This window comes from Epinephelus lanceolatus, chromosome 7, assembly GCF_041903045.1.
Source record: "Epinephelus lanceolatus isolate andai-2023 chromosome 7, ASM4190304v1, whole genome shotgun sequence".
Lineage (NCBI taxonomy): Eukaryota > Metazoa > Chordata > Actinopteri > Perciformes > Serranidae > Epinephelus > Epinephelus lanceolatus.
Window position 1 is genome coordinate 39,960,786 of NC_135740.1, and position 72,089 is coordinate 40,032,874.

Sequence of the window (72,089 nt, forward strand, 5' to 3'; positions counted from 1 at the left end):
TTTTTGGTGCTTCGAGCACCACAAGCCAAGTGCCATCTAGTTCCATTATATTGGAGAGAAGGCAGACATCTCTATGGCCGATACCTCCAACACTCTGCAACTAACAACAAAACAATCTAGACTGACCAGTAGCACTACAGGTAAGAGGAAAAATGTGTATTTTGGATTTTGGGGTGAACTGTCCCTTCAAGTGCAACAGTAGAACAAGCTTCAAGTATGGATTACGATGCAACACCTAGACAAAGAAGAAAGCCAGGTCTTGCTTTGTTGTATTTGTGTATTTGGTTCAATTAGTTTCACCCTGCACAACAATACACAAGCCAGAGGCCACATGGGTCACTCATGTAGGATGTCTATTGTACAACGGTTTGGTAACCTGTTAGGTAATAGGGTGCTGTCATCTGCAAACAAACAGGTTTTTATTTTAATCACAATACTATCATTTCAACTAGTGTGATTTAGTGCTGGGTGCTTAGACTCATTGTTAGTTATCTGACAGTTTTGTGGTACTTCTGTGCTGGACAGATGACAGTTTACATCTATCTTACTAGTTACTGGATGACCTCTGTCTCAGACTGAAGCAACACTTAAACTGACAAAATCAATTCAATTTCACATAGCCAGATTTCCACACTTTGTTTTAGCACTTTGCCAGTGCTAGAAAAAGGTCTGGCTGAACCCATCATAATTCCGCTTCAAGTGAAAAAATCAGTCTGGGTTGTTTGTATTTCTTTAGAACAATCACAGTCGTCTTGGGCGGCAGTACATCCAGGATGCAGCAACGGTGCCCTTGCAAAATAATGTAGAGAAAGAACCTGTTTTGGTGGAACATTTGCACACGGAGCGGTGAGCCCTGGCATTAAAACTGCAAAATCCTCACATAAGAAAACACTACAGAAAACATTAAAAGACGTTTAAGTGTGTAGGTTTCTAGCTTGGAGGTTGTTATTTAACAGTTAACACTTCAAGTGTTGAGATAGGTCTGGCTATGTGAGTTTCATGTTGCGACAGGGATTTAAAAAATGGTAACATGCAGATAGCAAAGGAGAATTCCATCTGAAATAGGCAATCAATGGTAGGCTCATACACTCAGTCAACATCCTGTGAGTCAGACTACTGCGAACAAACTCTCAGCCCTGATAGTGTTGATGTACTGAGCTGTCAAAGAGCAAGAAAGCAAATGCTTCACTACAAAATACAGCACATCATCAAATTTACAGTGACTAATCTTAATTTTTTGTATTACTGATATCTAAAAGTGAGCTAACAAGAAAACCTGTCAGCCATTCAGGGTGTTTGGTCTGTTGTCGGTGGTCAGTTTTTATTGTGTTGGCAATTAGTTTCTCTGTGTCTTGACTGGAGGGATAAATAAATACATTTAGAAAATAAAAAGGAGCAGTGGAGCATAAATAAAAGCAGCCAAACCTGTAAATCAGGTTAAAGCCCAGCGCAGTGTTGGCTAGTGTGCTGTAGGTCAAGAAATGCATCAGTTCAACCCAAATGAAGTGTGCCATGTTTTGCATTCCCTCCTTTATACTCCTCTTGTGAAGTCCATCTTTAAATGTAAATAATAATTGTCTATATGCCTGCAGCATTGCCTTCCTGTGCAGGGGAGGAAAACAATGGTTGAGTTAATGTGTGTGTGTGTTTTCAAGGTTTAGAGGGGCACTTAAAACTTCTATAGATTCAAACACTTTTATTGTGGTTGTATCCTATTCCTGGATTTCCTCCTACCTTTGTGGGTGAGGACGCAGTGAAAATGTCTGTCACCTGACTAAACACTCACTTTCTATTCTGTGTCCTGTGTGCATTTGCAGAAAGAGAAACCCAATCAGTGTAGTTAACCTTAGTTAAAATGCAAGCCTTCACCTTGGTAAAACCTTGTAGAGAATAAGACAAGCTGGAAAAGTTCTCAAGTGAGACGGGATGCAAGGTGCATAGCAGCCTCACTCAGAGCTCGGGGGCTAAAGTCATTACAAGATATCAGCTTTTTGAAGTTTGGGGACTGACAAATTACCTTGTTGAACCACACTGGTTTGAGTGAGGCATGTCTGTCAAATATATGATAAAAGTGCCGCCTAAGGCTGCTGCTGATCGTGAGCAGATAAGTGTGAAGCAGCCAAACGTGCATTCAATGGAGTAAACTTGTGTTGTAGCAAAAAACTGAGATACATTTTAACTCCTACCTGTGATCACCACAATGTCTCCTTTATAGGTAAATACATTTATTTGGAGCTTTATCGTCATAGTTTTGGAGCTCATTTCTACCAAGCAGATCACGTTACTCACCACTTAATTGCAGGCAGCTGGGGATGTGGTGACATCTGTTTTAATGGAGTTTAATGGATGGCAGCAACAGGAGCGGTTGACGATAGATAGACCCTGCACATCAACAATGTCTGTTACACTTCAGTGATTCATAATTCATGTGAAATGTTGGTCTGAATAGGCATTACTTACCTAAAACTGATAATGTTATTTTGGGAGAAACTGAACAGAGCGTCCATCTATTCATCTGCTTGCAACTGCTTATCTTTGTCAGAGTCATAGTGGTAGCAGGCTCAGCAGGGTAGCCCAGTCACTACCTGCATGTCAATCTTGAGAGGCAATCTACCATGGTCAAGTGTGATAAAGCCAGCAGAACTTCATCATTGGCAAAAGGTAAATTTGGATACGCCCTGCTATAAGCTTTCCTTGGGAGGCTGAGCAATCTGACAGCCCAGTAAATGGAGCATGAGGTCCTTGAAGAAAAATAAGAATCACCACCTTGAGGTCGATTTATACGTCTGTGTTGAATCCATGCCGTAGGTATGCCGTTGATGCAAACCCAATGCTGTAGCCTCTTCCAGAAGTGTTACTACACAGTGTTACTACTGCTGCTCCTTTTCTGTAAACATGGACCAAATCAATGAGAGGTTAACTGAGGAAGTCCATAAATATGTACATTTGTATGACTCCTCATCTTCACATTACAGAGACTCCAGATGGCAGCAAATTAATGAAAAGACACATCGGTGTGGACATCACAGCATATACAAAGAGATGGTCAACATTCATTTGCTCCAACTCTAACATGATCAGTTTCAGTTGCCATTGTTTGAAATGCATGAGGAAACTCAATGCAATGTCAAAGAAACCACAGCGCCAACTAGCCTCGTGGAGGTGTAGTTGCAGAGTGAAGCAGTCATACCAGCACATAAGTATAAATGCTCAAAATGACATAGACCACAAGCTCTGTCCTGACCTCAACACAACACTGGAAGAGTGCGTCAACCAAGACGGCCTAATCATATCCAGAGTCTTCACCAACTCAGGGAGATTCTCATCCACCCCACTACCAGCTTGTCACTGCAGAGCTTTTTTGACTGCCTCAGTGACCTCTGTCAGAGAGATAGACAAGTCTTCTGGCTCTGCCCCTCCATGTAGAAGACCAGTAGAAGACCACGCAGAAGGAAGGACTGGAGCACACTGAACAACTAGAGCAAACAGACCACTGTGTCTTCATCAGAGTCAAAGAGAGCAAAGACACAGGCACACACATATTTATTCAACCTGCAATAGGTGTGTGCAACAGTTCTCATTGGATAATTGGTTGAACAGGTTTTCAAATTCATTGAATAGTAATCCACAAGTGGGAGTTGCCATTGTTAATACCACACCTGTGCACAACAATCAAAGTCTCTGTCCTTGACCTGAGAGGCACCTGATTTGGCCACGTCATTGGATAATGTGCAGGGAACCCTGTCTCTGTACTTCAAGGATATCAGCAGTCATGTTTGCAAGAACTCCAATGAGGCCAACCAAAAGTCCTTCTTGAGGTTATCAGTTACAGAACTGGTGTTGTTGCTCAACCTTTCACTTTAGAAAACATGGCACACCACAGCTCAAGAGCCAGCTGTCACAGTGGCACACCAATGTCTCTAGTTGTGCCTGCTACCAGATTTTTGACCTGACCCAACACCTGACCCTGTAGTGAGCCTACAGAGCAGCAGCTCCTTGTTGGCTGAGCCACAGCCCCAAAAATATTGCAGTCTTCTATGGGGTTGGGGCTGGATTTATAAGAACCAATTAGCAGTAATATCCTCAGAATCCGGAGAGGCTCTCATATCTTAAACTTTTTGAACGTGAGTTCTTTTAGCTTCAAGCAATCAGACTAGACGTTAAAAGATTTCCATTTACCTTTCTAAAGTCTTGTTTGAGGGTTTGAATTTAATTATTTCTCCAATAGGTTTGTTCAGTATGCTGTAGGTCAACAGAGCATGGGACATTAAGACAGCGCACCAAGTCATTGTGATGGTTACCAAACCAAACAGAACACTGAGTCATATATAATCTGGTGTCTCTCTGGAAATTTCAGGAATCCCAGATTATCTTCTGAGAAGTCTTATCTGTATGATACCTTTATATCTTGTTCAATCTTTGCTGAACAAATAACAGGAAATCCAACATATTTTTTCTGGACATATATATAAAGACAGTTGTCGTCTTAGCCACTAGTAAAATGGAAACAAAGGTACTTTTCTAAAATAAAGTTTAATCTCAAAGGGATGAAAATGTTGGAATTGAGGCCAAAGAACAAAGTGAAGGTGGGCTCTCCATAGCAAAGCCTGAGCCCTCAAACTCTCTCCCAGATCTGAGCCTAACTCTCAGGAGCCTCTCCTCTGTTAGGGGAAAAAAGCTCTGAGTTTGTGGGCAGAGGAATGCAGCTCACATCTTTGCCATAGCAGCCGTAGAGGTAATGCGCTCGCATGTTGGCGCTTGTCGAGGTGAGTGCACCTCCCTCTTCTGTATTAATAACCGCATGTCCTATTGCTGTACCAACTGGGCTGTGTTTTACTGGGCCAGGGTTTTTGCTTACGGGAAGATAGATGATGAACTCCCCCACCTCTTCCTCTAATTTACACAATTACTTCCCCCGATGTCTGTTTCGCTGAAGTGTTCCCAATCCCTGAATGAACATCCCCACCCTGTCATTCCCCAATGCCAAGAGCAGCTAAAAAAATGTGAATACGCCATAAAAAATGAAACAATAGAGCTCAAGGGCTTCATTTACGACTGAAATAGTTAAAAATAGCCCCGCTTAGTATTCACACTATTCAAGATAATGCCACAGAGTTCACAAATCCTGACAGGAAAAGAGTTGCCTGCTCTTTTTTTTTTTTTTGTGAAGAAAAATGTTTACATAAGCGCATCATCTGTGACAATTGACTTATACATAGAAGGAATTGTTATTAAGATACAGTCAACTGTCAAAATCTTGCCCTGAAAGAGAAAATCACTGGTGATGACAATGATGGCTTCCTTTCCGTCTAATATAAACATACCAGCATGATCACTTTTTCCCCCCAGGGCAAAGTCATTGTTCCATTTTGAAAGCTCTCTGTGAATGCTTGAAATGTTCCCTTGATATTTTTTCCCTCTGCTCGTTTATTTGCTTGTATCCAGGTGATGTGCCAACCTGTCACATCAAGCACAGACGGCCTTATTTCCTCAGAGCAAAGGTCAAAACAATTGTCATGGGAGGGATGGGCGTGTGTGTGTGAGTGTTGCGGGGGTGTGTGGTGGGGGGGGGGTTGATAGATCACACTCAGTAGTTTTGGTCTGACGTGTAACAAACTACCCGAGGAAACAGACATTGTTAACAATATGCTCATTTGAACGCACCTCTATCGGAGGTTTTGAGAGATCCATGATTTTTGAATGAAAATACAACATCTATCAGTTTAAATCACAAACTGCGGCTGCACCAAAAATAATTTGATTCCTTTTTTGCTGTATATTAAATCAAATTCATCTGGTTTGTCTGACTTTAACTTCGTCCATCTGTACAAATCACATTATGTCACACTACAGGCTGATAAAGGGTAATCAAGTCCAAAGAGCCGAGTTATCTTCCACTGCCACTTGAGGCCGCCAAAGTGCAAATCTGACAGTGCAGCTTTAAAAAGAATGCCTCCTTCTCAACACATCTGCATGTCCCATTTTGGAGGACAAATCCTGAGCTGCTTTCCAACTTCACTCTTTCTTAATAACAACTCATCACCAGTTACAGTACTGACCACATGTCTCAACCACAGAATTATTATATAGTATTAGCATGTGTTAACAACACCTGTTGTCGTGAAGCGGATTTTTTTCAAACTAGACACACAGATGTCTTTAAAATCACACATCCCTTTGGGTCGTGAGAAAAAAGAGGGCGGAAATGTACATGCCTGCAGAGACATGACCTTACATTTCTTTCCACCAGGGATGAGTATGAAAATATTGTCCTCGATTAGATGTCCTGCAGGTAAACCCTAGAAAGACAATTTGACTGATGATACATGATTTCGCTGAGCTTTTGCAGAACTCCTTGTGTAGTAAAACAGCAAATAACAAAAAGAGGCCACACTAGAAGAGATTTATAACAACAGAGAAATACATTAAGTGACATTACATTAATGCTACAATAAGAAGAGTGCGTTTAGCTGTCATCCACCACTGCTTTCAGCTATCAAAACTGGAGTTGTAAGAATGCAGGCTGAGGCGTAGTGAGTGGAGCGATATAGTCAGTCTGACAGTAGTGTTAGCATTCCCTGAAGGCAGTTTAAAGAACAGTGTAGGATGAGGTTGCATAATCTGTGCCTCAGATTCATGGAAAAGAGTGCCTGGCCTTTGAGAAAGATATACTGACACTTCCAAGACGTCTGGAGAGAAGCATGTGGAGTAATACTCTTGGCAGCAACGCAGGTGATTGTATCAAATAGAAATTTGTAGCTTAATTGATACTAGTTGCTACAAGCCATTCTAACAAAAGGAGGCGATGAAGTGGTGACATGCGTCTGAATTTTAATGTGAATCTGAGAGTTTGTTTCTTCAAGCACATGTGAACAGATTTTCAAGATTTCCCAATATATGACTAAACACATTGGCCTTTGACTTTGATACAAACACATTCTTTAAGAAATGTCAACATGTTAGGATTCAATCCTTAAATGAGCCGCAAGGTATGAAGAGACCGCATGCTATGGCAATGTTTTTATGAGTGGATCTGCATTTGGTTGTCATTGGTTTCACACTATTCTTTTAATCAATAGTTGGTGGCTGCAGCTGCCAATGTAGCAATATAGCAACAAAGGCAGACCAGCAAACGTGAATGTAAAAGATGCACGATTAAAACTATTGCTGACTTATGTGACAAGAATTTGTATTTATGTAAAAATTCATTCTTTGCATTCCCTTTTTGTACGTCGTTTTATTTTATGTAAATATTTATCATGTACAGTACAGGCCAAAAGTTTGGACACACCTTCTCATTCAATGCGTTTTCTTTATTTTCATGACTATTTACATTGTAGATTCTCACTGAAGGCATCAAAACTATGAATGAACACATGTGGAGTTATGTACTTAACAAAAAAAGGTGAAATAACTGAAAACATGTTTTATATTCTAGTTTCTTCAAAATAGCCACCCTTTGCTCTGATTACTGCTTTGCACACTCTTGGCATTCTCTCCATGAGCTTCAAGAGGTAGTCACCTGAAATGGTTTCCACTTCACAGGTGTGCCTTATCAGGGTTAATTAGTGGAATTTCTTGCTTTATCAATGGGGTTGGGACCATCAGTTGTGTTGTGCAGAAGTCAGGTTAATACACAGCCGACAGCCCTATTGGACAACTGTTAAAATTCATATTATGGCAAGAACCAATCAGCTAACTAAAGAAAAACGAGTGGCCATCATTACTTTAAGAAATGAAGGTCAGTCAGTCCGGAAAATTGCAAAAACTTTAAACGTGTCCCCAAGTGGAGTCGCAAAAACCATCAAGCGCTACTACGAAACTGGCACACATGAGGACCGACCCAGGAAAGGAAGACCAAGAGTCACCTCTGCTTCTGAGGATAAGTTCATCCGAGTCACCAGCCTCAGAAACCCATCTCTAGAACAACTGTTAAGAGGAGACTGTGCGAATCAGACCTTCATGGTCAAATAGCTGCTAGGAAACCACTGCTAAGGAGAGGCAACAAGCAGAAGAGATTTGTTTGGGCCAAGAAACACAAGGAATGGACATTAGACCAGTGGAAATCTGTGCTTTGGTCTGATGAGTCCAAATCTGAGATCTTTGGTTCCAACCGCCGTGTCTTTGTGAGACGCAGAAAAGGTGAACGGATGGATTCCACATGCCTGGTTCCCACTGTGAAGCATGGAGGAGGAGGTGTGATGGTGTGGGGGTGTTTTGCTGGTGACACTGTTGGGGATTTATTCAAAATTGAAGGCACACTGAACCAGCATGGCTACCACAGCATCCTGCAGCGACATGCCATCCCATCCGGTTTGCGTTTAGTTGGACGATCATTTATTTTTCAACAGGACAATGACCCCAAACACACCTCCAGGCTGTGTGAGGGCTATTTGACCAAGAAGGAGAGTGATGGAGTGCTGCGGCAGATGACCTGGCCTCCACAGTCACCGGACCTGAACCCAATCGAGATGGTTTGGGGTGAGCTGGACCGCAGAGTGAAGGCAAAGGGGCCAACAAGTGCTAAACACCTCTGGGAACTCCTTCAAGACTGTTGGAAAACCATTTCAGGTGACTACCTCTTGAAGCTCATGGAGAGAATGCCAAGAGTGTGCAAAGCAGTAATCAGAGCAAAGGGTGGCTATTTTGAAGAAACTAGAATATAAAACATGTTTTCAGTTATTTCACCTTTTTTTGTTAAGTACATAACTCCACATGTGTTCATTCATAGTTTTGATGCCTTCAGTGAGAATCTACAATGTAAATAGTCATGAAAATAAAGAAAACGCAGTGAATGAGGTGTGTCCAAACTTTTGGCCTGTACTGTACATATTTATTTAAAATGGTGGTGGTCCCGCCGATGTGGTCTTGTCCACCTAATTACCTGCAGCAGGGAGGGAATATGAGCCAGCTAGTAGCTTTTAGTGCAAGCTGTTGTCAGTAGCCCCTTTTACACTGCTAGATTTTCGGCGAATGTTGGGCCGTTTTGCCAGCAAGCTGCGAGCGTTTAGACACCCAGAGCCGTACTGGCGAGTTGATCCGAGGTGCCCAATTTTCCGCCTCGTAGGGTAGACATATTGGCGGAACCTTTTTGGTTTAAAAAGACCAAAGCGGCCTTCTGCCACGGGAGGGGCTGTTGAAGACTTGTGAGAGGAGCTGTTGATGACGCCGCACGTGGATAAACAGGAAACAGCTGATAGCAGGAATGAGCAACTAGTAGCAAGAGGGAAACGCAAACCTGACAGACACTGCAAAGATGAGCAACTGGGGAGACAAGGAATTGCGTGCCCTCCTTGCCCTCGCAAACGAAGAGGCCATTAACCGTCAAGTGACAGGGACGGTGAAGGACAGGCCAACTTTTGAGAGACTCAGCGAAGGACTGACCAGCCGCGTCTTCCCTCGGAGTACATCACTGTTTATGTCCAACGCTGAGCTACATGTTTTGTTACTTGCCAATGCTGAAAGAAGACTGATTGGGCTTTCCTGCAAATTCGCACAATTCCTATCTAAAAAGGGCTTGTGGGTCTCATTGTGCCTGTATGGAAGACAATAAATGCCACAGCTAGTGCTTTGCATTTGACTTCTCATGACTCTGTGTGAAAAGTCCCCGTGAAACGGCCACGGGGTGTATATGATTCTGCATATTTATGTGAACTCTCAAAACAGGAAGCTACGGAGGAACTTGTCGCCATAGCCAACAAAAATGTAGTAGCCAATCTGATGTTACATAAAGGTAGCTAAACCACAATGGCAGGAGCTAGTGCTAGCCATGCTAATGATGCAAACACGGCAACAGAGCTGACAGAGCTAACAGTGTTGACTTGTAGGGGGTGTTAGCAGCAGTAATCTTGGGAGTTAGCAAAACAAGAAACAGTGACGGCCCAGAACTGCAAGCTATAGCTCCCAAGTCCATATGTCGGTCAGTTACTGGCAGAATTTCTAGTCATGGGGGAGGGACAAAACATTTCAAGAGTGTTTCATAGGACACAAAATTAGTATATGCCCCACAGTGCAGGTTAAATTGTCAACATTTTATATCGATCCAGGAAAGGACAAACTTTAAAATACCACAAAGAATACCTCAAAAACTTTTTTGTAATTCTTGGGCCAGATACTGCGTAAAGGTGATGATTAGTTCAAGACTTAAAGTATGTGATTGAAAAGAAAACTAAACATCTATTAGGATTTCATAACATTTCTAAAGCTATCGCTGATTAATTGGACACGTCATGCAAGACCCAAAAACACCGTGGCACATATATTTGCATTTCATCTGCCTAAAGCTGGTATTTGCAGTATGTATGCATATGTCTCAGTGTTTTAGGAATTCTGTCACGGCTCATTGAACAGGTAAATCCAGGTGAAGGCTGGAACACGTTATTACTTTCATCAAATAAATCCACTACAACAGTCACACAGAGGAGACTGAGCAGGGAGGGAGAGTGTGCGCCAGGAGAAACAGACAGTGTAAGACAGGCTGCAAGTGGAGTTTAGCTGGCAAGGGAAGGGAAGGGAAGAAAAAAGCTTGTGATGAAGAGGGAAGGACTGTTTAAAAACATGTTCTCTAATCCATTCTGCATCGCAAACATCTCCGGATAACATTTTAAGTATGATTTCCCTAAAGGCTGGTTGTCAGGTTTTGTTCTCATTTGGTATTTCAGTCTAACTAGATGTTTTTCAGATGAGCCTCCACAATCAGTCACTTGTAAAACATGACGTGTTGGTTTGCATAACATGAGCTTTAAATTCCTTGGAAAGTGATAGCAAGTGTTTTAAGAACAACAGAAAGGTTCTTTGGGTGGTTTTTGCTGCTTTTACAAGGAATTGTTTTAATGTACAAAAACAACATTTACATGTCATTAACATACCTCCTCTCCCCAGCTTGCATTTAACTTTATGCTGTGAAAATGACTATTTGTGTGTTTAGTTGTTTGTCTCTTATACGTTGCAGTGACCACAGCATCCCTGGAAGTTTTTATGTTTTGGTGAGAAAAGAAATTGCAGGCAAATTATGGTTTGTTTGTGCTAAAATGCCCCTGAACAGTACAGATGATTCACTATGGATGAAAGACTATTTAATCCACCCCCTGCGCACACACACACACACACACACACACACACACACACACACAGGCTCCAGGCTTTTAATAAGGCAGATGGCTGAACAAGGTGGTTTTATAAAGCACAAACTGCCCGTCTTGTTCTCCACTTGCACATTCTTCATAGGGGGCATAAACACATTCACAAACAAAACACACCTGTTCTCCTAAGAGCACAAACCCACACACACACACACACACACACACACACACACACACACAGAGTTAGAGGCATCTATGACTGAGAACAGACTGTCGTGACTGTCCTGTCCCATATCGTGTGACCGCTGGATTAGAGAAAAGGGCGATATTTCCCTAATGGCCTAATGTCGTGTTTGGCTGCCACACGTAGGGGTAATGATACCCGCGGTGTCACATGTACAGCACACCTGCCTTGTCCCTGTGTGGTTTTACTTTTACAGTAAGGCACTAACAGAAAATGAACACCATTAAAGGAATACTTTACCCCCCAAATGGTCATTTGTATGTCTATTACTCACTCCAGGTTGCGCTGCATTGGAAGTCACAGGGCCTTGAACAACAGCAACGCTACATCAAAACATCTGGTTAAAAAACTCACACAACTTGTGCACTATTATCCAAGTCTCATTTATCCAGTCATATGCTCAGCACTGCTCATTTTCACTAAAACTATTAAAAAACTTTCACGTTAACAGTCTCATGCACGTATGAAACATGAGTTTGGGAATAATTGAGCGTAAACTGGATAAATGAGACCTGAGCTGTGTCTCAAATCGCGTACTTCTGTACTTACACTTAATATTTTGAGTGCATTCACACTGAGAAGTATGGAAAAATGCAGTGCACTATGAGTACCTGGATGGTGCACTCAAAATGGTCAAGAAGTTGAGTGTGGAACTATGGACACTTCTTGCCCTCAATGGTCGCCATCTTGGCTACGTAGCGGAAGGGGAGGGGCCACTTTTCAACCTGAAAATAGCGGCCGAGGATTGTGCGACCGTGAATGTCGCTGTTTTTTGCACTAAGCACCACTATACTGTTGTCGGGTATAAGCCAACAGTATGTTTATTGGGTTAATTTAGCAGTCTGTAATGATTTGGTACCGCGAACGATAACGCGAATGCTAACGCTAGCTTGCTAACTAGCTAATTTGCGGTTGTCATTTCTGGTGAGTGCACAACGGCCGTGTTTGGTGTGAGACAACACTACCCTGTTGAAATTTGCACACTACGCCAATGAGCACATAGTATACTACATGGAAGTGTACTGACGGAAGTAAGTGATTTGAGACACACCACTGGTTTACACCGAACGAGTTGTGCACGAGTTTGTAACCAGATGCTTTGATGTAGTTTTGCTGTTGTTAAACATGGACCCCTTTGACTTCAATTTATTATTCCCACCTTTTTCAGATTTGTCTTTCACCTTGGAGGCATGTGAGAATAACATTTTTCCCCCCAAATTCAATGTAATCCCCAAACTGTACAAATTACAGTTTGGGGGTTGAAGTGTTTCTTTAAAAGGTCAGTGCACCCAAGTTAAAAAAGAAACATATATTCTCACACACCTCAGGTGGTTGTAGCCATGCAGACAGTTTCATTTCCCCAAGTGGAATTAAACACCGCAAGTATCAATACTACTATTCAATTTCTGCACCGAGGTACACAGAGCAGCTCGTAGGCCTGCCATTCTCCATATATATGTGAATGCACTTTGAGATTTTGGTGTGTGTGTGTGTGTGTGTGTGTGTGTGTGTGTGTGTGTCAATACCTCCAGGCTGGTTCAGTCAAACCCTGGACTGGAATTCAAGTCAACCACAAAGGGGGGATTTCCACGTGCCTCTCAGTCGTCTTGTTTGGAACATAAAATCGTGCGTCATCCCGCGGCTGCATCCGCCTCACTTCCTCGTGGCTACGGGGCAAAAACTGTTCAGCTGGCAGTGAAGTAATGCCTGACTCACACTTCAGGTAAAAGCTTAATCAATATATATCATTATAAAGTCTGGCTTTGAAGTTAACACCTGAACATCAGTGCCATCCAGTGGTGACATCAAAGATGGGCGGTTATTGCAATTAGAAGGTTCACATTTTTGGAATGTCTAAAGACAATAGTCACATGCCCATATGTGCCCTGAAAGCACTGCTGGTTGCTTTAATTGTTCCTCAGGTCCATTACAGCTGCGAAAAGATTCTCCTTAAAGCAATGGCAATGTTAGTGACAATGGACACGCAAAATCCACGGTACTATTTCAGTGCAAAAGCTATATTCAGCTGAAGCTAATATGAGGTTTCAGCAGTTTGAGCCAGTCAAATCAAGTAGGTACTTTCTAAAGTTTGTCTTTTTGTGAATGATAAAAGTTTTGTGTTACCTCTGTCGCAGCTCATCAAGCAAACAGTCTGTAGAAGGGAATTTGGTTTAACACTTTGGAAGACACCCACATGATTTGTCTGCCTTCATATCTTTAGCTGACCTTTAAAGGTGGATGACTTCCCCCATCACCTACACTGAACTTGCTTTAAAAAGGAACATTAATGTTTCCAATTGGCATTTAGTTTTGCAAGTATTTGTTTTTACGACAAGCTTGAAAATACTGAACTAATCCTTTCAGGAGGAAAAGGATGTTTTGGGGTTTTAATAATGAGAAAAAAAGATCCAGCATCCTGTTTTTTTATGTCTTCTTCAATAACCAGATGTCAGCTGATAATGCTGTGGGACATAATGAAAACAGTATTCTCTGTTGCAGATGTGTTGAAGTTAAATGGCCATGTCCAAGATTTTTCTCACAACTTATCCGACAATGATCCGGCAACTTTGGGCAATATCAGAAAGCAATGTGGCTCAGGATGCTTCCTAACCATTGCCTTATGCCTTAGTCATCCCGTCCTCATCAAGTTTAAACCTGGAGGGTTTAACCACAAGAAAGATTCAGTCAGCTGACAAACTCCTAAACACCAGTAATCAACTCAGGAAACTAAAGCCTTGTTCACACTGCCGGGATGAATCCATATTTGGTATTTCCAGATTGCATCCAGGTTGATTTTAGAAAGTCTGGACAGCAAAAATCAGATCCAAACCACATTCCAATCAGATATCTACAGATGCCTGTTAGTCTGGACACGTCGGATGCTCAATTCGGATTTCAAAGAATCTTTTCTGTTACTCACAACCAGGGTTGGAAATTAATTTTGTAGTCAACCTACCACCGTGGCTGCTGGATTCCAAAACCTACCAGCCACTCAGTTGCTTACCATAGTTTTTTGGTTGGTGAATGAATGAATCTAGCAGCCACTTGCATATTTTACAAGCATTTAGCTGGTGGCTGGTGCTAACCTCCAACCCTACTCACAACGCGACATGCAACAACATCAAATCCAGGGTGACCAAAGTGCTAAGCAGAATCCATGAAGCCAATTCTACACAGCAGCCAACTTCCGGTCCATCATTTTCCCATAGACTTACAGTACATTGTGAAAGAGACATTGATAAATCAGTATATATTTTTTTTTGAGCATCACAACTCACACAAAATGACCCGTTTCACTATCAGACTTTGATCCACTCAATTCCATCACATTTCAAAAGTCGAGAAGAGCCACATGATCCTCATTTAAGTTATTGGAGGGCTAAATCGGAAGTTAGCTTCTCGGCCAGTGGAAGTCTCCGGTGCTCTTGCTCTATGGGCCACACGATGCGGATGATCCAGGTTATTTTTTGATCCAGGAAGTCAAACTTTTTACTTCATGTCTCACTGGGCAACGTTCATAGGAATGAACGGGGCACCACTTCCAATGCTATACCCACTTTTCTTTATACATTCATAAAGCCATGCTGAGGACAAAATGGAGAGCGGCAGAGAAGTTCTATTTGACAGTGCAATTGTTTTTGAGGGCAGAATGATGGACCTCCATTTCTCATATTCCGCACTGGAAAACTGTGTTACCAGTGTATTATACTGCAACTGACGCCTACATCATTACCACAGCATCACATACAGATAGGTTGATGTCTAGACCTACAAATCGGATCTGATGACTTATAACTAACAGAGAGGACAGTTTCTGTAAAAGCTCTTGTTTGACAAACAAATCTAATAAAAGGCAGGATGGATCCATGCTTTCATGTTGTTTACACCAAATTCTGACCCTACCATCTGAATGTGGCAGCAGAAATCCAGACTCATCAGACCAGGCAACGTTTCTCCAATCTTCTATTGTCCAGTTTTTGTGAGCCTGTGTGAATTGTAGCCTCAGTTTCCTGTTGTTAGCTGACAGGAGTGGCACCTGGTGTGGTCTTCTGCTGCTGTAGCCCATCTGCTTCAAGGTTGGACAAGGTTGCTTCAGAGATGGTCTTCTGCAGACCTTGGTTGTAACCAGTGCTTATTTGACTTCCTGTTGCCTTTCTATCATCTTGAACCAGTCTGGCCATTCTCCTCTGACCTCTGGCATCAACAATGCATTTTGGCTCACTGGATATTTTCTCTTTTTGGGACCATCCTCTGTAAACCCTAGAGATGGTTGTGTGTGAAAATCCCAGTAAATACTCAGAGCAGCCCGTCTGGCACCAACAACCACGCCACGTTCAAAGTCACTTAAATCACTTTCTTCCCCTTTCTGATGCTCAGTTTGAAATTCAGCAGGTCGTCTTCACCATGTCTACATGTCTGAATGCATTGAGTTGGCTGCCATGTGACTGGCTGATTAGCTATTAGTGTTAACGAGCAGTTAAACAGGTGTAGCTAATGAGGTGGCTGGTGAGTGTTTTGCTTAAATGTCAGACAACATAACTGAAACAATACTTAGTCATCTCTTATGGTTTCACTGATCGCTTTATTCTGTAAATATTGTTAATGTCGAATTCTCATGTAATGTTTTCCATCAGTGTGGAGGAGTCAAATTATTCTGAGTCAATATTTTGCCCTAGTTTCCCAGTAAAAAAAAAAAACTTCGAAATGTGGGACTCAAAAACAAATGGGATTCACTTTATTCAGGTAAATGTTACAGGTAGAATTTAAAAAATGGATGGATATGTTCATCTCAACAAACCATGAATGTATGAATATCCACCATCAGCAGTCATGCAAAAACTCATCAATTAAGTTCGACTAAATAGACAAAATGCGCTTTCTTTCAATACATGTTGAGTCAGCCCAACCATCACCTACTTGCAGCAAGAGTACAGTGTTTAACAATTTAATTTGCATTGACATATGCAGTTAATATGCACAAGCCTCGTTTCTTGTTGATTCAAACTGCAGATGCCTCTCACCACATGCTGGTGGTTTACAGTAGGTATGTCAGGTCACAGACACAAGGCAATATGATGGGTAAAGAAAGTACAGATGGGGGTTATTGGATTGAAACAGTATAAATCAAAGATCAATCTCAGAACTACTTTCGTCTGATAAAATGGTAGATACTTCTACTCATGATTCAGAAAACCTGGAAAACTGTTGTTCTAAACTCAGTGTTTTCTCACGCTGGCAGCACTGTTAAGAACAGTTGTGCATCAGGTCATCAACATAGATCACATTCTCTTTTTCGCTTGGGCATATTTAGGTACTGGCTTCAAATTACAGAATCACAAGAACAACCTAAAGATGACAAACAGCAGGGCCAAAATGAAGCGTCAACAAAATCCGGACATTATTTCAAACATTATAAAAAGGGGTTCTACACTCAACATAAAACACTTCTACAACACACTAGAAGATGACATTTCAAATAAAGATCATGACAACAAATCCAGGCTGCAACACCTATGAGCAAGGGCGGATTAAGCCTACACTTAAAAATATATTTGTTCAGCTGCCGTATCTGGAAATAAAAGCAAGAGTTATTTACAGAAAAGAAGTTTATCGAGTTTGATAGGAGGGAAGTATTAAAAAACATGAATGAAGGACTCTGTCATGAACTCATACACAAGCCAAAAAATCCTAGGAATGGTAAACTGCTTCAACTGAAACCTCGCTACAAAGAGGACAATACAGACGTCTAAATTTAATATGAAGGTAAATTATCAGGGTGACTTTAATTACCTAAATTAGTTGAAGAAGTTTGCAGCTAAAGAATCTGAAATATCCTTCACAGATAACAGGAGGGTTGAACCAAGCAATGGGATTGGTTAAAGATGGTGTCCAACTGCCAACATTTGGCTCATAAAAGACACACAGGATCGTAAACACATAAGCACCAAGTGATTGTATGCTTATTGCCATCTGAGCACTGATATACAAGAGTGCAAACAATTATGGGGTTGAGTTCTTTATTGGGTTTCTGTAAAGGTGACGTGATGCGACTCTGATGTCATTTTCTGATATATACCTTATGATTATGTTGTAATAAATAAGATAATCTATGTTCATAGGCTTGTAACTGTTTTTTAGTGCATCAGAGTGTATTGAAATGCACAGTCTTAATGCCACATTGTAAATACACCCCTGGAGCAAGTTAACGATGTATTTATCATGTTTTTTTTTTTTTTTTACTTTTTGTATGTATATTTCTTTAAAGAAAAACATTTTAGTCGGAGCAGCTGTGTTGGTTTTACAAGGCTCACAATACTCTTGAGAATGTTTTGCATACTGCTGTTATGATCAGTTTTGTTACAGATGATTTTTGGTTGTAATCGCTGTAATGAAAGCCCTCTCAGGTTATGACTGGTGTTAACAAGCTTGATATGAATTCACACTCCAAAAAAAAATGCCATGTGAATTCAGTCCAGTTGGAAGGTTTGCAATAAGTTTAGCTCACCTTTATATGAACTTATTTGTATTGAAAGTATTGAAATAATGGCCCCATGTCCACAAAAGTGTTTCTTTTCCAGCTGAAAACACCAAGTGCTCCTCAGGAAACGCCGAGCTGGGAGCGCTTGAGAGCCACAGCGTTTTATCAGCTGAGGCACATTGGTTGTGTCTGGTTGCTATGACACGAAATATTCACAGAAGCTAAAATGCTGGTGCAAGGAAGAGAACTTGCCCTGGATGAAGGGAAGGCTTCAGCAAGCAGGGAGAGAGGACGAACCCACCAGTCTACTTGGGTTCATGAGAGGAAACTGTTAAAATATATATATATATATATATATATATATACATATATACATATATATATATATATATATATATATATATATATATATGTATATGTATATATGTACAGAGTATATTGACATATTTCTCCTCTCTTGTTAGTTGTTGGGAGAATGTGAGCGTGAATGGTTGTCTGTTATTAAGTGTTAGCCCTGCGACCTGTTTAGGGTGTACCCTGCCTCTCGCCCAATGTCATCGCGACCCATAACAGGATAAGCAGTTACAGAAAATGAATGGATGAATGAATGTTAGCAAACGTAGGCTACATGAAAGATGTGACAGTTGGTTTTCCTGGTATTTGTCCCTCCTCCAATGTGACTGAATGGCTGGGTAAAGTAATGAGCACAGCATTCTACCCAAAGTTGAAATTTTTTTGACTCTGCACTCATACCAGGCAGCACTCAGCGCAGAATAGACGCTTAGCGCCTCGTCACACTGCTGGTGTTTGTAGCATAGCATAAATACGCAGCACTCCCAATGCAAAGATTTTACTAATAATCTGGCCTCAGGAAAAAAACACTTTTGTGGATATGGCCTCTAAGAATGACACTGCTCTCATCCAGGAATGTCTGAGGTGTTCCTGGTAAAAAAGACGGGATGAAACATTACATATTTACTCAACAGACTGACGGTAGCAAGGTTACAACTGCACACATCTGTGAACATGTATGGATCTCACTGTTTCTTAATTGCATTATTTTTCTTAAGTGAAATGTTTCATAAACAGTTGAATCTTTCTCTCTTGGTGTTGTTGACCAAGTTTTTAAGAAAAATAAAGTTGGTGCAGGCTCTGCTGCAGGAGTTACTATGACCAAACTGAATGACACAATTAAAAAAACGGTTATCTCGACTCACTCTAACAAATTCCTGTACAATATGTATAGAGCAATTATGCCGGACAAAGTCAATCTATAAGCATGTTCGTAAGCTTAAAATGCTTCATAAAGCCAGACAGAACATAAAATAACAAAACACTTCGGAGGAAAAATATATTGTCATTGTCCCCGTTTCACTCGTCTTTGCCATCCTTGTTTATACTGCTCAAATTCACACAAAATGAGACTCTGATTTATCTCAGATAACAGTAGAGATATTTAAAGGCACATTCTGCAATATTTCCTATTGCATTGTTGACGTAAGGAGGACACACAGTGCCATGGATGAGAAGCACCTGGAACCAGGCTCGGCCAATAAAACAAAATTGCGTTGACTATACATGAAGAAATTAAGATGTAGGGCGATCTCACCTTCAGGCAAGGAAAGGAACTGCTTCTGTAATTTGACAGTTGCACCACCTGCAGTTGCTTTCACTTTTATAGATGCTGTTCAAGGATTTATATTTAACCTCGTGAGTAAGATTTAAATTTTCGGTCTTTGGCAACTTCTTGTGGTAATAACAAAAAAAAAAAAAAAAAAAAAGGAGTAGGACAGAGGGACTATATAAAAATATTAGCAATGACTAACTTGACTAGGTTCTGTCTGTCTTGTCTTTGGCTCTGAATACTTGGATTATGTTGTTGCCAATTTACATATCTGTTATTTTATTGCAGCTATAAAAATCCACAGGTGCAACATTTATTGCCTGCAGGTGGCGCAAGTGTTAAAACTCCACCAGCTATTTCTTTCCTGCAGAAAAGCAACAAAGACATCTGCATGTCCTAATTGGTAGTGCTATTACTTTCCTTCCCTGTAGGTGGTGCAGATTGGCATGCAGTGAAGTGGACAGCTTATCTACTAAAAGTAAATAAGCGAGTTCCAGGAGGTGCTCTGCATCTAAAAAATGATGACACCTGAATCATTAATGGCTTTACCTTTTTTTCTGCACTCAGTCCTTCTGTTCACTACGAGTCATTAGCAATGATGACATAATAAGGCCAAGTAGGAAATCTCGCTGACTGTGCCTTTAAATGTCTTTCATGATGCAAAACATACAAATGCTTCAAAGCATACAAGGTTTGTTACTTCTTCTCAATCTTCAGTGTTTGTACAAAACTCCAAAGGTCCTTGACCACCTGAGAAAGGTCGGGAGAGGGGAGAGAGGGATAACAACAAAAAAGAAAAAAGAAAGAGACAGAAATTATAAGTCTTCCAAATGAAGTGCTATACAGCATTAGACATATGACTCACTTTTACTACAACATGCTTTTGTGCGTCTCGCCTGTGGGAACACTGAGTTTAGATGGGGCTGTTGAGGGAACAACGAGGGGTTGGGTGGGGGCAACAGCACATACCAGAGTATATGACTAGGTGCTCCAGGTCTGACAGATCTCAGCCTTGGCTGATGAAACCAAAGCACTTCCACAGATGTTTCTACACACTGGGATCAACAAGCTCTCCCCGACCCAACTCCATCCCCACTTTTTTCCCTGTCCACCCAGCCCTCGTGCCGGACTAAAGAGCTTTCACCTGCTCCCATAACTGTACAGTTAACATTTTAACACTGCAATGTGATCACAAATGAATGTTAAAATAGCCCCTTTCAAGTGTTAGCCTTCTAACAGATGCTGTGCTACAGAAAACACACCTTTACAATCTAACACAGCCTAGTATCTTTGAGTCGTGTTGATAATCAGCCCAATCAACAGAAAGAAATGTTGGCAATGTATGTTTCTGTGAACCATGGATATATGTTACATTTGTATGTTTCATCATATTAATGTTTCTTAAGTGACATAATATATAAGCTGAATTTGTCATCTGGAGGTGGAGGTGGATGTTAAATGGTCATCTAGGCAAAACGCCTGCCAAACTGCAGACCACTGTTCGAGATCAAAAAACAACAAATCCGGTTGTGATTTTGTGAGTCACGCTGTGTTTTCATCAGCTTTTTAGGCTCAAACGCAGGTGTTTTGTAGCGACTTGTCTGTGTTTTTCCAGCGTCTTTTTAGGCTCCTAGTATGGGTGTTTTGTATCAACCTGTCACTGTATTTTCATCGGCTTTTTAGGCTCCAAACGAGGGTGTTTTGTAGCGACCCGTCTGCATTTTTCCAGTAGTTTTTTAGGCTCCAAATGTGGGTGTTTTGCAGCTACGTGTTGGTGTGTTTTCATTGGTTTTTAGCTCCAAACAAGGCCTTTTTGTAGCTGCCTGTCAGTGTGTTTTCATTGGCTTTTTAGGCTCCAAACAAGGGTGTTTTGTAGCAACCCTTCTACTTATTAGGCTCCAAATGTGAGTGTTTTGCAGTGACCTGTCAGTGTGTTTTCATCAGCTTTTTAGGTTTCAAACAAGGGTGTTTTATAGTGACCCGTTGGTGTTTTTCCAGCGAGGAAAGTGCCACGAAAAGCAGTTGTATTCTACCAGCCATCGCTGATTTTCTTGCTCAGATTGTGCATAAAGTAACATAAAGTTTCAATGTATATGCTACGCCATAACGTGCAAATGTAATGCAAAGTTGTAACGTATCCGGGGTTTGCAGTAAAGTACAATGCCAACATTTTGTCTTGAGAATGGGTTGTGATAATCTAAAGGGTTTAGGCTGATTAATTCATGCTCTGTAAAACAATGTGCAGGGGCTGTTGTTTTTCTCCTGAAATGACAAGCAGCATTAGAAAAGATTTAAGTGCTGCTTTTAGAAAAACCCTCTTTTGGGTTGGTCAAAGGCCTTGAATGTGAAAGAGACTGGTACCATCCACATACCACCAGTCCCTTCATTAAGGCTACAAAAGACACACACTCCAGTAAATCACTGAGAAAGAGTTTGCCTTGGCAGGTGTACTCCCATTCCATCTCGAAAGAGCCCGCTGACACAAAATGAATATAATTCAAAGAGAACACACTGTGCTGGAGAGATGTTTGAGGCGTAATGGACAGTGTATGGTAAAAGGACAGTGTGTGGAACAATAATGCATTCCTGGGTATCTATCATGGCAAAAGCTCTTAAAACTTGAAATGAAGGTTGATGTAGATGTGCCTGTGGCTACAAACCAAACAACTCCCCATGACTTAGTGTTTATGACACTACATGCAGAAATAAATTGCACGTCATGTAAAGCAAACCATGTAAAAGACTTAAAAATAACAAAGACCGACCTTAGATGCCTCCTAATCAGGGCTCTCAAAACCATGTGCAATCAATAAATATACACATAATATATCAAATGACTCACATGATTACTTACTTTTTTGTCTGAGATTTTAAAAGAACTCTTCACGAAATTCTCAAACTTCTGCTCCGTCTTCGGTAGTGGTTTTCCCTGATGAAAAACACCATTAAATCACCAGCTTAACTGTGCGTCAGACATTCAATTAAGAATGGTAATTTGCAAAAGAGGATGACAGCCTTACCTCCTTGGCTGCCGTTGACAACTTGCTCTTAATCTCAGTCAGAGAGGGAGATTTAGACGGGCCAGCCTGGGGTTTGTCTTTTCCTGGGGCAGGTGTCTTAAAAAATACATCAACTAGATAAGAAACACTGATTGATATGTCGAAAGGAGAGATTTATAGAGTTGTAGATAAAAAGATAACTTCATATTAGGCCACAATGCTTCTCTTTTTGTTCAGCTCTTCCTCTTGTTTGAACTCAACACAACATTGCTAACATATTGGTGATGAATCCATTTGCTGACCAAAAGGCCAGTCTGGATTACAGCCCTATCATGACCCATTTTGTCTGGGTCTGTGTTTACAGACTTGGCATGGGCAACCAGCTGGAAGAAGATAAAAGCACTAGAAAGGACAACAAATTCTAGCCTAATTACACCATCTTTTATACAAATACATCAGGTACAAATTATGTTTTTATTGTTTGCAAGCAGGAGAGGGCAAGCCCTGACTCTCCAATGAGTAATAGATTGTCAAATGTGTTTTTCCCTTGATGTCAACTCTTAACGACTGAACTAAAGAACAAAAGTCAAAGTGCAACTAATGTGCTTGTTTTTCAATTAAAGTTATGCTGACATCAAATTAATGACTTCCACAAGAAAAGATTACACTTACACACTTAACACATTTATGGATGGTCAAGACTAAAACAATATGGTCACACGCAACCCTTCTTTATAATCCTTGGTGACATTAAAGGTGCTGTCTCGACATATAAAGAGTCCCCTATGTTTGTGAAGAAGAGAGCACAGAACCAGCGGGCCCGCAGGTGTGTTCAGACCTGGGCAGCCGAGGCCCCAGAAGTCCTCAATTAGGAAGTGTCTGAATGTGACACAACAACAACACACACACACACACACACGCCATACGCCATGACTGCATGTTACACAAGCCACAGAGCTTGTCCCTACATGTAAAGCCAGTGTGGAATCCAGTGAAATTGCAGGGTTTCATTGATAGCCAGAGACACATTTGAAAGAAGAAAGGAGCCATGTACAATGCAACTCTTTAGCCTGCGAGCCAAAAAACAGCAAAATGTCTTGTAATTGATTTTCTTTTTGGTGGCTGATTGTTTCAACTTCAAAACACTATATTATTCTACACTGCTGTTAAGCAGCTCAAAGGATGGAGCATGGTGCAGATAATTTTAGGGTAAAGGTGTCTATTCCTACTGGAAATAGCAGGGAGTGTGAGTAGTAGGGATGTGAGTTTTGGTTAATTTTGCTTCACACAGCCCGAAACCTGTTAACTAGTAACTAACTAAAATGACATGAAGTACAAGATGCCTTTCCTTTTAGTCCAGCACTCCATTGACTCCAAAGCACCATCCATTTAGAGGTTGTGACATCTGATTGTTTTGTGTTGTGAAAGTCTTGTCTATTATTTGATTTTCTGTTGGCTTGCTGATCAACAGTCAGCTAGCGACATAAACGTGTGGAAAGATGGTGCCCACTGCGCACCATCTGGTCTGCACTGGTTAGCTAGCCTTGGCTGCACTGCACTGTGAGTCACCTGGGTCTGGTGTGAGCTAGCTAGTGACACCGCTCATTTGGTGATTACCTCTGGTAGTCCTGTTGCTGTGGAAACATGGCGGCCACTCTTCAGTTTCCCCCAGGTAGCCCCAGTGAGTAAGCGGCTTCAATTTGAGCCACAAAACCCCTTTTAATTTTGAGTAATTCAAATATTTATATTATTTTATTTTCATATATTTTTAAAATTTTTTTAACTATGTTAGCATCACTACCTGTACTGACACTGCTACCGGTGCTAACACAGCTAACAATGATAACACAGTCAACAATGCTTAATGGGACACCGAAGGGTGGGCACAAAGTTTCCACAGCAACTCTGTTGGGTCGGGACGGCATTACTAGTGGTAATCGCCGAATGAGTGGAGTTGCTAGCCAGCTCTCACCAGACCTGGTTGGTGTGCAGTGCAGTAAACTGAAGAGTGGCAAAATTAACCTATAAACCAACGTGTGTAACCATTCATAAACATTCTCAAAAGCTAACTGATTAACAATTAACCAATGTCATCCCTAATAAGCAGGTTTTGATGTAATTTTTTTGGGTCAATTTTTAGAAATTTTTATTCCAATTTCTACACACTAGTTCCAAAAACTGAGACAGAAACAAATGACAAAACAGTTTATGTCTGGTAGATTCAGGCTGCCATAAAAAACAATTTGTTTTAATGTAAGATGGAGGCGGAAGTGCAGTGGATCAAAATTTTGCAGTCAGGAATAGATGAGTGAAATTCCAAAGCTGCTATCTTAACAATCTCCCACTTCTACTAACAGTTGGAACTGGCTGTTTAGATAAAAAGCAATCGACAAATATCACTACTTCATACTTTAATCACCTTTAGCAGCTTCAGGCTTTGAAAACCAGGGTAAGACTTGAAACGGTTAAAAACAGGTGGAACAATATGGAGAAAATAAATTCTCTCTCTTGTTTGAAAAACGCAATCATCTGTCCCTGTCCCCAAGAGATCTGCACTTTATAGCGCAGATCAAAAGGTATAAAATGAAGAAAACCTTGACGCACATACCACACTACAAAAAAAAGAGCACATATGCTGCTGGCTCCTGGCCAGACAAATGTACTACGTATTTATTATTTATGGGAAGCTCTCTACTTCCAAGGGACAGCTGCGGACCTGAAACAGCTGATAAACACACTGCACCAGCAAGCTTTTTCATCTGGGCCAGACACTGATTACAGATGCCACAAGACATGGAACTTAATCACAAGCACACTATCATTTGATGCAGTGTCTTGTCTTCAATCCAGTGCAAACACATGGTGTGACACCTTTGCTCATCGGGTCTGTCCGGGGATGGTAACTGTCATTTTGTAGGGATGAGAGCTTTGAGGCCCGTGTCTGGGAAAAAGTCAGGTCACTGGGGATTGTGACTTTAATCCTGTTACTTGTATGTGTAAGTAAAGGAGGACATCATGCACAACGGGTCTTGAGTCATAGTTAGAAGGCAACATCCTCACAGGAAAAGTAAATAAGCACTAAATAGATAGGCACCTGCTGAAACACATGTCAATCAGTTGCTAAAACAATGACTCACACCCTTTTGGGATAAGCCTGAGTGAAGTGGTATATACTTTACGACTGTGACGTGTGCTTGAAGGCATCAACTTCTCCAAACCCATCAATCAAAAGACACCAGCTGCAAGATAAAGTTACTTCAGATCAGCACAACTCGAGTTAGCTGGTTCTCATGTCAAGCCTGTTACGCAAGAAGGTGCAGCTACATGCTGGGCCGCGAGAGGTGAGAACTGTGGTACTGGCAACAGATCTGACAAGCCAATCTAATGACCAGTCACCTGCATTTAGTAAAGAAAAAACAGACATCCACGCCCGCTTCCTCGCTCCTCAGGGGCATCTGGAAGCGCAAGCTGCACCAGACATCAAACGCTGGTAATGAGAGCAATTGGGAGAAGGTGTGTCCAGGAAGTGAGGGGTGTGAAGAGGTTGTAGAGAGGGAACAGTTGTTGTGTAGAAGTGGAGAGGGGATGGGGGCAGTTGAAGCTTCCACAGGCCAGAAAGTTAAACTGGCGGGATGATTTTGGAGGCTCAGCTGCCCATTGGCTAATCCCCCAGAGCATTTCAAGAGCCACTGTGTTATGTCTGGACAACGGCCACTACAGAATTAGCTGCACTCTCCCACACACCAAGAACCCTGGCCGGGGGGGAAATCGCTTTCTCGCCTCAGGAATTCAGCAATCCTGCCGCTCAGTGTTTAACATGATAGAAATTACGGAGCTTTCAATCAAGACGTCAGACAAGAAATGGCAGTTTTCTTAAGCGCGCTGGGTGTGTGTGAGATAGTGTGCCTTTAGCATAGTGCTGTCACAACACCAAAATTGACTTCGATACCAATACCAAGCTTAGTATCACGATAAACGATACTTGGAACTGAACGACACTGATTCAATACTCAATACCAAATAGGTCAGAAACATTCGGCATGATAATAAATTATGTATAATAGACCTGTCTGCACAAAGCCCATGTATTGTTCTCTGAATGGTTCCAAAACAACAAACCATGAGTCTACCAACATGATGTTATCCCTATTTGTCATATTGACACTTGGACAGACGGCCCAAGTGTTATTAAAATGATGCTGAGGGCAGCCTTTTGCATCGTATCTTGATGCAGTCAGCAACTGAGTTTAGTCAACAAAGCTACTTGGTTTGGGTTACGAAAAGATCATAGTTGACAATAGTCACACCGGTCTACTAGTGTGACAAGAAAACTCAATAATGACTTAAAATTTCAATTTCACAGAGGACACAAACACCGATTTCTTGGGTCAGTCCTGTGCTTGTTGGGCCTATCCATCTCCCTTCCCTATTGCCCTAAGTAAGCTTTTGTGCTCTCAAATCCACATCTGTTGCTCTGAATGTCTAATAATGACCTGGATGGGTTTACACTGGAGTCATTTGAAAGCCCAGTGCCCCTCAAAGAGACACTAAAGGGTGGCTGATTCTACCAACAGGCCATTTCAACTTCAACGTTAATCACATTTTCTTAGCCGGGGTGTTATGTTAACTTTGGTGTGCCTTTTTAAAAACCATTCTAACACTGTGGAGCCACTGTAGTTTAGAAGTGACACATAGCTACCAGCCCAATGCTATTTAACATCAGCTATTCAACCGTTTTAAAAGCAACAAAATGAGACCCCCCAAAAAACTGTCTTTGACATTTCGAAACTCATATTTTCTAATATACTTTTCACATTATTTACAATACAGGGTCGGCCTGACACTGATACACTACGCTACTGATACACTACGTATCTCAAATAATTTAACAGCTCATCATCATCCCATCAGCTGACTAGCCAGCTAGCTTACTTGCTAAACTCTTTTGTTTTGTACTCCTTGGAGAGGTCTTGATGTCTGTCACTGAGGTGTTTGGTGAGGTCTTAAGTGTTTCCTCCCTTGCAAGACACTGTTTGCACACAGGCTTGATTATGTCACTGGGTTTGCCATCAGCACCGGCTCTGAGGTGAAGTAGTTCATAGTAGGCTTTGGCAGCCCGTTTTGTTAACCAGTGCCGGGCATGGAGTTATTTCTTCAGATGACAAGTTGTTGTTGTCAGAAGTAGACTTGTTAAGGCAGAGGCATTGCTTCTCTCTCTCAGTCAAAGCTGAGGATCAAGCTGTATCATCAAGGATAAATGCACAGGTGCACATCCCCTAAATACAAGTGCCTGGCTTGGTTAAATTGCTCATTTCTGCAACCTGGTGGAGATTTAGACAAATTATACATTTCATACTCGAACCTACTACAAGTACCCAATGTTGGGAAATTCTAATACCGTACTGCTTTGTTGTTTTTACTCTGGTATTCTGTGCAACACTACTTTAGCATATACTTTATCATACAAGCAGCAGCATTTGCATGCCAACACATAACACCTTATCTAAACTGGGTTTCTGTCCAAGTCATTTTTATCACAGCAACATGCCTTGTGAAATTTGTAAACTTGCAGAGGAGCTTGCCAATTTGTATTCCCTCGTGTGTGTGTGTGCTACAGGGGGTTGTGGGGGGGGGGGGGGCATCAAAGGTGGCTGCAACTCAAGATGGCAGGGTCAGGCCGAGGAGGTCACGGGTTTAAACCTTGCCCCAGGAAACCTGTTTAGAGGTCAGGTGTGTTTGCTTAAAGAGAGGCAGAGTTCAAGCTGTGGGTTTTGAGAGGCGGCTGTCCAAGACATTCCACCCAAGAAATTAACTATCAGGTTGAGCTAATTGCAATGTGCATTTATCACATTCCTTGGCTGTGGAATGGGAAGGCTCTCCAAGTTTTTTTTTTTTTTGTTCTTTTTTTGACATGTTTTAATTGTGAATGCCAATAAATACAAACAATTACCCTTGATCATAGACCCAGTGTGTCTTCTCAGGCTCAGGTTTGACAGGAACAATAATACACTAAAAGACTAAGTAGTTCAAATAAGTTTTTTGTTTCTTTTTTTTAAGTGCACTACATTGTGTCACACATTTAACTTTCAGGCCTTACGAGGCTTTTACTTCAGACATACTCGAAGCAGAGGGAGGTCCATGAGTGTGAGGCTTTACATTTGTTGCTTTATTCTGTGGAGATTTGATTTATCTTCTGTACATGTTGTGCAGACTTCTTTGCGTATCCTTCTTTAAAACTTAGATTTTCAATGTCCACCATTCTTTTATATAGTTTTCAGAGTGGCATGTCTTTCATTATGAACAGAGTTGCTGGGTTTATCTACAGTCTGGCATAACTGCAGACCTAATTAATCAGTCAGACAATGTCCTGGCCTACTACACAAATCTAGCTATATTATGTCCAAACAAATTTTACAATAATATGAACAAACAAACATAGGGTGTTTTTTTTTTACGGAAGGTTGCAATATAGATGCAATATAGATAAAGTTATGAGATATCCCTCATTTGTTTCCTGCATAGCTAAACAAGTATCCAATTATTGTGTCTACATCTGAGAGGGAAATAAACAGGTTGGCCTTCACTGCACCTGTAAACCTGTCCAATAAAGTTAGTTGACCCTAACAGCTGACCCTTTGCTCTACAGTATAATGGCCGTCAACTGAATAATTAAATAACTGCAAGCCAACCACAAGTAAACAGAGCTGAGCAGGTGACAGAGCCTCTCCTACCTTAATCTGTGGTTTGACTGCTGATCCTGATGGTTTTCCTGCGGGGCCGTTTTGCTTCACTGGAGTCTTGTTGGGCTTCTTTGCTGAAAACTCTGGGCCCTGAGAAAGCAAAGAAACACAATCAAAATGTATCAGTAAAACACCCCCTGTATGACATGCCTATGTTTTTAGGAAAAAGCTGGTCATAAAATCTGTACATAAAGATGTACATGTTAAAAAAAGATAAGAAGACAAGGACAAGTTTCTGTATTTATATTACAAGTTCAGAAAATGTATATTAAATTAACCATAGATCACAGTAAATCACAGCAAACAGAACCAAACGTGAGCTGACAGCAGGGGCGCCATACTGAAGTTAAAAGCAGCTGTAAATTTAATCAACACTCCATGAAAAAGTGCCCCGACTCACTTTGAAGTAACTGAATGAAAACTGCAAACACTGCCACAAAGGTGGAACAGTTTAGATCGCTGGCCGATTGCCATATTTAACAGCCCCCTATATACTGTATATATTAATCATATCCCTGTTGGTTAGCTTCAAACTTCAAACTCCTTTTTGTCAATGTTACTGACTTTCAGACTGTTCCTCCACATATTTTATGTTGGATATGAAAATAACTTTTCCTCTTTGGGGTAGTTGTGTCATGTTGTTTTGAAAACTCCCATATCAAAGCTCTAACAGCCAAGCCTCTTTTATAGCTGACAAATTATAATTGCCATGTAACATAATGTGAACCACATTTGCAGAAGTGTTTGCAACTGTGGTTAATTTTCTCCAGTCTTTTGCCATGAGGTGTTCACGTTATTTTCGCTCACCCCTGTAAGGTCGTCATCTAACTAAAATGGAGGGAGTCTGTCTCTGTCTGCCTGTATGTCCTTTTTTCTCAACAACTGTTCATCCAATTGATTTGACACTTGGTGGGTGTATTGCTAAGGATCCAAAGAAGGGTAGTTTTAAGTGCAAGCTCTTGAGATCTATGGGACGTATTTATTAGTCGTGCGTTGTGTTCACTCTGTGTAGTGTATTGAGAGGGGACCCCTATTAACTGTTACACCACCGAACAGCATGCTCTCCATCACTCGCTATAGTACATTCAAGAACAGATGAAAAAAGAGACTGCAGAACACTAGGGCTGGCTACTTTTTACAAAATTACAACACCAGTACCAAGATCAGTACCCTTAAAGTGATACTGGTACCAATAGAATACTTAATTTGTGAAACTAAGCAGCAGTCATGTGACAATAACAACCAATCACAGCCAAAAGATACCTTTCCCTTTTTCTGAAAATATCAGTCTGTGGTAAACATGGAAAAGTTGATCATTTTGGTGCAGGGCAGCCAGAGCTTTTCATCTGTGCCACGGACAATAAGCCTTCACTTATAAACAGTGCCTGGAAGAAGATCAGCTCTGCACTCAGGATTTTGGGTGAACAGGATATGATACGGTGCTTGTTAAGGTTGCTTAGTAACCTCAGACACAACCTGCCACCGTGCTCTAACTTGCACCTAAATGACGCGTACACTCTAGCCCTGCTGGGGTTCCAAAGTACGTTATGGCAGGTGTATTGTAGAGCTTAGGTTCCCTGCCCAAGCCTGAACCGTAATTTCTCGCCACTGTCCTCCAGCTCGGGCTCCTCATAATAGACCTAGGCTACGTGACGTGTGTGTCAGCTTCATCGAGTGTACCAAGTGCAGCACGATGCTGGTATATGACAGCAAAAAGACACGTCCTTGACACTTTAGAGGCACATGATGAAAGCTTGCCATGGAAAGAAAGACGAGAGTCAGCCTTCAATGTCCACGTTTGTATCCTTAAAAGGTGTGAAGTGTGAAGTTGTTTAGATGAGTGGTTCTCAAGAAAGCTACAAGCAGCAACACCTGAAGCCAAGCAATTGGCCTGGACATAAAAGGCATGTCTGAATGGACACTGCACTAGTATTATCAATGCTACACATGTCGACTATTGTTAGCAGTGTTAAAACCCAGGAAGACAAAACATTTCCATTCTACAACAAAAAACAACTCAACACTGTTGACACTAATTTGGGAATTCATAGTTTCTGATTAAGTATCTCAGTAAAAAAAAGTGTACTGAAAACGTAACTGTAACCAGATCAGGGATATGTGACCAAAACTGAAATTATCTCCAAGCACCAGCACTGTCCGAAATGACACAGGAAGCACTAGACATACTTGGTAACTTGCCACTGTGCCCCCATAACTTGTCATTGTTCTTCTCCCCAATGGAGGCCTTCCTGTCAGGTTTCCATTGCTCTCAGTCACCTGTGTAATTACCTTGTAATAGCCGAGGCAAGTACCTGCATTTCCTGCGCACCAACCCTTTCCTTGGAATGGGTGAGAAGTGTAATTGCCTGTGTTGACATAACTGCTACAAGGCAATTACACGTTATTTCCTTGGGCAATGCCTGGTAATATAAGTAGCTGTAAGGCTGTTGCTATGTGGTTGCAAAGCTTTTTTTCCCCAATTAGAGGGATATTAATTACTAAAGGATAGAAATCAATCAAGCAGAGAAATGTTATGCTTTCTTCAAACCCTTCATAGATGCACCTCAGTGTTTTCTTTCGGTTCCTTTCTGTGTTATGTAAAGGTCTTTCACCAGTGATATCAAGCACTCTGCTCCTACTACAGAGGGAAATACACAACTAAAAAAGCAGAAGTGTAAGCTTTGTTTGTGACATAATTTGTGACAAGAGAAGAACACAGTCATTGGGTTGTTCATGTGATGTTTGGATGGAAGTACTCACCAATACAAAAGCCAATTGCTGTCTAATACTGGGATCACAAATCGATTGGGGAACAGACTTTGACACAACACTGGCAAAGAAACCTGAAACCTCCAGCACAGTGTGGACTTGTCAGCACAGATTGCAGAGTTTGAATTAAAATAGTGAAAGTTTTGACAGCAAACATGGTGGAGTGTGCAGTTTCTGGATATAAACCAGACCCTGGAGCTCCCTTCCATTATCCACCAAAAACTCCGTCATGGCAGATATTATTGTGTTTCACAACCACAAACACTGTGTCAGCCACTGCCAGTTAGCCTGCAAGCTAACAAGCTAGCAAACAACATAAACAAATAAAATATGCTAGCTACATTTACCATTCTGATGTGTCTGCTAGTCGTCAAATTTGCTGCAAAACAGACTCCTCATCTGAGTCTTGATCTGACAAAGGCTCAAACATCTCTGCGATGTTTCCTCTAACATTAGTCACCTTGATGCACACTGCTTGTTCACCAGTCTACCTGTCAACAGTCTCGCTGGTGCCAGTGCTGAAAAAGCAGACAATGGTGGGGAGAAGGACGGAGGCCAGATCCAGAGGGAGGGAGAAAGAAAAATGGATCTGCTCCCGCCCCCCTTGACAGTTTTTTCTTTCTTTTTATGTGGGGAAACCATGATGAACAAAATATTAACAAAAGCATAGTATTTTTTACATTCTTTAAAACGTGTTTGGATGGGGATGTTCATTATTACCTATCAGCTATTTTATTTTCTTAACATTGGTTGTGTTGTGTTCTCAATGCCAACACTGGCACTGCAGGGCTACTCTGCTGCCAAAATTATAATTGTCTCAATTAATGATGTAAGATTTACTTGTCATGGCAAAGCTGTCAAAAGTGCAATTCAAACATCTAAATACAAGGCACACGTACGCCACACGCCTCCGGCTCTTATTTGGTAACACATATCAAATGAGGTCCAAACCAGAACTGAAAATGATGCTTTTGCTCTTCACAAAGGGCAAAAAAAATATTGAAATCATGTGATCAACAAATCAGCACAGGCTCACTTTCAATGTAGCTGAACTCAAAACTGAGCTCTGGTCAGGGCTTGAAAATTAGTTGATGCCAGTGTGACTGTAACACTGTGATGTTTAACACAAGCAGCCACACTAGAACTCTGACTCTAACCAACTGCCCGTGCACAATGCTACAGAGACATTTTGGTTGGTATTTAAAACCTTAATTAAGTTCAATTCAACAACAAAAAAGGAGATAAAAATTATATTGATATATTGCTAAATTAGCAGTCAAAAAAATAATAATTGATCCCAGCTAGAGTTCTGTGCTTTCATTACTAAAGAATGAGACAGGATAAATATGGAGCTAAAAAGTAGAAGGTTGAAGAAAAGGATTAAGGTCAGGGAGGGGAGGGGTACGGGGAGACGGAGGTGAAGAAATTGGAGGGGAAGACAACAGAATAAATCAACAGGTGACAGAAATGCTCAGCTGTCATCTGACCCTGAGGCAAGGATCGGCGCTCACGTCGCAGGTATGCGCATCTGCCCCGCTTTGATCTTTTGCCTGGCACAGTTTGCACTTGGATAGCGTGTTTAAAAAAAAAGAAAAAAAAAAAAGAGAAAGAAATCACAAACAGACACCGACGTAAAAATGAGGCAGATACACACATGCACCCACACACTTGCAAATGATTGTGGTAACACGCAAAACAAGTGTTCAAAGGCAAAGGCCAGGTGCAAAGCTGAAATGGCATGAGAGACGATAAAAAGGAGCAATCATATTAACAGTGGGATGACAGAGGGACAAAGATATGCAGTGTTACAGAAAAATGGGGGAAGATGTTTCCCATAACTGGTGTGTGTGTGCGCGTGTGTGTGTGTGTGTGTGTGTGTGTGTGTGAGTGAAACTTGTAATGTGTGCTTCTCTGCTTATGTAGTGTAGATATGTATAGCTGTTTGCAGACTGCGTGCAAGTATGCATGTGTACTTACACATTTACAGTAAGTATATATGTCTACAGTGTGTATGTATACTTTGAGTTTGTGTGTGTGCGTGCATGTCTTGTGTGTGTGTGTGTGTGTGTGTGTGTGTGTGTGTGTGTGCGCACGTATAGGATAACATAGTGCCGTCTTGTTGGTGAGACGGTGAGAATTCAAGCAGATTACAGAGGAGAAATCCGATCATTACGCCACACAGACCCTGTGTTTTACTCTTGGAAAACAGGTGGGTACATGAGCGAACAGGATGAAAAAGTTCCATGTTTTGTCTCATACAAAAAGGTGGACGGTCAGCGAGTGCACGAATGGGAAGGGCCTGCTGAAATGAAATGCTACTATAGGATATGGTCTGTGGGAGTTTACATGATGTGGTGGAAGCAAAAGGGGAGCGGGGCAGACTGCAGCAACACAGAGAAATTCCTTCTATACACACACACAAAAAAAAAGAGGACAAGCCCTTGGCTACCCTGACACCTGGTGGACAACAGGGGACTGGAAACACTCCAAGTTAAATGAATCTACTGTGCAAATGAAAGTTTAGTGACCTACAAGGACATTCAGTTTGGTTTGAACAGTGATCCAAGTGATGCAACAAAAACAGATTACAAAACATTCCTTATAACACTGAAGGCAAGCTAATACACAGCAGAAAGCTTTGAAAACATGCATTTATAAGGACAAAAAAATGAATCCCATTCCAGTCTAATCAACTTGATTCAAACACAATCTAATGCTATTAGTGCTCTTTTAATTCTTTGGTGTCCTAACCAAGAGGAACAGATGAAGAAGAAAAATGAAGCAGCATCTGACTCACTTTATAATTATAGGCTTTCAAAACATGTGGTGCTCATCACATGTAAGCAATCATCCTCTTACACCCAAAACAATGCAATGTTAAAGTTGAATGTTAAACAACAGTGACATGTCGCCACTTGGTGTCACTATTTGGTACAACTCAAGTTCAAAACAAGTGTGTATTACTTTATGTAATGTGTGCTTCTCTGCTTATGTATTACTTGTATATTTGTGTGTTACTTTTATATTGTAGACCACTCAAGTTCAAATCACAACACTGTCTCACCTGCCTCGATAAACCAAGCTGATTATCATTGCAGCAAACTGCTTTGCAGAAGCTCGAGGTTCGCATGTTGGATTTTTAATAAATTCCTATTTAATGTCACAAAGGTCACACTGGACCGTTGATATTGCATGTAGTGTAAAGGACACTACACTCAGCAGTAAAATGAGTCACTCATATTTCCAGACCCACCTCATTATCACACACTGTATGCTTTTTAAACCATCAGATATTTGTATTTAGTCAATCTGAACTGCTGTTTACTTTGTTCAAAGTCTGACACCGTAGGCCCCTCCCCACTAAGACAAAATTAAGATAACTGTGCTTTACTAACACACCTTTTTTTATATGATTTCGACTCAGATTCATGGACATTTATTTGCTATGGACACTGGATATCCTGGGAAAGTTTACGTGATACTGAAGCTAAAAATCAGTGTATCACATCTGTGTATGCCCTCAAGGAACGTGGATCTCACAGTTTGAAAACCTCGGCCCTGAAGTATCCTGCAGGTACTGTCTAACAACTAATGCTTTTCACAGGTATAATCAAAGTTTACATTTTTAATATTATTTACAAAAAAAGAACAAAAAAAAAAGCAGCCTTACCTTTTTGACCTCTTTCCCAACATTCTTCGGAGGCTTCACATCATTTTCATCACTGTCCTCATCTTCATCATCACTTCAAAGAGGAAGAGAAAAAACATTAACTGAGGTAAAAAGCGATGTGAAAGGGTTGTCTCTGCACAAATGCTAGAAAAAGGTGAATAATATGATTTACTGTATTATGTGGTATTACATATATGCACGTTGTTTTTTTAGGCATGCACCACGAATTAAAGAAAAAAAATCAGCAAAAAAAGGAATACATACTCGTCATCATCCTCGTCACTGTCATCTTCATCGTCATCGGACTCCATCTTCAGTTTTTTCTACAAGGAAATGAACCATAATTTTGTCAGAAAAAACATTAAGAGTTTTACAGAGGGCCTGAGTCGTCATTACTGTTTGACACAGTGTGACAACATGCAGTGTTTCCTCTGTCTTCCTTTTGTCAGTGTGCAACAAGAAAATAAGCCCCACTGCTGCAGAGATGTTCTTCAAAATCTTTAAAATCTAAAGTTTAGACTCTTTCTTTGGGAGTTAAAGACAGATCTGTGGTTAAATGAACACGCTGAGGTAGCTACCAATGGGGGCCTTTTCCCAGACATCAGGCCTGCAGGCCGTTTCACCGGTGATGTGTTGTTCTCCTCTTCCTCATCCTCTGAATCCTTCACACCTAAGAAAATAGACACTTGTTACTGCCACTACACAGTGATGAATTAGATTTAGAAGTTCATGCACAGCCCTTGTATTGACTTTTAAATATTATGATAAACAGAGTGACATTTATCATCAATATACTGGTGAAATGATCAAAATCTAACAATCAGAAATAGATTGTTTCTCTCTGTATTTATCACTGTAGTAGTTTTAAAAAGCAAAGCTATTTGTTAAAGCACTGTTTGTGATTAGTCTTCGTAAAAGAGTAGCACTGTTTTTCTGCTTGAAAAATGTGTCATCCTGTTATGCATTTGTCCCACTGAACCAAACTGTAAAGAGGCAGCTCGTAAATGAGCGAGTTCATCCCAAATTACAGTCTGAAGAATAATGATGGTCACTTTGTTTTATGGGTCTATAAAATGAAGCTCCATTAACTTCACCATACTTCAGACTGACATAGTGTAAAGTAGGCAAGGACTTCATTTTACTGATACAGTGAGTCACACTTTGTGCGTCCGTGTCTGTAATTAAAGAAGAAGAAAAGGCAGTAGTAACACTAGCAGCTGTTGGTTTAATACTCACTAACAAAATGCTGCCCGCTGATGTGAACCGGTCCAGAGCCAGACTGCAGACGGAACGTAACAGGGGGTGTGATCTCAAATCCACCTAAACTCATCTGGACAGGACAAATTACAACAGCAAAATGAGCAGGTTAATCACTGTTATCATACTATTTCATTCACTATCATCACTACTGGTTTCTGTATGCTCCACAGTTAGAATGAGTTGTTTAGCATTAAAGAGGCTGAAAGCTAGTTTTCTTTTACTGTTGCCAGTTTTAAAAAAAGAACCAGGTATTATAGATCATACATATTCTTTACTTGTATACCATTGAGTAGCCCCTTTAACACTTAACAAAATGTTGCCAGCTGAGGCATTCACTCACAGAGGGCAGGACGGACGGTTTCAGGACAACCAGCGGCACTTTGGTCGATTTTCCATCATAAGTGAGGCCTTCCACTTCCACCATGTGGAACTTATCCTCCGCCTCGGCTCCCAGACACACCTGAGAAGGCAACACAGTTCACATCATGACACCATCTCCATATCTCGGCATCGTTACTATTGTTCCTGATACCCTTCGTGTGACCTACTGCACTGTGTAACATATTTAAGACATGCATTTGGTCTCTTATAACGTATTTATTTTTGACATTCTTTTACTTTTTTCCAACAAGTAGGAGAGAGTAGGAGAGAGACCGAACAGACACAGACTGCTGTGTGTTTGATGGACCCAGATGGATTAGATGATCTTAATATCAACAACATTTTGTAGTGTGATGACAACATTCATTGGATGATTCAGTATTGGAGCTTGTATTGCGTGTTTTTGTATTGTTTTGTTGTGTTGTGTTTTTGTTTAGATGTGTGTACTGTCTTGGTGTTGTTTTTGTGATATGTGTGTGTGTGTACCCACAAAAAGGGTTAAGGAGAAGAACTGTGACTCCTGTTGGAACAAATGAAATGGGAATTTCCCCAAGTCAAACGGGTTGGAAATACCTGAGTATTTTTGGATGATGGGAGATTCAACTAGGCAAAAACACTTTATCATTAACGTATGTATTGAAAGCAGAAAAGAAGAGGAAGAAAACTAAAGGAATGACTGAAGTGTGACGGATACATTTCAATTGAAATACTATATGTTATATTCTGCATTAGCCTACTGGGAAAATGTTTGTGTCAAAAAGGCACACCTTACTCTTTTGCCAATTTTAGTAGGCCTACATTTAATACATTTTTTCAACTTCAAATATATAAGTACTGCTTTTATAGTGATGCTCAATCTGATAACACAAATAGATCAAATATTGTCTTCAGTAGATGGCAACAGCAGCCAATTCAGGTTTGACTAAAATCAGTTTTGGCTCTCCTGTAAAATCTCATATAACGAAGTCAGACTGAATTCATTCAGTGGTCACTGCTGATAATTTTATTATTATATAGCAGTTATTTCTATCATAATAACCACTATTGTCCTGTTAATTAGACATTAGTCTTTACATATAATACCTGTAAAGCAAACTGGAACTGACAGAGGCGGAGACAGACAGATGCTCTGCGAAAGTAACTGCGTAACTTACGTTATTGGCACACAGTTAACGCTACACTTACGTATAATGTCCATGGTCAACTAAGGTTTCTAACGTCTAAACACACTGCTATTTCACACACCTATGTAGCCCCCATGCCCTTTCCCATTGAAACATGCGTTACTGCCACATTATTCAGCTTGAACAGTTACTCCAGGTGCAAGATAAAGCGTCTTCCTTACTGCTTTGAGTGACAGCTGCTGCTCCGTATCATCGTCGTCTACGTCAACTTTGAACTCCCGTTTGTCCGATTTGAGGGTACAACCTGGAAAAAACGATACGTGCAGCGTTAACTAACCTCTTTTGTGCACCTATGTTTAACAAAATACACAAACGTACAAAACAGTTGGACATGCGGGGGGTTACTCTTCGCTATAGCTGCCGTATCTCCATGCCTTGCTCGGCTAGCTAACAAAAGAGCTGAATTGGCGCGAGCAGGGGGCAGGCAGGCTAGCTAGCTACGTAGCTAACTTCCTCCGGCTAAAGATGTTAAATGGCTATTTGTGCATGATAACATGGCGGTTAAACTGGTTGTGCAACCGAGCATTTTCAGGCTTGTCAGAATAAGCGAGCTCACCAAACAAGTACATTTGTGGTCTGCTCAAATCTGAGATATCGTCCTCCATCTTTGAAGTGGGTGGTAACACTTCCGTAAACAGGAGTGACGGACACACTGCCGAGCCAATAGCGTGTCATAACGTATGACGTGTAAAAACGCTTAAGCCAATAGAATTAAAGGTAGGGCGGGACAAATAAAACTGAATGTTATAGTGGATGAACACTAGATGGAGCTGTTGTAATAAGGATTGATATCTTACAAGGAAATGACCTGCTTCAAATAAAAGTATGAAAAAATAATAACGACACGCACAAATAAGACTTATATAATCATTTAACAGAGGCTAATTATTATTATTATTTAAATATATGATAGTTAGCTACAATTTATGTTTAAAAACTATATGTGCAAGAAAAAGAAATAGCAAAACTCATCAAGACAGACAACAAGATGGCAGCAGAGAAGGTTTGATTATCAAGTATATAATTAGATGAAGTTGGTGTTTGCACAGCCACCAATTTTCTGAATATCTGCAAGGTCTTTATACAGTAGTTTGTATCCTCCTAACTGCTTCCTCAAATAAGCTTTACAGCTTTTATATTAAGATTGGGATATTCTCCCTTATGTCTATCACTTAATGTGCTGTTTGGACTAAATAAAAGAGGCCTTTGGTCAGTGCTATTAAAAGTGCAGCCCAGGGGGCAGTTGCAGCCTTTGAAGAGTCTTCAGTGGTTGTTAAAAATATTGATAATAAAACGCAGAGCCACTGCAGTCTCAGATATTACAGTGTGAAGAGAAATTAACCGAGTGTGAAAGTTTCCAAACTACACACAGAATTTATTTTATCAATGGGTTGCTTTAGGGAAAAGGCTAAAAACAATCTCAAGTGTATTAGCAAATGCCTCTTTTTGTCTGTGGATTTAAATTATGACTATATATTTCATTTAAAATTGGTGTAATACAAGTCAGATGATTGGATGATGGGATCTAGGATCAAAACTGTATTTTCATTTTTTGATACCCTGGATACCTTGTCTTGTTCTCAGTGTTAGAGCCCCAGAGCTGGTGAGGATTCACAGTTCTGCATTGCAGGCAGGTTTTTATCTAGCATGTGGCTTGGCAGGGAAATCAAGGCCACTCACAATCTAATTGCGAAACCGCAGCTGAGTTGCTTAATTGTGAGATGTCTTTCTAACCTTAATGAGTGCCTGCACAGTGTGTCAGTAGCCGGCCCGTACTGAGCAGGTGTTGAGTCACTGATCTGCAGTACCAGTATTACCCAAAAGGAATGAGTTGTCTTCATGCATGCCTGAAAGCTTGTGAAGGCTTTAATGTGTCACAGACTGCCAGGACAGGACATGTCTGCAGATCCGTTCTCATAGCAGATATGATATTGTTCATGGACTTACTCGACACATTTTCTTTGCACTTTAATAAAGACTCCTGAAAGTGCAGAGGCAAAAAGAAGTTGTTTTGTGTCTATATTTACTTGCTATCACCCAGTACATGGATGCTTTTTATCCCTGCATGTACTCTTGTATGCAAACATGTATATGTGTAACTGCGAGTAAGTACATGCACATGTGAGTGTGTGCATATATGTGCAACTGAGAGGGAGAAACAGAGAACCATGAAAGCGTGTCATGTCAGCAGGTTGAGTTAGCTCTGAAGTCTCTGTCATGCTGTCAGGGTGCAGAGAGAGCTCTTCATTCCTCACTTGACTCAGATGGAAGTGACTTGATGCTCCAGGATTTTTACTGCTACAGCAGCCGACAGTTATTTAATAATCATCCCATCAAACGGTACATCCAGAATATGAAGACTTACAGTAAAAACCCATGTGAATCTCCTGTTAAATGTCCCCTAATCCACTAATTGGTCTTCTATTTAAATCTATACTTGATATGTTTGTAGATTTTTGTAGAAGTCACAGATAAGGAAGAGGACTGATTTTGAGTTATGGCATTTATTTATTTATTTATTTTTTACGGGTAGTTTCAAACTAACTTCGTTCACATTTGCTCTTTAGTTACAGGGCAGCATATTGCTGACATGCCAGAAAAATAAAAATGGATCAGTATCATATAGTAATTAGAACATTTTATTTTCATATCAAGATGTTTTTCATGGTTTAACAAGATATTTTCAGATTATAACAAGATATTATCCCCATTATAATGATAAACTTTAATTGTTATAACAATATACTATTTATCTTCTTATAATGTGAAACATTTCATGTCAAAACATGATAATTTATTGTTGTAACATAAAACATTTTACATTGTAACACAATTAAAGTTTCTTGTTAGAACGTGATAAGTAATAGGCCTAACATGAAAATATGTTGTTATAAAATGAAAAACATCTTCTTATTACTTGTTTGTTTGTTTGTTTTTCTGGAGTGGCAGTAAAATGCCCACCATACTTCATGCGTTCTTGATTCCCAAACAAAAAGTTAATCTGTCCAGCCAAACCAGTTACCATCATTTGAAACAGACAGTCTCCACTCAGGAGGTTTACCTCACTTGAATTACAGAAAGCCACAGGACATCATGAAGAATGCTGTTTGTTTCCCGAGCAATAATACATTTGAAGACAAAATAACCAAACTAAATATTATGGGACCATTACATCTATCACCAGAGCATTGTGGTTCTGAGTCATTACTAATATTGTGTGATCAATGAATGGGTTCAGGAACAAAATGGCTCTGGAAAAACACTTGTGAAATGCCCATGACATAAAATGTTTCCATTTTGCCGACTGAACGCCGAGCTGAGTCTGATTCATCAGAGTTGAATTTTGTTGATATTAAATGCATTTAATTTTTCACATCTGCCGGAACAAAACTGTGATTTTCACTTGTTTCCACTTCCCACACCTCTTGCGTCACCCACATGTAAAAATCTGTTAATAAGTGTCTATTGCAAGAGCACTTCATACTTGACCGAACATCTGAGGAAAGGTGTACAGATCGCTGCACTTCAAAATGGAGGCCTGTTACTGTAGAATTATAGATTTGGAGCGCTCCTTCTCCCCGCTCTGCAATATGCAACCCAAGTAACTCAAACTAACGGGCCGTGGCAGCATTTTAAAATCAACAGCCATAAAGGCCTTTAGTCAACAAAGCCTCACATGTCAACACATTAGCAGTGATCTAATAGAAGTTGGCAGTCTGAAGCGGCCGTTGCTTTCCTCCAAAATGTAGTGGCTACAGCAGCTGTCATGGCCTGAAAATGGTTGTTAGGACTGTGGACTGATATCATTACATCTGGTATTAAACAGGAAAAAAAGAATTTCAATATCATGCTTAGGCTGGTATTAGTCATGATCTGTACGGTAGTGGATGGGCTACAGATAATCACACTGAACATTTTGCCATAGTTAAGGAAACGTAAACTACAACTAATCTTTATTTTAAGAGCCCTGTTCTTATTCTGGACACAAAAAATACTGAATATACTTGTGATCTGGATTAGGTTATTGTGCCAACATGAGCACAGGCTCTTGTGGTTTGACTTGTGTATCATATATAAACAATCGCTCTTATAAAAGTCTAGTTTTATATTAGTTTATAGTTTATATTATGTTTGTGTAATGTGTGGGAATGCAGCAATGACATTATTGTGAAACACCTTAGTTGTTGTTCATAGCTGGGGATTAGTATTGAATTGTCCAAGGATGTAGCTATGGAGCCAACAGTGGGGGACCCAATCTGCTGGGGTGTCCCTCCCTGCCTCTGTTCACCTGGGCAGCACCTGTCACAGCAGTATGATACTCCAATGGCCGCATATCTCATCTAGCGTGGGAACACCTTGGGGTCCCCCAGGAGGAGCTGGAAAGCGTTGCTGGGGAGAGGGACGTCAGTACTTTGCTTGGCCTGCTGCCCCAGCAACCCGGCCCCGGATAAGCGGATGAAAATGGATGGATGGATGGATGGATGGATGGATGGATGGATGGATGGATGGATGGATGGATGGAGTTCATGACACTGCTGGTTGGCACCTGTTGCAGTGGTATGATATGCAGCTGGACAGCGTCAGTTTGAAACGGAGCTTTAAAGTCCCTGTAGGGTGGTTGGGATTGGTGGTAGAACGGTCCAACAAACCCTGGACTTTCACCTGGGAGGCTGGTGTTGACTTCCCATATAAATACAGAGCCAAACCATGGTGTTTTTTTTAATCCTAACCATATTGTTTTGTTGATATCCCAGCATTGGTTGCAGCATTCCAGAATGCCTAGTGTGTAATATGTAGACGTAGATGTCCACTGGCAAAGCGGCGATATATAGAGTATGACAACTTGGGATGAGAACGGGTTGATTTATCAAAACCACTTAAGCACACTATAAGAAAATACAATAAACAAAAGCTACTCCTTTCTATATAAATTACATGTGCAGCACAACATATATGACAGACATTTAACTCAGACTTCATGTGGTCTGTCTGACCAATGCAACATTATAAAGACATTAACATTAATTGAATATACCTGTGAGTCATGTTCTAATGGGGTACGGCAACACCACTTGGACAAGCCCAACCTAGTCTCAGCTCATCAAATATTGACGCTTGGTCAGCGGCCTGTCGGCGTCAGACACAAACGCACTCCATCGTGGCGGTATGGGAGGTGGGATTTGTTGATCCGCCAGGCAAATGATGCTGAGCATAAGTTCAATCAGAAAGACTGTCTTTATGCTATATTCATTCACAGTTCTCTCTCTATCCCACTCCCAGTGAAACTTTGACACAGTCTCTCTCAGCCATTCATGTTGCTTCTGCCTACCTTTAAATCTCTTCTCCTCTTTGCTCTCTCTGTCAGCTGACATTTTAGAATTGTCGTGCCCTCCTCCACCCCATTCACCTCCCGTCACCTTATCCAGAGCCCAGGACCAGCTTATCAAAAGCCCCATCCTCTTCACATCCACATCCTCAGCTCCCTCTTCATCTCATCTCATCACCACCATCACCACCACCAGTGTCTAGACTCCAAAGAAGGGGGCGGGGTTCCCTGATCTACTACGTCTTTACCACCCTCCTGGAATAGCTGACATCATGATGGGGTCTAATCGCCTTTTTTCATTTCTCATACTATGTGCACATGTAAATAGATATCATTTTTTCTCAGAAAGTCTCGCCTAATGGAACTATCGTAGTATAAAAAGTCACATGGTGTGCGAGGGAGGGGAGGGGAGGTGGATGGGTCGAACCAACTCTGGACTTTCACCTAGGAGACTACTGTTCATGTCCCGTGTGAAAGCAGCTTCAGTTGAATTATTTTGATAGCATAACAAACATACTTATGTTAAGCCAAAGCATGATGGGGTTTTTTTTCTCTAAACCTAACCACGTGATTTTGTTGCCTAAACTTAGGGAAGTGAACCAAAACCAAAGCATTTTATGCAAGTTTATTTTGACAAAAGACTGTTTGTATTTGACGAGCAGAAACTATACATTTCCTGTGAAAACAGAAATTCATTTTGAAAAGACACGATGCATATAACAAATTTAAATTCACATGGTGACCCTGAACAACCAAAAACGACAGAGGAGGGGACCCAGTCAACCCGGTCTCACTCCAGAGTTGTTGAAATCTAGCGCTTGGGCAGTGATTTGTGGCGTCCGACACTAACAAAAAAAGCCATATTTTAATGGCGGCATGATCAGATGGTTGCCGATATAGTATAATGAGGCACCAGGGGGAAGAACGAAAGTTAAGGTGACGAAAGTCCAAATGAGGTCAGGGGGAGCGGTGGTGGATGGGTCCAACAAATGACTTTCACCTGGGAGAGCGGTGTTCGTTTCCCATAAGATTACAAAGCCATACCCTGTTCTCTTTTTCTATACTCAACCACATGATTTTGCAACACATTCTCACTCCATTCTCGTCACATATCGAAGGTTTGGTTATGGACTTTCCACGTCCACATACGACGTGCAAGGTACCCTGGGTGCCTTGGTTGTGGATGTTCTGGGATGCCATGTCAAGTTCTCCTCTTTCAAGATACATGTCTGTTTTCACTGGATTTCGACGACTTCGGAAACCTTCGGAAACGACTTTGGAGTCTATTTTTTTATTTTTTAAAAAAGTCAGTTTCTGGTGTTGTAGCAACGTAGTGCATTGTTGTCTGAAAGACACTGTATGCAAACAGTACCTTTCCTTTGAAAACAGAAGTGTATTTAGAAAGAAGACAATGCATGTAACAGGCAGAAGTTGACACGGTGACCCAGAACATCAACAACTAACACACCCAGAGTACGTTGCACATCATATCTCGACGTGGAAAGTCCATGACCAAACGTGGATATATGACGAGGTCAGAGTGAGAATGGGTTGAGAGCGTCATATTCTGATGTGACAGGACACTGACCAAGCATTGATATTGAAATGCAGTACACCATGATACTACAACTGGTAGTAATAATGACTGATATGTATCAAGTTTATTTATGATTATGCCAACATTGGCTGGTGCTTATTTAGAATGGCCGTGTGTGATTGCCAGTTGTACATATTTGTTGGTCAGCAACATTTTGGGTGGAGGGGGGGATTTGCCCTCCCCCAGGTGCCTTGGAGCTGCCTGATTAAACTGTACAATGCTGCAAAGTGATCATTTATTATAAAAGCTGTCATTTGCTGAAGGGCTGCCTTTCATGTCTATCAGCATCTCTTCAGAAATCAAACCTGACTCTGTTCTACTCAGTGATCACTGAAGTCACAACAGCTGCTTGATAATGACTTAAATGTTGACTGGCTTTCTCAAGAATGGAAACAACTGATTAGAGCAGACGGCGCGTGACACAGAGCAGCACAAAGTGTATGTGGTGAATAGTTTTTTTCGCTGGCCCTGTTCAAAACAGAGTGCTCGATAGGAAGTCTGATATACCCTGAGCCTCTCTTGTTCATCTTGTGTGGTGACATTTTATTGGATAAGGACAGGGCTCTTTGGCAGCAAGAGAGAGGGAGTGAGAAAAAAACAACACGACAGAGCTATGACAAGAGAGGAGAAAAAAATCTTTAAGCACCTGTAGTAAAACACAATGCACGGTTTTGAAAACAGTAAAGGGAGGAATTTTTCTAAAATGGGCCAAGTCACGTCTTCAAGGCATCCGAGACAGAGAGATGAAAGCAGCAGGGAGCGGAGGAAATGGGGGTTGAGGAGGCGTCACCTGGAGAACTGCCTGCCATTGACAGGATCCCAACCAGGCACGACGCCCTTAAAACTGACTAAACATAGGCGCTGTGTTTGAGAGAAAGCGGAGGGTTGTTGGGGGCGGCTGCAGTTGCAGACAGCTGTTTCGAACCAGATCATCAACCTGCTATGAGCAACAACTTGGAGCAGCCAGATGCTGTTGATATCCCAACAAAAGGCACAAGATGTTTACCCTGGAGTTTTCAAACCCAGGTACGTCAGAAAGATGATAGGTATTTGTCAGCGGTGTGCACAGCCAAGATTAACAAGAAGCTGACATAACACTCACAGTCCTATGAAATCTAGTGATTCGATGTGGAGGAGAGGAGGCGGGCACGGCACGGCAAGGCCCACTTCCTGTGGCATTTCATAATGGTGAAGGGTCATTTACGAGCAAGCAACCTGAATGATGTGTTTACTGTGCTTCTAGATTTGTTATGACTCTGTTGATAAGCATTTTCCTGATAAGGCGGACGTGGTGATAACAAAATGTTTACGGCTGTCTGGTGTCTCTGTGACCGTGATTCACCTGGACAACAATGGAAGACAATACCAAAAATGGTGTGGGAGCTAACAGTCAAAAAGAGGGTGTTTTTTTTTTTTTTTTTAGATAATAAAGATAATGCTGCTGTCATTAAGGACTGCAGTCTGCATTAGTGCTGCTACATGCACACTTAGTTTACCTTTTCCCTCAGCATCTACAGCCAGAAAAAGATCCTCAGCGGTTCTTTGGCGTGGGTTGAGATGCCCATGGAGTTCTCTACTGTTTCTTTCCCCGGTAAACAACTAGTTCCTCAGCTTAGTTTAGTTTAACTTACTGGGGAAAGAATAAAAACACTACATTAAAAAAAAAAGCCTACAAACGGTGTATTTCCAGAGGATAACAAATGAAAGGAGTGTCTCTTAACCATTTCGCCCCCACGTGCATGAAATATGCTGGTTTAAACAGGTCATAGTGTTTTTCAGGAAGCATTTAGTACATGATTCTGAATCTTTAAACCAGCATTTTATAAGTAATGACTAATAATCATTCACATTTAAAGCTTCGGAGGGATGTATTGACAGAAATCGAATATAATGTAATAAGTATTTTTTTTTTAGTGTGTAATCACCTGCAGATAAGAATCATTGTGATTTATTTACCTCAGACTGAGCTGTCTCTGCCCCGTCTGCAACAAGCCAAACAGCCAAGGAGAAACACTGAAACGTGAAGCTGCTTTATCCAGAGATTTTACCAATTTTAATTAATGGATCCGTTTGTTTTGAAGAGGAGGAGACCTCCACAGATAATTTGGCTCCCAGCAAAAACCTCCTGAGGAAACCTAACCGGGAGAAGTTTCGGCTGGTTGCAATCTGTGATCCTAAACACAATACACATTGTTCCTTTGAGTGAAAGTGTCATTTAGAAGCATAATGATGCATCCATGGTATTATCTGGCATCATTCAAAAGCCCCCAGGCTCAAAAGTTTAAAATAAATATAGTGTTCTATGATCTCTCATGGCTCTGTATAGCACTTTTTGACAAGGGCGCTGTATATCACCTTTTAAAGATAGGTGCCATGTATAGCACCATCAGATTCACCTATGATTATGAGCCAAAGAGCCACTTTTGAGTCATGTTTAGCACCATTTTTGTTTACTTACTTTTTATATTTCTAAAAACGAGCTTCATTCAGCTGCAAAGACACTCCAACATCAACCTGAGCAAAAGATAATACAGATATGATGATAAAGTTTCTCCGATGGCAGGTATCTGAGGGATTGTCTGAGGGCGGAGAATTCCATTCCTTCTGTAGGTGTCAGCTGATTGACTGGAAGCAGAGCGTAACGTAATGCAGGACTGATAGAAGAAACAGAGGAGCTACGACCACATCACACCACAGCTTTTTGCTTACTACGACGGATCATCTCACTCTCCCTGAAGTTGTTTTTCACCACGTGCAAGGATGACGACAGCAAAGGGCTTCACGGGGAAGAGTGTGCTGTGTACAAGCTTCAAAATGAAAAGTAGAAATGTGATGGATGACGTTGATAAGTGACATGTTTAAAACACGCTGTCCTTTCACTGAAATCAAACAAAAACATAAATAACAACCAGAACATTTCAAACGTTCCCTTGGCAGCTGCACAACCTGTACTTTCACACCTCGTTCTTTCTCCTGTACTCTCATTCTAATTTGAGCTGGCATCAGTTTTCAAACCTTTATTTATCCAGGGAGGGTTCTGCTGAGCACGCTTGCTGTTTTTTCGGCAACGCCCTCCTTCACATTCACACCTGGGAGCTGTAGTCATCAGTTTTTATGGATAAAAAAAGGTATTGCACTGTCCTTCTGATACAATTCGACGGTATCTTACCTTTGGGTGGTTTGAAACTTTAATGTGTAATCATAGCCAAATCCCGTGAGGCTAACTAGCTCGCTAAAATCATAAAGTATTATTGCATGGTTTTCATAATGGTGACAAACAACAGACAGGCAGTTAGAGAAAGAACCCGACGAGACAAAGAAGGGAGGAAGAAAAACAGAGAGGTTTGTCATCTTTTCAAAAAGTCACAATATCATTTAATATAAAACACCTTTAAATTCAACATAATGAGGAATTCGTCATCAGGAGTTCCACCAATCCACTACCTGCAGTCCACCTCCACGGCAGCTGACTTCAATGGTACATCCGAGTGCACACAGAAAAGGGTTGAAACATGCATTTACTACATTGTACAAAGTCAAAAGCGAAAAACAGGAGGTCTTTTTTTTTGCCATTATTGGCAGAGAGTCTCTGCCGCCTCGTGAGGGATCCAGAGGCAAAAGGGGGGACAGTCTTGATAGTTGGGCATGTACAGAGGTGTCCATTTGTTTCCTGGCACTTATGGATAAAGTGCCCTCCTCTCTTTTAGACCGTCAGCTGAAGGGAAAGCGGAAACTTGGTGTAAGGCAGGAAAATGACTCAACATATTTTAGATATTTGAGATAACAGTTGCTTAATTTTGACAAACAGCAATGTCAGTGCGGCTCCTGTGCTGTGAAGTCCACACACAGTGTTTTGTAGGTCTTGGCAGTAACAGATAGCTGTCTCTCTCTACACACGTTCCCCCACCATGTTGCTGGTAACGATCAATGAGTGAGGAAGCACAATGTCCATTCAATTTTTTTTTTTTTCCAAAGCAAGCATCATTCTCCCGTATCTATGACAATCCCATAATGGTGCTGCGTTCTGAACGTCAGGAATACAGATTCCTTTAGTCTGTTCACACTGACGACACTTTGATAAACACATCTCATTCTCAGCTTCGCCCCTCCCTCTGTCTCCCCCTCCCTCTCTTCTACACACGCACACTCACGTACACACACGTTCACACTACAGATGCCACGGAGGTGACGGAGGTCACCTTATTGTCGTCTGCCCAGGGCTGCAGGTTCTGCAGGGCGTAGAGGGAGGAGTTGTGCAGGCAGAGCGGGTCCGGCTGCAGGGGCTGGCTCAACGTCTTCTGGAAAGCTTCCTGCTGAAGCTGCAGCATCAGCCGGTTGGCCTGCTGCCTCTCGGCCTCTCTCTCCTCCGCAGTCTGTCTCCTGGGTGGACGGGGGAGACAAAAGGGGAACAGAGGAAGATATAAGACCTATATAATGTTTATCTTTATGGGGTGTGTATGAGATTTATTAATGCTGCATACCACAGCATTGTTTGCTATGTTAGTCTCGTCGCCTCATAAAGAAGCAATAGAACTTTCTTTTCTCAGACAGACAGGGTAAAGTTTAGATTTAAGCAAGGGTTCCCATACAGGGAGTCAGGACTCCACAGGGAATACAGGAGGGATTGTGAGATAATAAATGTTTTATATTTTTCTTTACAATTTTCCTTTTTTCTTTCAGATTACTGGATCATTTTACCTCCTCAAGCCTCAAAAACATTTTCATACAACAAGGAAAAAGCACTTTTGGTTGAGATGGTCACAACTAGTAAGGTGCCTGTAGAATTTTTTCATAGGGGTGGCTAGTTGAAAACTAGCTGACCAACAAGCAATACTAATTATCTGATGTGCAAAGACTATTACTGTTACAGTTAACATTTTGAGTTCCACAACAAACCCGTTTTAATACATTACGTATCTATACACGCAAGGGATTCATTGCTCTTCAAATAGGCTGATTGCTGCCAAAATTTAGACGAACCTTGAAGGGTTATTTCGCCCCTTTCCAACACGTTAGCATGACATGTTTGGTGCCAATGGATGCCTTTAGACCCGGATCACACAGAAAGTGTTTTAGCAGCAGGAGGCGCCTTTTTGTAATTATTTTTAATGAGAATGAAGCTTTTTGTGCACAGTTTTTGCGTTGCAAAGTGCCTCGCGTTTTTGCGCTCTAGGGGCCTGGTGTTTTTGCCGGAGCGCTCTGAACTCCTCGAGTTGAAAACACTTCAACTCAGAATGGAAAAGCACCCCACATCATCTCTGCTTTTTTTCCCGTTGTCCAATCAGATGATTTGAGAGGCGGGCTTTCTGTGGTGGCCACAACAATAAATTCACAGTTGGTAAACAATGGTGGTAGAGGTTGGTGGCCCCCAGGTCATCCTAAAATATGCCTGGAAACGACCATCATGGAGGAGAAGCTCCTGGACCAACTGGTGGTACTCCCCATGATCCAGCCTCTTTTTTCTCTTTTTTAGTCTCATGTACCCACAAAATGCAAAATGCTTTCTGTGTGATCGAGGCCCGAGGTTGTCATTGATTGCCATTAAAATAATAACACTACAATAAAAGTTGCAGCTTGCCTGAAATTAAAAGTATACAGAAATAGAAAGAACACCAGCCTGAAACTGGATTTTCAATAATACTCATGGGACATTCAATGGAAGTCAATGCAATATAGAAACCAAAACAAATCAAGTAAGAAAAGGTGTGAAAAGAAAAACAGCACGGTTACACGTCATTCAACACCTGCGCCAGTTACTCCGGCTTCAGGCTAGATGACAGATGATCAGGATGAGTGACAGGTGTTGGCGAGGGGACGTGACTAACGGAGGGAGGAGGAGGAGGTACAGTACACTTCCTGCCTCAAGGTGAAAACTGTTTTTTTTTTGTTTTTTTTCAGAACAGCATATGTTAACAGTTAAATACATCCTGTGCATCGTGTGTCGGCGCTGATATTAACATTTGCTGTGTTTGAGAAGCAGCACAGATGGGTGTTTTCCTGAAACACACAGGCACAATATGTTTAAAAAGATAGATGCTTTTAAAAGGATAAGTTGGAGTGTTGATGTTGGAAAGTAACCACTTTTAGTCTGAAGGATTAAAGATGTAAAATAGGAACTGAGGAAATAAATGCATAAAAGGAGCTTAGAAATTGTGAATCTAAACTGAGCTTCCATTGTGATTAGAGCAGATGAAATGCTGCTTTTACTTTTCATTTCTTCCAAATATAAGTTTCTTTTATATTCAAATCAATCTTCCTGACAGGTGTTTTTATGGTAACAGACAGTGTCTCCTCTGTGCGTGCTCATTTTAGCCAAAAAAATGAAACACAGATTAAGGCAAAATGAAGAATTTACATGGCTCTTTTAGATTGATGGTGGTGTTACTAATGACACAAAACATGATAAACAAATGACGTCAAAATCAACTCCAAAATACAAACGACAGGTAGAAATCACAGGCGGAAACACACCTCTAAAACACTCTTTCATGCACACCAACCTCCATCCATTAGCCACACATTATTGTTAACAGCATTATCATAATCTGATTCCCCGGCTGTTGATTTGATCATCCTCTTGTTACTAGCGTAGTCGTCACGCAAAGACATCCCTCATGCTCATCCTATCAGGTGCACACTACAGGGAAATGGCATAAATCTCAGCAAAACTAGGAAATCAGAAAAACGAGTTAAGCCAATTCCCTCGTTCCTTGTGTCATGCTGTTTAGTCTTGGATTTAGTTTGGTTGTTTTTATTTCAGGCAAATTCCTTTTTATTGCCTCTTGGAGTGGGAAATATGTCTTGGTCTCTCACTGCTACAGGATGCAATTGTTTTGACAGGGATTGTCGAACCAAATTTCAATAGTATATGTTTGTTTAAGACAATAAAATAACTCACAAATGTTAAGCAGCCAAAGAAAAACCCCAAAATGTTAAGTGATTTCTATGTGTATTAAGTTTAAACTCGTTCCAGGGGCGGAGCCAGATGTTGTTAACATTCAGGGTTTAGCCTAAATCTCAGTGAGGTCCAGGGGTGCATTTTTTCCCCATTTGCAGCAGATATATGCACTACTTTCCAAGCCATGTGAGATAACAGAAGGCCTAAAAATCTGTACATCATTTGGGGAAAAAACATGATAGTTGCCAAGGAAAAAATATATCCTCCTATGAGGCCTATATCCTAATTGTTCTCCAACTGTAAAACCATAACACAACAAATAATGAGGATAACTAATTTTCACTCCTGCCACATACAGCAGGCAAAAATTGTGCCGTGTTACTAGTTTTAAGTTACGCAACAGAGGTAGCATGTGTGGGTTACGATACACCCTGGACACAGATATGCAAAAGGCGCCACAACTTCTCTAAAACAAACGCAAGACACGCAAATTTTGTGGTAATTTTGCATCTCTTTGTGGTTTTGTGTCTTTTTGGGGTCAATTTGCCCATTTTTGAGGTTATTTTGTGTCTTCTTGCAAATCCTCTGCATCTTTTTGTGTCTCTTGATGGTAATTTTGAGTGTCTAGTTGGTACATTTTAATTTAAGCGACACTTTGCAAGTGAGGAATGGGGGGGGGGCACTGACACTTCGGCACCCTGTAAGCCTGTTCAGTAATTCATCCATGATAAAAACGGTAGGAATTTGGCATAAAAAGCATTACAAATATGAGGTAATATAACTTTACTGCCTCAGAGACACTGAGGGGAAATTACAAAAAGTTTAAGGTATTTTAAAAAGCTAAAAGATTTGAGGCTTTTGAGAAAACATTCGAAGCCTCAGAAGCCACCTCCCCACTCCACCACTGACTCATACTAAAAAGCTTTAGAATCATTTTAAACATTAAAACCCTAAAAGGTAATTTAATTGTTCATAATGTGCTTATGAAATATGCGTCCTGTCCCTTTAACTAGGGGCAGGGCTTCATAATTGGATTTCCTACTCATTTACTTCCAAATGGCTATAAACAACAGTTAGAATGAAGTGAAGGAGTGTGTGTGTGTTTGTGTGTGTGTTTTCTGTCTATGGACCTGGCAGTCAATTCCTCCTGTGAGTGTTTCAGTATTGCTTTGGACAGCAGGTTTCTAAAAGGCCTTTCAGGAGGCTCAGGAGTAATTGTGCTTGGTCAAGTGAACTGGCCTCAACTGGCAGCTAAGCTAAGCAAAATAGGTGTTGTGTTGTACGACGCCTCGAATGCTTCAGCTGCGGGCCATTTTTACTCGTGTTTAAAGTAAAACACCAGTAAGCATTTTGGACCCCGAGAGCAAAACACACATGTTCAGCGCTGTCGATTTATGGCACGAGAAAAATTGGAAGGAAGGAGTGGCTCTTCTGAGTGAACATCCTGCCCTCATAAAGACAAAGGGCTTCTGAGAAATGCACCACAGCCTTTTTGTTTTGCTTAAGTAGATCATGAGGGTGAAGATATGAGCAAAACATGGCACATACAGGAGAGAGCTATGATGCTTTAGCTTCCCTACTCTCTACTCTCACACCAGTAAAGGTGATTGAACTGCACCAGATAACACTGGAAGTGAAGGAACACCCTGCCGCACGCTTACCGCCATTTTGTCCGTCTGTTCTGAAACCAGGTCTTGACTTGTGCGTCTGTCATCTTCAGGGCCTTGGCCAAGGTGGCGCGCTCAGCCGATGCCAGGTACTTCTGCCGGTGAAAACGTTTCTCCAGCTCGCAGATCTGCACCCGGCTGAAGGAGGTGCGAGGCTTTTTCCTCTTGGGCGGCGTCCGGTTCTGGTAAGGGTGGCCGATACGACGGGTCACAGAGAAGGGTGAGAGGGCAGCTGAAAGAGGCAAAAAAAGGAGATGATTTTTAAGCAGTTGGTGGATTGCAGCTTTGAACATTGTGCAGTCATTAAAAAATTGCATGTTAGCATGACCAACGAGGTTATTGTAAGTTTGGACTTCAAGGGCTCAAGCAGTTATTAACATTTCTAAACAAGAACGAGCCGTGCTTCTCAAATATAAACTTATTTCCCTTGAGCTTTAGTTGGTCTATGTTCATGTTATAAACACAATTTTGTTTTCCATTCCTTGGTTAGATACAATTATTGTCCATTTTGTCTTAACCCTGGAAAAGCCAGTGTTGTTTGGGGAGTCTAAGAGAAGGCCCAGAAGCTGCCAATTGAAGAAGATAAATGTAATTACAACTAATATTCCCCTGCCAGATTTTGAAACCCAAACAGCACACAGGTTCGTACAGAAAGGAAATCCAAAGGAAAGTCATTTAGAAAGCTGAGATATACAGTTTCGAAAACAATTCAAGAAAAGATATTGCTCAGAACCGGCAATAAATTGCTCTCCTAGAGTTGAATTATGGGGAAAAAAAATCAACCCTTACTTTAGCTTTTATGCTTTTTTTCACACATAAAGACAGAAGACCTTTCAATATCTAGACACACACAAGAGGGATGCACTTAAAAATCAGCTGTGAGACAAATGGGTGAGGTTGGTGTGGGGGGAGGGGGGTTGACTCACCTGGGCAAGCCCCCTTTGGGAAAGGATAGTCTGCTAGAAGGCCATTGCCGTCTCGCAGGTGAGCGAGCTCGGGGTAATAGCATTTGGCTAATGTCTCCACAGTGCTCCAGACGGGGACCCTGCCGATGTCTCCCTTGGGGAGAGGACAGAGGGACCCGGCAGGCCCCGGCCCCCCTGTGGCCTCTCCGGCTCGGCTCTCCTCTGCCTGCTCCCCTAAAGGAAAGGGAGACACAGTGAGGTCCCACATCTGGAGCACAGCAGCAGCCGCTGTGTGGGCGCCAACGCATAGCAGCTAATCACATGAAGGAAGCCTGAATGATGAACAGAGTCTACTTTAATGTCATTTACTGCTGCTCTCTTAACTTAAGCATTGGGAAAGGTTTTGGTCCAAAATTACATATCAGTCCATTTAGAGAAATAAGTGACAACTAGCAGGGTTGCAAAGATAAATCAAGCACATATGGTCAGCCAATCTAGGCACTAGCAGTATAAGCACTAGTCACAGTCCTTCAATCTGACACAGTTCAAATTTTGGGAGATTACTTCTATTTTTCTGTAATTTTTCAATTTTCATTAATTCAGTTTTGGCACAAATCATCTTCCATACAACAATAAAACTCCCAACAATAACATTACATGATTGATGATGAAAAATTGCACAACTTTTTGTATAATCCAAGTGTGTAGGCTTCATATTAACATCATGGGGGACACGTGAAATGGAGGTTTGGGGATTGTCAGAAAAATTTGGGCATCAAACATTTAATTTCCTGCATTCTGGTGGAACTTAATGCACCAAGTTGTGCCTTTTCTCCATCATTCTCCAACTGAATGGGCTCAGACCGAGCTACATGCTAACCCCCTTTTTAACTATTTGCCTCCACGAACACTGCCATCATCTGCTGCTGGTTTATTGGAGGTTTGAGGCAGCGTTTGTCAATTACGCCCCAAAACTATGGAACACATTTCCGATAGATATCAGGGAAGCTAGCTCGCTAAATGCTTCATGCTGTTGCAACTCTTTTAAAATCTTATTTGATTTTATGATAGTTTTACAACTCTATAATTTTATGAATCAGTTAATAGATGTTTTAAACTCTTTTAAATGGAATTGCCTTGTTTGTCTGTTTCATGTCCATTATGTCTATTTCCATGTGGTGCACTCAGTGCTTATAATGCCTTTATTGTAAAGCACTTGTGCTGCATTTCCGGTATGAAAGGTGCTAGTTTTTATTATTAATTATTATTATTAATCTTTTTTTCTGAAAATGGCCACTGCTGATGTGTGATGTGTGAGCGCATACTGGACTTTTAGTTTGTGATTTATTGCTGGATAGTTCAGGTATTATAGTATTTCACTGACGTCTATTTTATGATATTAGTAGCCTATTTATTAATTTAGTGTTGGAACGACCCTGCAAACACTGACTGTTTTATGTTTGGTTAGATTACAATTAAAGCCTGATTTGCTTTGATTATCAATATCATACTATAGTGTAAATGTCTTCAATTTTGTCTAAATAAAAGTCCTCTGCTACCTTCATGTTTCTACTGGGGGGACAAATGCACATATTGTAAATATTAAGGGGCCCCTGCGTCCCCCCAAAATCTGCACCCTTGTGTAATCATCTCTTTCAGAAAAAAACGCCTATAATTAAAGATACTGATGTTTAATTCGAGGTAATGATTCAGTCTTTTAAATAACTTAAATCTACATATACTGACTGGCTGCTTCGTCATTGTGTCTCTTCAAAAATATGAATTGCACACTGCCGCTGTATTTCTATTTTCCTCCATCTGTGCCTCGCTGCCTGACGGTTCACTTTCACATATCACTCTATCTGGGTATTAATAACAACTTATCTCCTGCATCATAAAATATCTATGAATCCTGTCTATTTTGTCAGCCCTGGGTAAACAGAAGATCGATAAATGTAATGAGATCGTTTTTGGCCATAGATCCACTCCCCAGCCACATTCTCATTTTGAGGCAGAATGGAAATCAACAACAGCAAACCAACTCTCCCTCTTCCTCTCCCTCTCCCTGTATCTGTGTCACTCCTCCCCAACAAGCTGTTTCGCCTCCTGTCTTACAGGGTGTTTATTTGTTTTTGTTTTGTCAGAAAAGCTCACCAGAAGCCAAAATGAATATGAAAACATCTGCATAGGTGTCCCCTGGGGGCCACGTGCTGCCGCTGCCGCCGCTGCTGCTGCTGCGTCCTGAAAATTCATTTGCCGCACAGACGATGACAATTTGAATGGAAAATGGAACATGAAGCTATTATGCGCTCGGCAGTCGTTTCCAGGGAGCTGCCGACGTCCCCTGATGGTGCTGAACACGAGTGGCAAATTGAGGCGTACACGAGCAAAATGATTTGTAAAATAAAGACGAATGGCTGCGATGTGCTGTTACAGTAGGTCACATAAAGTTAACATTACCTGCGTGTAAATTAGCCCTGCAGATTTAGTGCCTGGAATGAAAGCTCGCTCCCTTTTTATTGTGTTTTGTGCCGGATTTATAGTGTCCGTGTCTTCTTCCTCTTCTTCCTCTCATTATTATTTTTAATCTCCTATGGTAATATTCCTATAATATTATCATCAGGTTTCACATTTTGTGTTGCTCCAGTGCTCAATAATAGTAAAAATGGTAATGCTATCCCTGTAATATTCCTTCTGGGACTCAGACAGGCATCTGTGGTATTTAATCATGAGTTTATGGTGACGAAACTCCCATGATGTTTCTGAGTTTTCTGTAAGGTGCTCACAGTGGACTGAAGCACCTCTGTGGTCCTTAACAGTGAGTTCATAGTGACCTTATTGCACTTTATGGTATGTTTTTTAAATCTCACATGAGCCCTGTGTGATGACTTCTCTATAATATTTCTAATTGGTTTCTTTTTGGTGGCCCCAAACTATGTGCAGCCTTACGGGTCACATGCAGGGAGCGAGCAGGCCTGTTGTTGCTCCCAGCGGCGCGTCTGGCTAAATAATACCGCATTAGATGGCTATTTCAGGCCATCTGCGGACTAACTAATGGACCAGGCGCATACAAGCACGTTCAGAGGCAACCCAAGTGGAACTGCATGCTGCAGGAGCCTGTGGAGCTGCCAACTGCAGAAAGGCTTTGCTCCACAGCGTGCAAACTGCTGAGAAATATGCGATACAGTGATGCTGTGGATACTGCATCAGTCATGGGTCGTGTTTTGACTGAGGGTGCCCGGCTGAGACAGCTCAGGAATCAGATATGCCCTCAGATGTATCCATTGCTATTATTATTAGGACTGTGGGCTATTTTTTTTACAAGACATGAAATGCTGTAATGTTTGATATTGGATGGATTTTAAACCAATATGAAATGAAAAGACTGTCCCTGCTTAGCTGCATCACTCCTGAAAATAACCCATAATATTCAAATGTTCTTGTATTTATGGCTCTCAAATGTACTCATTAATTGTGCATTTATATTAAGCCAATCTTGCCAATGTTAAATTATGAGTTTTTAGTATACCACGCTTAAAGGTATAATGCAATATGAAAAAAAACATATATATTCTTTTAGCAACCTCAGAATTCAGAGCCCAATGTCAAAATCACATAAATTAAAAGTCTAAATATTAAAGACAGCTAATTGTTGCTCATGCATGGAGCAAGTCTGTTATTTCCTATGATATAAAATTGGTGTAGAGATTCAAATCCCACGAGATAAAACGGTATTGTAGTGAAAAATTCAAAACGTTACATTAATGCTAAGACATCTTTTGTGTCCTCTGAAATCCAAAATTAAGGTTTTAATAATTTTCACTATAATAATAATAATGATAAATAGCCAATAGCATCCTGTAAAACAGCCAAACTGTTCATGCTGTTTGTGTGGAAAGGGTGTGAAATCTTAAAACTCATACACATTGGAGCATTTATTATTATTAAAAAGAGAAATAATTCTTATTTCTATAAAAAGAAAAGAAAAAAGTTGCAAAAACGATGTGACTTTCTCCTCCTCTCCCTCAGATGAGAAAGAAAATGAGCCAGAAATACTAAATCTGCCGTCTGGGTAATACAATTTAGCATAAGCATATCAAAAAATAAAATGCTACCATGGAGGATATGTTTCCCATAATAAAACCACCTATACTTAATAACACTTCTCGGTGACAGCGCCTCCCTTCCCCACTGCGGATATTACCTCTGTAGCAATCTAATAAATATATCCGTGAAGGATTCTAAAGGGGATATTGAAATATAACATGAACATATATTGCTATTTATTACACTATACGGGACAAAAGGCAGGGACACTGTCTTCTGTCACGGCGAGGAGCAGGGCGGCGTGGAGAGCACGAGGACAGGAGCGGAAATAAAATCAGATGTTCCTGCTCTGCTGAAATTAACACAGAGAGAGAAGGAGATTTATTGGAGGAGAAACAGCTTTAATTGTGTTGGTGTTTTTTATTGGTGTTTCTTATAGAGCTGCACGTGCTGTAGTGGCTCTGGTTAATGTCAGGATGCTCAAACGATCCACATGATGTTTTATTCTTATATTATTATCATTATTAATATTATTATTATTAAAGTACTATTTTACAGTATGGTTTTTTAAATGACTGTACTGGTGTTTTGCCATTTTATATTTACACTTGTATGAATTTAAACTATCCACGTCATGACCCACTTGTTTCAATTTATTACAAATATTATTGATTAGATAATTATTATAACCTTTTTTTTTTTACAGCAGCCAGACTATTAATTCTTTTGTGAAATGTTTCTGATATTTCACATTTTATTTAATTTTTTAAAATGTTTTTTATGTCACAAAAAATGTTGCCGAGCATTTAGCAGGTTTAAAACACGCCTCAATTAAAATAAATAAATAAATAAATAAACGTAAATAAATAAATAAATAAATAATGTTCGGCTGAATCAAGCCTCTTTTTTTGTTGCAAAATGACAGAAATTACGTCGCCAAAATAATACTACTACTCCCATAATAATAATGATAATAATACTATTGCAGTGATATTTGGGATAAATAATTAAAGCATTAAATGACAGAAAATACGTCGCCAAAATAATACTACTACTCCCATAATAATAATGATAATAATAATACTATTGCAGTGATATTTGGGATAAATAATTAAAGCATTAAATGACAGAAATTACGTCGCCAAAATAATACTACTACTCCCATAATAATAATGATAATAATAATACTATTGCTGTGATATTTGGGATAAATAATTAAAGCATTAAAGGAAATAAATAACTGTCAGCCACAGAGAGGACTTAGTGATCATCAGCATAAATCCTCCAGTAAATAACCAAGTCTTATTTTCGGATATGGATTAAATGATCCCTCTAACGCCCCACACTTTAATCCTCTGCGTCACTTTGATTCAGCTCCTCGTAATTTATAACACGAATTTAGGCCACGAGGGCTCGCGCCAGGGGTGAAAAACGAGAGAAGCCGATTGTGTTGTGCAATTTAACAGGTTTCCTTTACATCCCTGCAAAAAAATAATAAAAGCGCCCATGGCTGCCAAAAGCTGTGAGCCCTTTGGCTAAATGTTTGGCTGTTTAAAGCTGCACGGGGCCGTTTGTCTCCTCCGGTTTCAACTTGAAAAACGACGAGAGAAAGGGAAAAAGAAAAAACAAGAAACAGAGAAAGAGGGAGAGAGAGATTTAAAATGGTGCTCTGCCCATCAGGATAGATGATAGTCCATTTGATTTACGGCCTTTTATAGGAAACAGAGCAGGCTAAATGTGGACTGTGTGTGTGTGTGTGTGTGTGTGTGTGTGTGTGTGTGTGTGTGTGTAGCTGCTGATCTTTGGCTGATCAATACAGTGGAAAGATATAAGCTGCGAAATAATTACAGCGACACAAAGCTGAGAGAAATTAAACGAGAGGCCCTCGGTGACCATGAGTAGAATTGATAAGCCTATTTACACTGTATCTTTTTGCAGTTGACATATCGTCCCCCAGTATTTAATAATTAATCAGGTAGAAAGAAACGGAATGGTGAATATTTAATGCGTGGAGAGGTGGTGTGGAGGGGGGAGTGTGTGAGTGTGTGAGGCTGTGCAGATCCATGATGTTCTTCATTTTCATCTTCATAACGATGAGGTCATGAGAAAAAGACCAGTGGCACCACCATCACCTCCCCCCTCCCAAATTAATAAAGAGAATAAAAACAGATAAAGAGATAACTATATAATGTCTGATTGCCAAAGAGGACACACTCCTTCACTTTACTATTTAAGGATTAAAAAATATTATTTTACACTACTCTCTTAATTAAAATGCACTTCTACAAAGACGAATGGTGCTTAATTTAACATCTGTCAAAAGGAAACTGAAACTGATGTTTTGTTTTACTTCCTCTGATCAATGTGTATTGTCCCTGTAAAATATAAATAAGTAAATTAAAAATGGAGGCTGCAAACGCCTCTGTGACTGAAGAAGAAAACACGAGTAATTAGATAGTGATTAGGTTTTTGCACGCAAGATGCAAAGGCACGTGAGCAATAAGAGTGCATGACAAATGCTGCAAATATATGACGGGGATTGACGTGAGCAAATACCTAACAACAATTGAACTGGGATTTTGTGATGCAAATTTGCACCACAGACAAAAGTAACACCAGACTGGCTTGTGAAAAAATATAATAATGCACCCTAGCTTCCTGATTTGCTTATTGTAAAAAATAAATTACTTTTTATGCTTTTTTTTTTTAAAAAAAAAAAAAAGAAATTAGATACTAGTTATGTTTTTACGAAAATATAATGATCATTAAATCACGAAAAACTTTAAATGCATATAAAATCTGCAAAGTAGCTGTATTACTGCTGCGTCATGTTTTTTTTATTCTTTTTTTTTTTTATTAATTGCAGCAGGAAAAATAAAAAGCAGTCAGATCCAAATGAGTGTGAGGTGTTTAAAGTTTTACCGTATGTGAATTATGCAGATTAATTTTGATAGCTACACATAATTTAGGCATTAAGTCATATTTTTCTCTATATTAGAATAAAAAATGCTCGTTGCAGCAAACATTATAAATGCGTAATAATAATAATAATAATAATAATAATAATAATAATAATAATAACAATAATAGGCCTGACCTGTTCTATGGGATTTAAAGCTGCCATGTGTTATTACGATTATGACTCATCTTCCTGTTTTCTCAATTGGCTCGCAGAGGAAGAAAAAAAAATCATTCATCCTCATGAAAAGACGCGGAACGTCGTTATCCGTCATCCACTGTAAATGGAGAGTGATGGTCCAATACTGATTCATCAGCATGTCCATGTCAATTTCTCCTCTCGTTTATCACACTGCCCCTTCCAGCATAATAAAACTGACTGTGCGCGCGTGCATATACGATTCGTTATAGATTACAACCTAAAGATGAAATCAGCTCCAATCCGTCAGCTATTAGAGGCCCACTTTATCCTGCAACGTTCAGGGCCTGTTTTTAACATGAGAAAATTCACAACTCACACCTGTGCGGCCATAAGGGGAATATAGAGTAACGCTACACTGTGCGCTGAGGTGTTTGGGTTCATTTATGAGGGTGTGAGAAGCAGGTGAAGGTGTGGAGGTAGATTATATAATCCTCTGGCCTACATGTGTGTGAATGGGGGACACAAGTGAGACTACGTGTGTTGCAGGTTCAGGAAGAAACTCTTTACCTGTTAATCTGTCCTTGGCAAACCTCCTACTGCTCTCCATCCACGGGAAGGTGAAGTTTGCCGCATTCCCCATCCCCATCCCGGGCACCGAGGCGATGCCGGGTCCGATGCCAGGCGGATGCGTCGAAGGGGGCGGATGCGGCGCAGCAGCGGCGGGCGGCGGCGGAGGCGGCATGGGTCTGTGCGCCGGCACCCGGATCACCCCTCCGGCGCCGCCCGAGTTCACGTTAACGTTCATGTTCATGTTCATACTGACGTTCATGTTCATGTTGACGTTGTAGGAGCCGGCCAGACCCGCCGCCATGGAGCAGGCCGGGTTGTAGACGCTGTTGTACCCGTTGCTGTAGACGTTGGGGGCCAGCGCGTAATCCGGGTCGCCGGTCCGGTTGGGCAGCATGCAGCCGCTGGACTGGTCCGAGCTGTTGAGGATCTGGTCGATCCCGAAGCTGATGGGCTCATGCTGCTGCTGGTGCGTCTGGTTCACCTCCTCAATCCCAGTGTGCTCCATAGTTTATTTTTCTGTCTGTGATGTGTTTGTCAGTGTGTTTTATCAGTGCTCGGATGTATTCTTGTCATATGGTAATTCACGCCTTGGGAAATGAAACGTTTGTGCTGCAGGATCGGGCTGTTTTTGGTTTTCAAGCATCGACACAGGCCTGTTCTACTCCCGGGAAAGCAATAACGTGTCCAGTGCTATCCAAAATCTTGCCATTATTTTTGTCCAGCATTGGGATCGGGTGTTCCCTAAATTAAATGCCTATCCATCGGGCTAAGAAAAAGCGTATCCATCTTTTACAGCGTGTTCTTTCCCAGTGAACTACACACACACACGGCAGCCTAACAGCAGGAAAAAACAAGCGAAGATGCCAAATGGTTATCCTGAGTACTTACAGACAAAAATCCGTGATTTTTTTGAGAGGAGGCAGTTCTCTGGAGAGGCTTGATGCGCTTTGTTCGCCTACTCCGGCAGAGACGATCCATACGCAAAGGGCATGGTAGGATACCCAAGCTCGTCGAATCAAAATAAAGCCACAGACACAAAACAAAACAAACCCCAGAAAAGAGGCGACGGAACGAAGCGCTGACCTCGCAGGCGTGGATATTAATTGGAGGTGAGAGCGAAAGACGGCTCTGTTGTGCTGAATGGGTGAAGTGCGTTTCAGCAGGTGAGACAACCCTCTGCGTAAAAGCTGCCATTCGGTCATCCAGCCAAACCTCGCCTCCCTCCCTCTCTCGCTCCCTCCCTCCCACCACTCCTCCCTCCCTCCTCGGCAGGGCAGTTGTTTTGCTCGGATGTCTTAAAGAAGCCGCAGCTTTCTTTATTATCTGCAGCTTTGCTGCTATTAAACAGGAGGGTTTGTGCCTTTTAGCGGTGCTGGAGCTCCAGGTCAAGCGTTTCCAAACTGTTTCGCGTCTACATGTTCAAAACACTGAATCAAACTTAAAGAGTTCGGTCTAATATTCAATATATTATTTTAAGAGTTAACAAAAAATGTCAGTTTGTATCAGAAAATATAGCTGCACTGAATTAAAGAAAAATGTTTTTTTAAATGTATTTATAAATGTACTATTGTGTTTTATGAGGGCCTTTTTGACTGTGTCAGTAAATGTTCAGTTAGTTTTGATATTTTGGTGTCCATTTTTATTCCAAGACTCTTGTACATAGGTGAAGATGTCGGGGGGACGCAGGGGACATGTCCCCCTGCAATATTTTAAATATGAAAATAAAATAAGACTTTAATTTTGACAGATTTAAAGACATTTACACCATAAATTGACACAGAAAAGGCAAAAATGGTGCATAAAAATTCTACAGAATGCAGGTAAGAATTTTCTTGCTGAGGACGCCCGAACCTCCTGTTTCATATGTGTCTATACAAATGTTGAAATGACACCCACGCTCTTGCATATTCATTTTCTATTGTTCTGGGGAGCAGCTCATGACCCGTCTGCCTAACAATTCCAAAAACAAGAGCTGTTGCACCTAAAGTGACATAAACATAAGTTAAATTACTGTCATGTTGCAAAATACATGTCATCTAATGTTACTTTTGTGTATAATTTCAACAACTTATTAATGTTGAGCTTTTATTTTGACATAATTAGACATTTTAATTATAAATTGGTGCATGAAAACCATCAGAATGCAGGAAAGGAGGTCAGGGGATCCCCATTACATATGTGTCCCCTCCAATATTGAAACAAAACCTACGCCCCTGCTCTTGAGTAGCTACAACACGTTTTAAATGGTGGTCTTTACATTCAGGCCCCTGGAGAATCTCCCATGATACGATGTTGTTTGGGAACTCTCTGCCGCCTGACCAGAACCCTGCTGTTGGACATGATTTGGTACAGAACCCGACAGGAGGTGAGCACTTATGTTTCCAAGGCACCAAATAATACACGGGTGTCCTTTTGTGTGCGTGCGCGCTCACTGTCTGCGCAATTAAACCAGCCACGCACTCACCCATGGACCCATGTAACTCATCCAAGAGTTTCCCGGCACACCAGTTTAGGGAACCACAAATATTCGGATCAATGAACACTGAGCGAATATAAAAACCGAAATGGCAAGTTGCACATCATGCTGGAGGATGGGCCTGAGTGGCATCCCCTTATTTTTAATGGCAGGGTTGCATCAGTGCAACGGGTCCTGCAAGATACAACAAATACTGGACCAGATTTATGCGCGTGTGAGAGAGGAGAGCCGCTGAAGCAATAATCTGTTGCGCACAATGAAGCCATAAATCCGGTGCTATTGACGGGAAGTGTGCGGAGTGTACAGGCCTGATTTAAAGGCACTGATAGGCCCATTCCAACGGACATTATCACAAAGTAATGAAATGTAAACCCACCGTTAGTCTGTATAGGAGACAATGTACAGACCCAGGAGTGAAATAAAGGTTTTACATGTCCAAATGAGGAGAAAAAGGATAGATAGATAGATAGATAGATAGATAGATAGATAGATAGATAATTAAAGGAATAAATAGCAGCTGGAGTCACATCATGAAAGCCAAATGTGTTGCTGATTTGCACAAATTATTTAACCTTTCTCCGCCCGAAGCGACGACGCGGATCGCCGGGGTCTCAATTCAATAAAGATGAAAAATGGCTCACAATAAAAGCGCGACACGGGGAAAAACGAATTTAATATATCACCGTTTTATTACGCACTTATTTCACTTTCCGTGCGAATAAAGATATCTCTCACTGCACAAGGTGGCTAGAGGGAAGCATAAAAATCAATTGTGTGAATTCAAGGCCATATCAATAACGGCGCGGGGACGAGAGCGGCGCGAGTGGAGCTGCTATTAGGCCTGTTTATATTTGCGCGTTACACTGAAATGAATAGGGACGAGAGGATGCACTGAGCCCGCAGATCAGCTTACTGACAAGGTAATTGGCCGTTTATGCAAAACCGGGGAGATCTATGGGACGGAAGGCTGGGAAATAATGTTGGAGGTAACACATCTCTCTCTGTGGTGGTGATGTCAGCTGCGGGGATGTGGGGTCTGATTGTGCGCCACCTTTGGAGCCACAAACCAGGTTGTTTACATAGAACAACACGGGGGTTCCCAAACTTTATCATATCTGTTATATCAGTATGTTTTCTGATCAGTCAGTGAGGGCTAGTTCAAGAGCGCAACTTTGGTTTGAGAAGTGTGGGGGCACAATAACATAGGGGGGCTTTACCCAGAAAATAAATTTGATTTGAATCCCATTTCCGGAATTTCTACATACATTTGGGGACTATGGTAACCAAAACAAAATTAGGGGAATAATTAAGTTGGCCATCATGCCAATTTCTGCCAAAATAGTACTAAATATGCTAAATAGGCTGCTCCTCTGGCTTTTATTTATTTATTTATTTTTGGAGTATATCAGAACAACTGGAAATTACACCTCAGGTTAGTTCACAGTGTTCAATGGAGAGTCGAGTGTTGCTATGATACAGCACACCTCTACGTTGTATCGCTGTATATTTGAATTAATATTACATTTTTCTTATTACTGTATGTTTGGGTGTTTAAACGTCATGCAGTGCCTTCATTTTACACATTTATTTTGTTTTACAAAGAAAGACAGGATGCCATGTGCATCAACCTAAAGTCAAAGTCAGTTTATTGGCCGAAGTGTTTTTATTGTCTATACTTCTCCTTACAGGCATGTTAAAAAGAAGAGGAAGAAGAAAATACAAGTCTAATAGACATGCAAACTACATGTTAAGACATACAACACACCTGTACTTAATGTTACAATAGTAGGAGCTATACAGGCTATACAAGCATGGGTGTAGCTTTCGGGGGGGTGCAGGGGGCTCACCTCCCTTAATATTTAGAGCATGTGCATTTCTAACCCCGGATAATAATAGAAGTAGCAGAGGGCTTTGATTTTGTCAAAAATAAAGACATTTGCAAGACAAATCGATACAGAAAAATGCACACATTGGTGCAAAAAATTCACCGGCATGCAAAAAAAATTAGTGTTTAATGCTCAAAATTTTCTGTCAAATGACCCTGAAACCTCTCGTTTCATCTTGAGAAATGAAACCGACGCCCATGTATCTAAGTACAAGCCAGTTTCCTTGTATATACATTTATTTATAGGCGTATATTCTGAATATAGTACATCAGGTTGATTTAAACGCCATCATACTGTGTATTTTTGCACTTTTTAGGGTTAAGCTGGCATGTCTTATTATCTTTATGTTGGGGATTCCTAATCTTTTTCCATGTCAAGGACCCACAAGTGTTCCCAGTGTAGGCCATTTGATGACTGCCTTTATTACTGAAAGTCACTGTGAGATGTTTCTTGTCATTTTCAGCAAGATAGCACACTCATGACTCTTCCCCACACATTCTCTAACTGTGCCGATATTTAGCCAGTGAAAACAGTGTAAATATCTCCAGTAAGTAGGTGTTCTGATAACAAGTGACAGGTTTTTGTGCAGGTTTGTGATACTAGTTTATAACTGTAACAGCAGGAGTGCATGTTTTTTTTTAATTCATTTTTTATTTCATTTATCAGGCTACATTTGACCACAGACTATTTAAAGAAAAATCCAAAACACTCCAAAAATATTATTATTATTACACAGAGTTATACTCAGGGTGAAAACATTTACTGGACGTCAGCTGATTATGTTTTTTGGTAGACAGTGTAAATAATCCTCAAAATCCACACGTCCCGAAGCAGGAAGTCACAGGCCTACTGAAATCCTACACCTAAAACCTTTCCAAAATGTGTCCTGCTCACATGAACAGCAGCTCCCTGCACGTGCACGACTCAGGCTCTTTGCCAACATGTTGAACACAGTGGTAAAACTGCAAACCTCTAATCATCAGGAGCAATATTAGAGTCCTCTTTATTGAGCCTGACAACCAGAGCTTACTCAACAAGACACCAAGTGTCTTGTTTCATTATTCTCAACAATTGAGGCTGTTCATTGTGATTAGTTCCCACGAGCTGCTGCTATAATGAAGCAGATGGAAATTAAAAATGATTTTTAAAAGTTATCTGATTTCTAATGTGCAGTTGGGAGTCTTCAGACTGATGTGGCACCTTTGACTCCGTGAAACGTCTCATCATATGATCTGTTTTCAGCTTACGATTGTATTTCTGCACACGTCTGAGCAGAAGAAAATAAGTATTAGAATAATTATGTTTTTAATCAAAGCTACAAAGGAATTATTGTTATGAAATTCAAGGGTTTTTTTGGTAAAACAAGCAAACTCCTTTTAAACCAAACTGTCCACACCTCTCTCCTTTTTGTGTCTGACACATTCTGCAAAGGGACACTATTTCTGTACATAATGAGGTGGGAGTGTATGAACTGCTCATGCTCCCCGTTTCCTCTAAATGCTTCTTTAAGTATCTTCATTATAGGCTACTTTTGCTCTCTTCTTATACATCTCTCTATCTGCTGCCTCAGTGACCCAGCTCTCCCATCAGGATCATTAAAATTTTATCTAATAAGCTATAGCTGCAAAACATGAGGGAATTAAAATTATTATTATTATTATTTAAATAAAGATCCCTGACTTATTATGGGCTGCCACTATAAAACTAGCTATAAAATAGGCCAATAGGAGGTCTACCTATAGCTTTGAAATGCAAACGTGACATGATGCTGTGCAGGATTGTAATCAGCAATTTTACTAATGCAATAAAACCCCATTGCCAATTAAGGTATACCCCCCTCTCACACACTCTGTCTCTCTTACACACACACATACACACTCCCTCTCTTTCTCAATATGAGAGCTCCTCGCTGACTTTGCCCAAAGGCGTTGTCTATGGTTGCCGGCTGTGCGTGATGAATCGTTATCTCCAGGCCATGCTGCTCGTCTGGGTAATAAAGTACCAGCAAAGCGGAGACAAAAGGAATTTGTCACAGTTGCCTCCCCGATATATTAGCGACCTACCGGTCGGTTTAGCTTTCATTTGGGGGACCAGGGGCCTACATACCAAATTAAAACGAACAGAGGAAACATAGGAAGCAAAAAAAAGGTAAAGTGTCTCCAGAAATGTTGCAGAGTGGAAGCAGCATGGAGAGGAAATGGAAATATTTAACAAGTATCCACAGTGAGCATAGCAGTGCTTTACAGTATCATAATTATGATGATTAAGCCTGTTACTGTTGTTGCTGATGTTCTTGATTTTGTTAGACGCTGTTTTGTGTCATTAGTTTGTGCAAAGCCTGTTATTGGTCACTGGGGTTTTTCCACAGTTCATCATGGGAGACGCTTCCTCGGACTTGGTGTTCACTAATTGTTTCTGCAAAGAGAGATGATGAGGGGAAACACACTTATTGCAAGTGTTTCTTGTTGCTGTGCGCAATGTGACGATGCAACAATGCAGATCTCGGTGCAAAAAATTGACCTAGTTTCAGTTTGATGAATGCGTATATTTTCAAAATGTTCATTTTCAGTGCCGCAGCTATTTGGCTGCAAGAGATGTGGCCTGTATTTGCTCACACCAGGAGAGCGCACTGACATTTAATCCGACAAAACATGAATGTGTGTATCAACAAAAAACGGACATGCATGGTTTAACTCCTGTACATGCTGTCAGCTGGTTGTTTGTGGAGTCTTGTCCAAATTTTGCGTAAAAAAAAAAAAAAAATGGGCAAAAGGCAAATCCAGACAGGAGGGGCGTCCGATAATGGATGTCTAGCCGCTAAGTTGTCCGATAACGGACGCATTTAAATTGACAGCTGAAATGATCCCAGACCTGGGGAGGGGAGAAAAAACTGCCTCTGCAATCAAGGATGTCGGAGATTAGTGTGACGAAGGCTGTCATCCTCCTCCCTCCCAGGCCCTGTTTGGCTCTCTGCTGCTGTTAGCTTGAATTTCAGAATTTACACCCGGAAAAAACAGGGTTCAGTGGTCAGGGGAGGCTTGGTCGTCCTCTGTTAAACAGCCTAAGAAATAATGTGGTTCTCGAATATGTTTTATTTTCCGTTTATTTATCCCTCAACATTCCCCTGTAGCCCTGACAGGCTTTTAGATATGCTGGGGCCAAGAACCCACATTGGCCCCCACCCCGCACCCCCCGCACACCCATTTTGAAGTTTATTTATTTATTTATTTTTTTCATATTTTATTTGTTCACTGAACTGTTGAATTAATGGTTCAGTAATGTACTGTGTGAGGTTTATCACCCAACTAATATTAAGGACTTAATGCTCTTTCAATGGCTTCTGTACGTTAGAATTACTTTCACTCTGACCTCGTCACATATCAACATTTGGTCATGGACTTTCCATGCTGACATATGATGACGTTGGATGTTGATGTTCTGGGACACCATGTCAAGTTTAGCCTGTTACATGTCTATTTTTTTTTTGAGGAAAAAAGAACAGGGCTATCTTATCTTACGGGACGCAAACACCACTCTCCTGGGTGAGGGTCTGTGTTTGTTGGACACATCCACCATCCCTCCTGCCTGCCCTACTCGGACTTTAGCGACCTTAACTTCCATTGTTGTCCCACTGTGTTTCCCTGTGATGCCACTGGGCACCTTTAAACTATAATGGCGACCGTCCACATGTCACACCGACCTTAAAGGATGGCTTTTATCGTTGGTGTCTGACGCTGTAAGTCACTGCCCAAGCGCCAGATTTAAATGCTTTCGGAGTGACACCTGGTTGGTTTAGGGGAGACTCCTGGGTATAGAACCTATTTTCATTCCGATATCTTGAAATGAGAGGTCAAGGGACCCCTTTGAAAATCGCCATGCCATTTTGCCCTCGTTATAATTTAGCCTAACTTCGGAAGGTTATTTACTATCAGACAAGCTAGCAAGACACGGATGGTACCATTAGGTTGTCAGTGACCGTCAACGACTGTCCGCGTATCACGCTGACATGAAAGGACGTTTCTTGTTGTCGGTGTCTGATGCCGGAAGTCATTGCCCAAGCACTGGATTTCAACGACTTCCGAGTGAGACCAGGTTGGTTTTGCATGTAAGTTTTCTCCACAAGCCTTAACTCCCTATTTCATAGAACTACAGCAGCATAAATTACCACTGAGGTCATATGGAACAGGCTTCAATAACAAAGTTCTGATCACCTCTGTGTTGTACCATCACAGCAGTCCAAAGAGTCTCTTTGTAATTGTGAAAACTTGATAAGTGGTTTCATTAAATGTTCAGTCAGTCAGGCTACATCCTCGCTACGATACATTTCATTTTAAAACATTTAACTATTGTTACGTTTACACCTAGTGTCCGCACTACTCTGGCGTTTTGAACCCCTAAAATGGAGACCTTTGAAAACACTGCTGACCCTGTTTCGGTTTGTAAATTCCCGGGTAGCATTTCAATCTGGGCAGGAGGAAATTAAGACTTTTGAAAATGATGACGCAGAGACCCACGTTTGCTTCTTAGTTGGATCTTATTTCATAACATGTCAAGCCAAACATTACAGCTAGGTACCTTTCATCATTTCTTCCTTTCCCGTTGCCATGGCTTCCTCCAGTGTAGTGAATGGTCATGTGATGTGCGTCTTCAGGTGTGTTAGTATGGACGGAGATTATTCCTGAAATGGTGCAAAAAATATTTGTGCATATGAAGATCTTTTCATTTGAAAATGAAACCATATTTGTGTGGATGTGGCCTAAGGTTCTCCACTGTACCAGTATGGTAGGATTCTACAGACTGCATTGCCAATTCTTTGCAATACTTGTTATGACGCAAGAACCATTTACAAACCTTTTTACTGAGAGTGTGGACTCCAAGGTTGACGCAAAATCACTGTAAACAAATACAAGTAATTCTCTCATTGCAGTGTTTTAAACCCTGATGAGGGCTGAGTAGCCAAACATTTAAGAAAATAAACATATGAAAGAAAACATCCGTTTCTTGAACACGTCTTCTGTCTCAACAAGTTTGCACCCTGCTGTTCTTATTCACTCAACTGGAAATCTCCTCCAACAGTCAAAATCTGAATGACGTCCTTTCATGGTGCAAGAACCATTTGGTGATACTGAAAGCTTGAGAAGAACTTTCAGTTTGCAAATGTATTCACGGGAGCAGGTAAAGAAAAAG

General features: G+C 40.9%; 2 protein-coding genes across 4 annotated transcripts; both read right to left on the bottom strand.

The window, feature by feature from the left end:
* Positions 1–16,045: 16,045 nt before the first annotated feature.
* On the bottom strand, positions 16,046–39,093 carry npm1b (nucleophosmin 1b). The gene is made up of 11 exons (XM_033632429.2): positions 38,987–39,093; positions 38,592–38,674; positions 37,206–37,325; positions 36,842–36,935; positions 36,184–36,275; positions 35,870–35,928; positions 35,606–35,678; positions 29,158–29,256; positions 22,448–22,543; positions 22,282–22,356; positions 16,046–20,177 (listed from the first exon to the last, which is right to left on the bottom strand). The coding sequence occupies exons 1-11, from the start codon at positions 39,033–39,035 to the stop codon at positions 20,124–20,126; spliced, it is 894 nt and encodes a 297-aa protein (XP_033488320.1). The 5' UTR covers positions 39,036–39,093; the 3' UTR covers positions 16,046–20,123.
* A 9,618-nt stretch (positions 39,094–48,711) lies between these two features.
* tlx2 (T cell leukemia homeobox 2) lies at positions 48,712–63,741 on the bottom strand. Of its 3 annotated transcripts, XM_033632549.2 has the most exons (5): positions 62,538–63,741; positions 54,845–55,057; positions 53,913–54,150; positions 49,553–49,733; positions 48,712–49,068 (listed from the first exon to the last, which is right to left on the bottom strand). In XM_033632549.2, exons 1-5 carry the CDS (start codon positions 63,043–63,045, stop codon positions 49,057–49,059), a joined length of 1,152 nt encoding a protein of 383 aa, XP_033488440.1. In that variant the 5' UTR covers positions 63,046–63,741; the 3' UTR covers positions 48,712–49,056. The 3 variants fall into 3 exon arrangements, with proteins under 3 accessions (XP_033488440.1, XP_033488439.1, XP_033488441.1); XM_033632548.2 differs by lacking the exon at positions 48,712–49,068 and having other exon boundaries at positions 49,502–49,733; XM_033632550.2 differs by lacking the exons at positions 48,712–49,068; positions 54,845–55,057 and having other exon boundaries at positions 49,502–49,733.
* Positions 63,742–72,089: the final 8,348 nt, after the last annotated feature.

Excerpts from the sequence above, each read along its gene's own strand:
- npm1b (XM_033632429.2), bottom strand. The coding sequence starts at position 39,035 with ATGGAGGACGATATCTCAGATTTGAGCAGACCACAAATGTACTTGTTT. Across the intron at positions 36,276-36,841 it reads CAGCGGGCAGCATTTTGTTA|GTGTGAAGGATTCAGAGGAT; the intron begins GTGAGTATTAAA and ends CTATTTTCTTAG. Across the intron at positions 35,679-35,869 it reads AGTGACGAGGATGATGACGA|TGATGATGAAGATGAGGACA; the intron begins GTATGTATTCCT and ends TCCTCTTTGAAG.
- tlx2 (XM_033632548.2), bottom strand. The coding sequence starts at position 63,045 with ATGGAGCACACTGGGATTGAGGAGGTGAACCAGACGCACCAGCAGCAG. Across the intron at positions 55,058-62,537 it reads TGCCAAGGACAGATTAACAG|GGGAGCAGGCAGAGGAGAGC; the intron begins GTAAAGAGTTTC and ends CCTTTCCTTTAG. Across the intron at positions 54,151-54,844 it reads CCCAAAGGGGGCTTGCCCAG|CTGCCCTCTCACCCTTCTCT; the intron begins GTGAGTCAACCC and ends TGCCTCTTTCAG.